The following is a 72,089-nucleotide window of genomic DNA, read 5'->3' on the forward strand; positions in this document are numbered from 1 at the left end:
TGATTTGATTGATGTACTTGTTCTCTTGATTTATAGATAGCAGGTATTAGACGAGTAATCTTGTGACAGAAGTGCCTGATAGTGGCGGAATCGCCACGGGCACATTGCACGATGTCACAAGATAGTGTATGGGCGATAGTGCCAAAGTCTGTCACCGGATGATTGGCTATCGATGTGGATAGAAATGTGGCTTCTTCTATTACTGGTGATCGGTACTGTATCGATGTGGATAGAATCGTAACTCTTCTATTACTGATGATCGATATCATATTGATGTGGATAGAATCGGAGTTTCTTCTATTACTGGTGATCGATACTATATCGATGTGGATAGAATCAGAGCTTCTTCTATTACTGGTGATCGATATCCTATCGACGTGGATAGAACTGGAGTCTTTTCTATTACTGTTGGTCGATATGGGAATGCCAACTTCTGGAAACCGGGATCCCTAGACTAGGATTGAGTCTAGTCTGAATTGTAGAGTTACGAGTATTGTCGACAGTCTGATATTGATTATGTTTCAAATTTTGATACATATTGCTGTTATCTGTTACATGCTTTATATTTGTTTATATGATTACATGTTTCGTTGATTTATATTGGGATTATATTCTCACCGGAATTATCCGGCTGTTGTCTTGTTTGTATGTGTACATGACAACAAGTGGGACATGATCAGGGTCCAGGAGATGAGGAGAGATCGTGATAGAGTGGTGACTTCGGACTTTGATGTATATAGGGTTTTGACACTTGATAATTAGATGTTGAACCTTAGTTTTTACTGGTTTGTAGACGGTACAGGACTTGTACTTTATTTTATACTGAGTTGTATATTAGTTTGATTTCACTACATTCCACATTAAAAAGAAAAAAATTTTATGGCCCTAATTACTTGATTAGTAAATTGATCCTGATGACGATTAAGAACTGATTAGCATCCGGGCCCCCACAATAATTATGTCAAAAGCATCCTATGTATAATTTTTATCCATTGAGATGTCTTTTTTGAATTTTAAATTATAAATAATGCAATATTGCATATTAAATTAGAAACCAATTTAATTCTATTTATATTACTAAATTTATCTACTTCAAAATTGAATTCTGAAATGACTCCTCTTTTCAGCACCATATATGAGTTGAATCCTTCCAAGATGTAATGTTCGTTTAAATTTAGATTTGTTCGTTGTTATGAACTACCTACATATTGAAACAACGAGACATTAAGTTTGAAATATGTCTTTCATGATCGAGAAGTAAAAAATATTATTCTTCTATTTGTACAAAATTTTAATATTACGTATTACTAATGTGATAATTTTCTTCTATATTACAAAGTTCACGGATACATGATAGTATAAAATGTCCCGTAATGAAAATGATCAAACCAATTTTAAAGAAAATAAGCATCTTATTAGAAGACACCTTATAAAATTTATTGACATTGTTTTGGAATACACATAGTAAATGTTGATAAAATAACTTTTCTAATTTATACATAATTTACTTATGATCACATGTTTCATTTTTTTTCGGAATAATAGGCTGTTGTGTATATTATGAAGAGATTTTGTAAATAAATTCACAATACATTTGGATAAAGATATTGATGAAACAATTATTTTTATCATTCAAATGTATCAAATACGTGTCATGTCACAAAATTGTTTGTGAATGTGGATTCAGACGAAATTACTGAATTTTTTAAAAAATATTTCTTATTAATTTTATTGAATGTGATTTAAAACTATTTTTTATCACATGTTAAAAAATAATAATATATAACTTCTAAAAAATTAAAGAATTAAATATGTATTAAAGTTGGTAGTCGACATCAATACACTAAACACGATAAGCATCATGTCATTGACTTAGGCTAACACAATCTAAAATTTTGATATATGGTAGTGATTATTAGTCAAAAAAATTAATCGACATGCGTTGTATTTAAGAAATTTTTTTTTAAATTAGCGAAAAAATAATTTTTATTTTTATTTTTTACAATTATATTATTTTTTTCAATTTAAATATCTATTCATTTTTCACTGATTTTTAATAATATTATCCCGTGCGAGGTTAAATATTAGTATATATTAAACGACAATCTATCGTACTAACCCAAAGGACTGGAACAAAAGCTCAATTGGGGGCCTATTTCAGAAACTACAGTAATTCAACTTATTACAAATTAAAGTATGAGAAATACAACCAGAGTAATTCCTCGTGAACTCAGTTGGGGGCCTACTTCAGAAACTACAATGGGTTCAAGATAATTATTGAATCTCATCCATTATGTTCCCTATTGAATAAACGCCAGGCTATAATTTTTCAACGCAACTCAGCAAAGTAAAGCAATCAGAATAGCCAAAATAAATAGGAAAATAGCATCTTTTTCTCAGCTAGATCTAAGTAAATATATCAACTTTGTACATATACATTTGATTACTCTTATAATAGTTGTCTTGGAGATATCTAAGCCTAATGCCCCCTAGGTATTGTTTCTAATTGGAAGAACAGCTTCAGCTCATGATGTTTACAAAAAATGATTTTTTTTACTTCTTTACACACTTTAATCCTGTTTCGAAGCGTGTTAAAAAGTAAATGAAAAAGGAAAAAAAAAAAAAAAAAGAGAGGCAGGAAAAGAAGAAAACTAATCCAAATGCAACAAATTTATAGAAGCAACATGCATTATCTCCATTCAGAGGTGTGGTTAGATTTGGTAAGCTCTCGGTACGAAGTTACATCTAAGTACCATTCGAAGCGTTGTACGGAAAGAAATGTCGATCCCCTCTTTATTGGGATGATATCTCTGAAGTTCCTGAGACTGGACCTGACATGATCAGAGATATGACTGAAAAAGTGAAACTAATTCAAAAGAAAATGAAGGCAGCACAGGACCGACAAGCCTGCAGCAAGCTCTCGGTACGAAGTTACATCTAAGTACCGCATATCATCCACAGACTGACGGACAGTCAGAGCGTACGATCCAGACATTGGAAGATATGCTGAGAGCTGTAGTGCTTGATTTTAGCACTAACTGGCAAGATGCATTGCCTCTTTGTGAATTTTCGTACAACAACAGCTATCAAACGAGTATTGAGATGGCACCATTCGAAGCGTTGTACGGAAAGAAATGTCGATCCCCTCTTTATTGGGATGATATCTCTGAAGTTCCTGAGACTGGACCTGACATGATCAGAGATATGACTGAAAAAGTGAAACTAATTCAAAAGAAAATGAAGGCAGCACAGGACCGACAAGCCAAATATGCCAACCTTCGACGTAGACCGTTGGTATTTGAGACTGGAGATCGAGTATTTTTGAAGATTTCTCCATTCAGAGGTGTGGTTAGATTTGGTAAGAAAGGGAAATTGTCTCCACGATATGTTGGTCCTTATGAGATTCTCGAAAAGATAGGAGATCGTGACTCTCGACTCGCCTTGCCGCCTTCATTATCGGGGATACATGATGTTTTTCATGTATCTATGCTGCGGAAGTATCTCCCTGATGATTCTCACGTTATTCAACCAGACGAGACCAAGCTGGATGAGACATTGAGTTATATCGAGAAACCGATTCGGATTATCGATCGTAAAGAAAAACAGCTCAGAACAAAGACGATTCCTCTTGTGAAAATTCAATGGACTCGTCATGGCATTGAAGAAGCTACTTGGGAAACTGAATCAGAGATGAGACAAGAATTCCCAGCATTGTTTCACTGATGTAAATGTTTATTCGGTTTTAATTACATGCCTTCTTAATGATATGATTTGACGATCTGTGATTTCGAGGACGAAATCGTATCTTAGAGGGGGAGAAATGTAATGTCCGAGATTTAATATCGTGTTAAATTACGATTATTGATTTTAATCGAGACGATTATGAGAGGGGCTAATCGAGACATAAAAGGAGATTTTATGTGGGAATTGTGGTACGAGGACCGAAGGTCTCGCGCATATGCGCGAAGAGTAGGCGCGCATATGCGCGAGCTGTGCGGAAGCCATAATGAGAGACCGAGCATTGGGCGCACATGCGCGACCTTAATACGCGCACATGCGCGAGAGGTCCAGAGAGTTGGATGCACATGCGCGACTTAGATTCGCGCATATGCGCGAGATAACCCGAGAGTTGGCATTTTTGAACATTGGTCTCACGCATATGCACCGAGTAAGGGCGCGCATATGCGCGAGATGCCATATAGACACACGCCAGGGCTTATCGCCTTGCGCATATGCGCGGAGGAGGGTCGCGCATATGCGCGAGACGTGTTGCACGTAGAGTGAGCCATTTGCCTTGTTGCATGTACATGTATGTGTATATATATATATATATATATATATAGGATTCAGTTACGAAGAAAACAAAAGAGGAAAAGGAAAATCGAAGCCAACTTTGTACTTTGATTTTAAGTTGGGATTTTGTGAGAACCCGTCCGTCTGATTTTGAATCTGACTACGGTACTGTGTTCTTATCAACGCAGGCTACAACTGGACATTTACAGAGACAGTCTTGAGTTCAGAATTGATATTGCTTCAGACCGAGACTACAAACGGAAGGTATAAGTCAATGTGGTATCGGGAGATCGACTTAAGTCGGTTTAGACTTGAGTTTCCCTAAATCACATACTTTACTTTATTACATTGATATTTGCATTGATTTGATTGATGTACTTGTTCTCTTGATTTATAGATAGCAGGTATTAGACGAGTAATCTTGTGACAGAAGTGCCTGATAGTGGCGGAATCGCCACGGGCACATTGCACGATGTCACAAGATAGTGTATGGGCGATAGTGCCAAAGTCTGTCACCGGATGATTGGCTATCGATGTGGATAGAAATGTGGCTTCTTCTATTACTGGTGATCGGTACTGTATCGATGTGGATAGAATCGTAACTCTTCTATTACTGATGATCGATATCATATTGATGTGGATAGAATCGGAGTTTCTTCTATTACTGGTGATCGATACTATATCGATGTGGATAGAATCAGAGCTTCTTCTATTACTGGTGATCGATATCCTATCGACGTGGATAGAACTGGAGTCTTTTCTATTACTGTTGGTCGATATGGGAATGCCAACTTCTGGAAACCGGGATCCCTAGACTAGGATTGAGTCTAGTCTGAATTGTAGAGTTACGAGTATTGTCGACAGTCTGATATTGATTATGTTTCAAATTTTGATACATATTGCTGTTATCTGTTACATGCTTTATATTTGTTTATATGATTACATGTTTCGTTGATTTATATTGGGATTATATTCTCACCGGAATTATCCGGCTGTTGTCTTGTTTGTATGTGTACATGACAACAAGTGGGACATGATCAGGGTCCAGGAGATGAGGAGAGATCGTGATAGAGTGGTGACTTCGGACTTTGATGTATATAGGGTTTTGACACTTGATAATTAGATGTTGAACCTTAGTTTTTACTGGTTTGTAGACGGTACAGGACTTGTACTTTATTTTATACTGAGTTGTATATTAGTTTGATTTCACTACATTCCACATTAAAAAGAAAAAAATTTTATGGCCCTAATTACTTGATTAGTAAATTGATCCTGATGACGATTAAGAACTGATTAGCATCCGGGCCCCCACAATAATTATGTCAAAAGCATCCTATGTATAATTTTTATCCATTGAGATGTCTTTTTTGAATTTTAAATTATAAATAATGCAATATTGCATATTAAATTAGAAACCAATTTAATTCTATTTATATTACTAAATTTATCTACTTCAAAATTGAATTCTGAAATGACTCCTCTTTTCAGCACCATATATGAGTTGAATCCTTCCAAGATGTAATGTTCGTTTAAATTTAGATTTGTTCGTTGTTATGAACTACCTACATATTGAAACAACGAGACATTAAGTTTGAAATATGTCTTTCATGATCGAGAAGTAAAAAATATTATTCTTCTATTTGTACAAAATTTTAATATTACGTATTACTAATGTGATAATTTTCTTCTATATTACAAAGTTCACGGATACATGATAGTATAAAATGTCCCGTAATGAAAATGATCAAACAAATTTTAAAGAAAATAAGCATCTTATTAGAAGACACCTTATAAAATTTATTGACATTGTTTTGGAATACACATAGTAAATGTTGATAAAATAACTTTTCTAATTTATACATAATTTACTTATGATCACATGTTTCATTTTTTTTTCGGAATAATAGGCTGTTGTGTATATTATGAAGAGATTTTGTAAATAAATTCACAATATATTTGGATAAAGATATTGATGAAACAATTATTTTTATCATTCAAATGTATCAAATACGTGTCATGTCACAAAATTGTTTGTGAATGTAGATTCAGACGAAATTACTGAATTTTTAAAAAAATATTTCTTATTAATTTTATTGAATGTGATTTAAAACTATTTTTTATCACATGTTAAAAAATAATAATATATAACTTCTAAAAAATTAAAGAATTAAATATGTATTAAAGTTGGTAGTCGACATCAATACACTAAACACGATAAGCATCATGTCATTGACTTAGGCTAACACAATCTAAAATTTTGATATATGGTAGTGATTATTAGTCAAAAAAATTAATCGACATGCGTTGTATTTAAGAAATTTTTTTTTAAATTAGCGAAAAAATAATTTTTATTTTTATTTTTTACAATTATATTATTTTTTTCAATTTAAATATCTATTCATTTTTCACTGATTTTTAATAATATTATCCCGTGCGAGGTTAAATATTAGTATATATTAAACGACAATCTATCGTACTAACCCAAAGGACTGGAACAAAAGCTCAATTGGGGGCCTATTTCAGAAACTACAGTAATTCAACTTATTACAAATTAAAGTATGAGAAATACAACCAGAGTAATTCCTCGTGAACTCAGTTGGGGGCCTACTTCAGAAACTACAATGGGTTCAAGATAATTATTGAATCTCATCCATTATGTTCCCTATTGAATAAACGCCAGGCTATAATTTTTCAACGCAACTCAGCAAAGTAAAGCAATCAGAATAGCCAAAATAAATAGGAAAATAGCATCTTTTTCTCAGCTAGATCTAAGTAAATATATCAACTTTGTACATATACATTTGATTACTCTTATAATAGTTGTCTTGGAGATATCTAAGCCTAATGCCCCCTAGGTATTGTTTCTAATTGGAAGAACAGCTTCAGCTCATGATGTTTACAAAAAATGATTTTTTTTACTTCTTTACACACTTTAATCCTGTTTCGAAGCGTGTTAAAAAGTAAATGAAAAAGGAAAAAAAAAAAAAAAAAGAGAGGCAGGAAAAGAAGAAAACTAATCCAAATGCAACAAATTGTGAAGTAAAATACCGTCTATTTCAATATCATTGCTCCAGCTGCTGCTAACCAAACAATTCTCGATGTGTCTGAGCGCGAACACCATGATTCAAAAATTGAATGGCAAATCAACAGCCTCCTGCTCTTGAACTTGAGAGATGTTAGTTAGATGGGATGACGTCTTTAATACCTCGTCAAAAAGATGGTGACAAACTACATATACGCAGAGGAAAAAGTAAGAACTGAAACTGAAACTCAGCCTCAGACAGGAGCTCGGGTAATGCTATCTTTTTCAAGGTATATACATGTACTCATCGAATACAGAAGAAAAGGAAATGGCTTTTTATCGCTGCAACAGCATGATAAATAAAAGAGATACAATTTCATTCAGTAGTAATTTTTGTATGATTCGACAGTGTAAAGGGCAACTGAGCAGATGTTGCACTTCTAGAAACAAATTTGAATCATCGAATGAGAGTTCATCCTCTTGGCCTTAATTACCAGTCCACCTTCTTTTTCGTGCTGGACGCTCTGATTTTATCTCTGAATCTTGGGGGGTTTCAGTTTGGGATGAATGTAGTAAAGGCTCGTTCTCAAGTTTTTTTATCGTCGTCACATCTTTTTCACTTGGCATAGGAAGCTTAAAACGCTCACTTCGCTTCTTCAACTTTTCGACAGTGTCCAAGTGTTTGTCCTCCATAGCATTTGCTTTTATGGAATCATCCACTTCTGCTTCAGTCACTTTATCATCAACCAAAGGGTGTAGCTTATCGTCCATCTTTTTGGAAGGTTCTTCGGGAAGTTTGCCAGCCAAGGAAGCTTTGCTGCTGTCAGATGTATCTAGATCTTTACTATTCAAAGAAGATGACATGGAGGCAGCATTGAATTCTCGCTCCTTGTGACTTGTCCAACGTTCAAATTTAGAGCGCCCTTTCCTGGAGTCAGGCTGCTCATCATCCGACGAAGCCTCTTTCCCTTGCTTTCTGGAAGGCTTATGATGTAGATGAATCTCATTCTTATCAGTTTCTCGCTCGGCTCTGGCTCTCAAGTTAACCTGATAGCAGATACCGAAGGAGAAAACAACAATTAAGTTTCAGAGTTTAAATCTGATGAGTTTATCCAACGTGTCAAAAATATTCCACTTTTCTTCCCCTCAATCACGCCTCAGCAACTCCACACAAAAAGATAAAGAATAGGAGAAATAAAGATACAAAAACAATGGAAAATTTTCAAAACGCATACAGGCAGCACAAAACTACTGAGAGTTAACACGCAACTGAATACTAGTACCACTGCATCAACCCCAGATCCATGAATTTTTTTGGATAAAGTTGCAGTACATACAAGAAAAAAATTTGAACTTCAAAACAGAAAAAAAAAAGTTAAGGTGGAACGGCAGAATGAACCAAGGGCAAATTAAGTAAGAATTTACACGAGTCGGTTTTCCGTAGCAAGCAACATGCAGTAATGGTAAATGAGTAATGGATAAAAAATAGAATGGTAGAAGGCATGCTTTTTTTAAATTCCTTAATTATGAATTACACGACAGATTATAATTAATTCAGAGAAGGCACGCACGTAAACTACTTTAATTTCCATCTAAATTTAGTACCCAACAAAAAATAAGAAAATCTAATATTGTAAAATGTAATCACAAATTTGACGTATACAGAGTTCTAACCAAATGCGTCTCTTCTATTTACACATTGAAACAAATTGAATCGCCTGAATATAGTCTATCAACTCATAGGCAAAAAAAAACAAATGATTTGGAGGGCCCAAGATCAGTCAAGCAACGCAGGACAACGTAACTAAGCACTGAAACGAGTTATTAGTGAATAAGCATCACAAAATAGATGCCATCACAGACTGAATAAATTCAGTTCCCATAGGTTCGGCCTCTCGAGTAGATAGTCATGAGAAGCATCTCATCATTGCAACCAAGTTAGTATCTTTGAAAATTATCCCACTCGATATCTTAACAAAGATGTCACCAACGTAAAAGGGAGAGCAATATATAAATCACCAACCTGAATTTTGAGTTACCTACTAATTACTTTCTCAGATCACATGTTCATCGTAGACCCGTGCCATTACCCAGCAGCCAACTTGACTTATTTCCAAATGCTTTTGCATTCAAACCAATGAAATCTCATCTTACGAAGTTTGAATAACATTTAGACATTGTAAAATATTCAATTGAAATCCGTACTAATACGAAGATGATTAAAAAAGTGTCCAGATATTATAGTCCAAATTCAGACATCAGCAGGGGCAGAAGAATAATTCATTCAGCATCTGCTTTGTAAACAAAAGTACAATAAATACTGCATATAATTGACCACTTGTCATCACTCCGAATTCCAGAATCTAGAGGAAAATACTTTTATTTTTCATTTATAAGTAAACAATACTATCTCTAGACAAGTATAAACAGCAAGGAGAACCAAAACATGGAAGTTTTTTAATGATACAGACAATCTAGAGAAATAAATCTTATGCATTTAAACAGGGATGAAAGTTGTCAGAGCATTTGCATTTAGACAAAAGCGCTTGCATTTTGAGAGTTGATACACAATATTAAAAAAACGCTACAGAAAGAAGTACTTGAGGATGATCCATTATCCACTCAAAATATAGTTATCATAACATCAAATTACGCCTCAATTTAATAAACTTCTCATACCTAGAAATATACTTTGAGTGGATAATGGATCATCCTCAAGTAGATACATTACTAAATTAGAGTGAGAGGCATGCTATGGAATTGATGCATTTTGGCTAGAGTGAGAGGCATGCTATGGAATTGATGCCATTAGCATTAGATACATTATTAAATTAGAAATAAAAATCAAACGTTAAAATAACCTTTATAGCCAATGAAGATATCTTTTGGTGCCATTGAGAAAGTGAACGTAGATGCAAAAGATAAAATTTGAAACAGTTCGGCTTCTTTCATGTTGTAAACCTCGCAGAAACAAAAGCTACTTCAACTCATCAGAAAATGAAAGAAGAAACTCTAACACACTCATCATTAACAAGCTTGAGATTCTTGGTGAATTAAACGTTGTCCATTGTGGTAATGCATTTCAGGAGCATAACCTTACTGAAACATCTCAAAAGGGTTTATAAGAGAGAGTCGTATGTTTGTTCACAGAAATCCATACATACATGGTTTTCCACTCTGTCCATCATAGCCCCCTTGACTGCGCACACCAAATTTCAAGGAAAAGACTAAACAAAAAGAAAACAGGAACTACTGAGCATCTTTACATGAAGTAAGCTTGAAAAACACAGAAAAGTCAAATAATTTTGTTTGGCTTTCCAGCCATTTCATTGATCAACATTCAACATTACTCGTAAGTTTATGTAACATCTGAACTCACTCATGTCATAAGAATTTAGCTGCTAATGAAGTTGTTCTCCATAAGTTTATGGCATTGGTTCCAAAGAATAAATACATACCGTTTTACTTATCTGTCCACTGTGCTCACCCTGAGTCCTTTTAGAAGGGAACAAGGACCTGTGATCTCCACTCTCAGATTCTTTGTTCTTTCTACTACTCTCCTTCTGTCTATGTTCATGCACCGTAGACATATCAGATGCAAAGGAAGCTCTTTCATCACGAGTGCTTGACCTTTCAGATCTTGCTCTCTTTTCATCATTACTGAAATGACTCCCACGCACATAAGCATTTTCCTGGCCCCTATGCTGTGAAAAACTTTCATTTTCAGCTTGATCCCTTCTCTTAAGTTGATCACTGTGTCTGCCCACATCCTTTAGCTGGTAATCTCTACTCGAACCCTTGTAATCATCTTTTCCCCTAGAATGACTGATCCATGTTTTGTCTTCGGCACCATGCCCACTCCTCATTATGGATCTTGTTTCTTCTCTTTCCCTCTTTGATAAAATTTCTCCATGCGATTGTCTTATCCTGTGCCATTCATCACGCTCTCTCTGCCTCTCATTTCTCTCCCTTTGAAGTGATTCATCTTCTTTCTGCCTCACATAATTCAGATCACCATCCTTCAATCTGGCTCGGTCATCTCTTTTCCGCTGATCAGAGATATCTTCTCTTTCTCGCTTCCTTCTGTCGCTACTTTCTCTATGATTATAGGATATATCTTCCTGTCCCCGACTTATATTAGTTTCTTCTTTCCTTCTTTTGCTGTGGGAATCATCCACTTTATCAATACGACCTCTTAGGTTATCATCCCTATCTCTCGGTCTAGAACCTATGTCTTGATCCTGATAAGCTCCCCTCCAACTACCATTATCGAGATGATTTCTTGACTGCCGATGCTCATCTTTTTCGTTCCTCTCACTCTCTCTAGCCTTACCCCTACTTCTGGAGCCAGTTTCTCCACCATGTTCCCTCTTTGATGCCTCTTCAATTCTAATTCTTTTCCCAGGAAGATCCTCATCTCTCCGGTGCCAGCTTACTTCAGATATATCACTCTCCTTTCTCCAGTTTGAACTCTCGCTTTTCACATGCCAACGAAGTGATGAATCAGGATCTCCAGCTCTACGTGAATAAAAATCTTCTTTCCCTCTCACTGATGCATGGTGTCTTCCAGGTTCATCTTTCTCATTGGGAACTTTTCGACGTGGATTGTTATAATCACCTACTGGTCTCCTGATATCTTCACTGCGAGGGCGGCGCTTTTCCTGAATAACTTCATCCTCAACACTGTCACGGAGTTTCCTGTGATCTCTACTACTTCCTGACCTTGCTTTGCTGCTTTCACTACTCCTCATCGCTTTTGAGTCTTTCCCATCATTATTTTCTTGAGATTGTTGTCCCTCGACTGTTATAAGTTTCTTTTTCTTTGTGGAATGCATCAAGTTCCCATCTTCAGGCATATCCCTGAACCCATCATCCACAGCCATTGCATCTGCTTCCTCATCAAAGCTTTTATCATCAATTACAGATTCATCGTTCATGTCTTCCCTTGCTTCCACACCCGGCTCTGCATCAGATCCAACGGCATGGGAATAAAAGAAAGGACTTTGTTTACCATCCCGACTATCAAATGATTCTTCAGCATGATCATCGGAAACCTCCTTTCCTCTTTCATCAAAATCACTAGCAGTCATCTTGGGGGTGGCCGCTCCTTTTCTTCGGCAGACCTATGATCATTGGATGAACTTAAAAATGTCTATCAGATCATATACAAGACCATCAGACGTAGAAACTTTTAGCATTATTGTTTCACAGAGCACGCATCAAGAGAATTGGTAGGGAAAAAAATGATTCCAGGAAAGCCTAATTGATGTTTATAAAGATAAATAACTGATCCAGAAAGCTATTCATATACATTTGGAAAATTAAAATTAGAGCATTAAATACGTGTAGCTCATAATGATCAAGCATTCAGTCTGACAAACAAGTTTACCACCTGCCATGAAATCAAAAGCTTCAAGATATTATTCCAATATTCAAAATACAAGCGGGGAATTATTAGATAACTGAAATTTATGGAAAATCTATCCAAATAATCAAAATCATGCTTTTTAGAATCTGGCATTGTTATCTATGCCATTACACCTTTCTCAACCCTATGTTACACCAAGTCAAAGTTCAGTCCAAATCTCCTTGCTGCGGTCATTTCGCTGCGCAATACAAATTTAACTGTCCTGCTTTAGATTATATTATTGCAACAATGTGTGCAGCGATATCTATTTCTAATATAAGACAAACCATGAGTTCTTTCCATCTTATCCAACAGTGGGGTTATATAAGAAGCATACAAATCTACATCAGATTTGAAGAGAGAAGAAAATGGATCGACTCCACATGGAACTGAATTAGAATATTCCTATACCTCCCCTCATGAGGGACCATAATATCCCCATCAGAATGGTCATGTGCAGGTACTTCTGAAGGAAATTGCAAAACATCCTTGCTTACAATCTCATTACTACTGTTACTATTCTTAAATTGTGCTCTTCTTGCCACAGGTTCCCTCTTCTGGGCATTATATGCTTGCAAAGAGCCATTGATAGGCCCTACAGTTTCCTGCGGAAGATCATCAACTTCACCACCCTCTCTTAGATCTTTTGTGGCCTGATCATTGTTCTGCTGCTCAGCCATGTCATTGTCATCCGTTGAACTTTGGCAGACTATCTGTTTGCCAGAGAAAACAAAACATATATATGATTCACATTCCAAGTAAGATTGAATACAAGATAAATACGCAGATGGATGTTCAAGTGTTGGAGCATAGCTGCTACCTCAATAATGGCATCTGAATCATGCAGTCGTAGACGCCTAGTATCAATGGATGGGAGACGATCACCAGAACCAGTTTCTACAGGTATTGGTCTGCCAATAGGCTTGTACACAATTTTTGAAAAAAACAAACTGGTGAATTTTCACAAATCATCTAACATCCAAACAGAAGGTTCATGCACAATAAATCTCCTTGGACCATAACCATTAATATACCGCCCCGTAAATTTTGGCTATTTTTAGTTTTGCTTTTTTAAAAAACAGTTTTCTATCTTGAAAACCAAAATAACACTACTATCTCATTTTCATTTTCTTAAAAGTAATTTTCACATCTCCGGACATCATGACTACTCCTAATTCAAATTTTCACGCCTTCCTAAATAAACCCTATTATGTTATTACATAACACAATAAGTTCTAATACTTTTACACACCCACATATAAAAAAAAATCTATTACCAAACAAAATCTTACACGATTTGATCGCTACAATAATTTTATTTTTCCTTAAAAAAGATAAATATATTAGTTCATTCCCAATACTTTTGCAAAAAGCACATTTTTTCGGAACAAACCTCCGGAAACAACGGGGAAAAAAACTAATATAACCTTTGTTTTTAATCACAAAACTGCATAGAAATGCTCTTCGGTGCTCACTCGCTGCATTCCATTAAGTTTCAAGGTATAGTTAGTTCAAGAATTTCAAAATGTTCCTCGAGTGTGTGTCATCATTTTTAGTCCATGTTACTGTGAAACTCGAAATCTGTGTACTCATACTTCACATAGTTGTTTCAATCGATATTCTAAAATCGGCCAAGCCGCTGGCCGACCGCACCGAAAAAGTGCTCGTCGGCCAGCCTAGGCGACTAGGCAGACTTAGGCGGTCCTAGGTGGCTGAATTTTTTTTTTTTGGGCTTTTAATTTAAATTAAAAGTCCAATAAAAAAATGAAAAATAATTTTTTTATAGGCCATAAACCAAAGTCCAACAAAAAATATGATTTGTTGGCTTGTCCTTACACACAAAACTTCATCTTATTATGTTGATACCGTGGAATCCACCTAGCGGCATCTAATCTCTGCCTAGGCATCGGTCTGGCGCTCTGTCATTCCGATTTAAGTTAGAGATTCGGACAAGAAATAGGTGAAATGCCACTGCTGCGAAGGGTTTGATGGTAGCAGTGAAGATTAGGGACAAGGACCGAATCTACTAAGTATCAGAGACCGGCTTTGAGAGGTCATTGAGAAGAAAAGGTAGTGGCAAAGTTTTTTAATCTTTATAGGACAAGGGAATTGTGAGGGTTTTATCATCATGGTATATGTTGGGTTAGATGAACAAATTGCCTAGATAAGGTCGCACTATTGACCAATGTTGAAATATGGGATACCTAAATCTGAAACATAAAGGTTTCTTGATCTTAATAAAATGTGGATAATGGGGTTACGCGACTCAATTGAGTAAGCAAAGAGGTAACTTGTTTCTTGACCAACATTGAGGAATGTGTGGCACTGAAATCTGAAAGAACGATAGTTAACTGAAGCCATCAAAGAAATTACATTTTTGCCGGGGTAAATTTCAATTCCAAAGTGATGATTAAGAGAACAATTCAGTGCTCAGAATCCAGCAACGATAACATGACAACCCATAAATGCTTTAAATCATAGGATTCAGGACACACATCAAATAGAAAACTAAAACATACCAGAGGAGGCCGTTCACGTGCACATTCTCTAGCTAAGTCTGTTGGACCGGTATCTGTATTTCCAGGGTTTGCGTTTTCAGATGGAATATCTTGAATACCAACAGCTGCTGCAAGCTCTGGCGGAAGATCGGGATCATAATCCTAAAAATTGACACAAAAAAAAAAAAAAAACAAAGACAGCTTAAGTATATTTTCTTCAACAGTTTCACCAAGAAGAGGGGCCAAAAAACCTCCATACATCCAAATATGAACTCTTAATGTGTAGCACATGAAAAACAACAAAATATGCAAAACACAGCAACTCAGCAAGTTTCATTCAGCTGCATAAACCACAATAATACCTGTTCAGACCTCCCACTTTCATAGACACGAATTTTACTCTGCATAGTCGTTTCCAGTCGGAGTTGTTCCTATAGATTTCAAATACACTCAATCAAACTTGCTTCCTTAACAGAGACACATTGAAAGTGACTGTTCACATATTTAAACAAATAAAAGATTCACATATTAGACTCTGACCGACCAGTTGTTTGCAATAATTCTTCCAACTTTCCTCGTTCAAACCAAAATTGAAAAAGTCAGATACATCAATGCTCGGAAATTTCCAAGGCTTTTCTTCAAAGCTATCAATATCAACTTCAAATATGGTCCTGCACAATGGCCAATAAACATCATAACCATAAAGAATCCATAAAAAGTGTATCACCGACATTTGATGCAAAAATACTAAACACACATATAAACAAAAACAAAGAAACCAATATTAAGTGTAGAGTAACAGATTACCTCCCATCCAGATTAAGATGGGTTTTTACTATCTGGGTGTTTCAACTAAAAAAACTCTCTGCCCAGTAAAATGGTCCCCGTCAAACATTTAACAGCAACTAGAGCTTTGATTATTATAATATAGGTTTGCAAAGGGAATCATTAATGTATTATGAATTTATTTCAACATTTTCTTGTACATATATATGTATATAAAGAAGTCCTTGACTCATTCTGATTTCAGTAGTTCACATGGAACACTTTTGCTTCATGAAGTCGATGCAACACAAATTAGAAGTTAGAACCATCTAGAGTTCAGTGTTCTATTCAAGCGAAAATAATGGGTTCCCCTTAAAATGTAATGTTGTGTGGTGTTAGAGAAAACAGAAAAACCAACCGAAAACCATTATTGAAACCGCAAAAGTCTGAAAAGTTCAGTTTACTTTGAAACTGGAACCACATATGTTAAGTTTACTGTTTAAAAATTCCTGAAATGCGAATCAAAATGGTACCGAATCATATGCCTCTCCACCACGTAAAACTCATACCACAAACTGAACCACACAAGTTTCTCGATAAACTAAGTCATTATCGCTTTCTATGCATATAAATAAATTTTATATGGATATTTCATATTCCAAATGTAGTTGTACTAGTTTACATTACTAAAGAACAAATACGATGTAATTATGAACTATGAACTTAATGATTAAATTTATCAAGTTTGTTTTATATGACATATTGATTTTTATCTCATTTTTTAAACAAATGTGTTGAATTTCTCTACTGAAGTTAAAATTTTAACACTAAATGAAGAAGTAAAGCTAACAAAAAAGAGGTCAACCATAAAATAACTTTGTCGTTTAAATTGTAGTCTAAACCAAAATCAAACAGTAGTATTTGGTGAAGTTAAACATAGTCTAGGGCTCTAGGCATGGTTTCTGTATGAACAATTCATTAACCGTGACCAATGATTCTGAAGCCTAAAAAATCAAAACCATCTAAACCAAACTGGTATGTACTCTACATTGAAGAGCAAATGTACAACTTTTCGTAGTGACCTCCACCAACACTAGTTCCTTCAAGTAATAGTTTCCAACACAACCACACCAGAACAGCCCAATGGTGGGGTACTGTTGTTTATCTAAGTCCATATTTTACAGAAAAGTTAAAAAATTTATGTACCATCCAACCTGCAGCTCTAAAACTGTTTATCACATAGTTTGATTTCACAGCACATTCACCTGTCTATTGGCACAATATCCAAGAAATAAATCATGACAAAGCTAAAGAAAAGGGGAAAGGTTAACTGTTAAACAAAGATGATAAAGATAGTTATATAGCTGATAATAAAACAGTCACGAGATTGCTTTATGAAAATTCAAATGCCGACTGCTGAAACTACCTACTAATAAACAAAAGAAAGTTCACAAAAGAGTTTCAAACTGAAGTGCAACATGATAATACATTTATCACCAGCTTTATACAAAGTGGGTTAAAAAATGGTGTAGATCATGGCAATTAGTATTTTAAGTCACTTGAGTTGGTGAATGAACACAAAATAATGGTAAATGATGTTCGAAATAACTCCAAAAAGAGCTTACTTGTGCGATGGAAGAGTGAAATCCAATCCACTTCCATAACCACGCCCTGCTACAGTAGTTCCCCTAGCTGGTGTTCCATGATTAGGATGAAACCCTTTTTGCATGGGAACAGCACCTTTTGTTCCTGTAGGTCGCCAATCACCTCTTCCACGTCCAGCAACTGGGCCCATAGTTACCGGTGGACGAACTTGACTTGGAATTCCTCCAGGAGCTACAGGAGCAGCTCCAGGCAATGGAGCTGCACCAGGTCTCACATACTAAGCAGTTCCCAGTTACAGAAAAAAAAACAGAAAGGTACAAAGAGCTGAAGTTAATAACCAACAAGGTAGCAAAAGGATTCATGATGAAAAGCCTTTCGTCAAAATATGCATGGTTAGATGCATCGAAGGAAATTTCAAATTTCAAAAATCAGATACTGATACATGCACAAAATATACTTCCCAAATCATTGACAATTCAGAATGGAAAGCAGATACTGCAGTTAATTAAAAAAACAGCCAATTAAAAAGGTAATCGATTGAATAGAAATGAAGAAAGCAAACTTCTCTTATTCAACAATGCTCAAAACACCACAAAATAATGCCTTGAGAATAATATTTCGACACACAAGAAAGGAGCTCATAATTAGTCATTTAATTGTAGAATTTGGAAGGTTTATAAATTATCATCGAACTACATCGATACCCTTCATCCTGACCTATCAATAGAAGATTAAAAACCAAAAATAAGCCAACAATTTTACCAATTGAACTGGAATATGCATCAGGTTATGCAGCTTACAATCAAAATGTCAAGAGTGATTCTCTAACCCAGATGCAGACATTACTGTGTATTTTGAAGCTAAGTGTCAGAAGTAAATAAGCCAATTTTTTATCTTACTCGGAACAATAACGCTTTTTCTAGGTGGGTGGGGAGTGCGGGGGGGCAGCACATCTTGCTCTAAATTAATCCTATAGGCAGGCGCTAAAGAAGTTATAGACCAGTGTGTCCATGGTGACAAAATGCTAAAGCACTGGAAATTCCAAAGTATAGCATGCCAAACTACTGTATCACATTTGAGAGAACCTTTTTTATCAATGCATGATAACAGCGTGGTCATAGAGTGACACGAGGTAATGAGTAATCAGATGGGTGATGGGTCACAATCGTGCATTCCTCATTTTACCATGTTATTTTTCTTGAATTAATTTTTCCATTCTGTTAAAATTAAAGAAAGGCGCAGCAGAGAGAAGAGCATGCACAAGATTTGTGGGTTTATACGATTCAAAACCTCAATAGATATTATTCATAAGAATGTAACAGGAAACTTCCAGAAATCCCATTGTCCCAAGTTCCATGACTTTTAGAGCCACATAAATTTGCGTCAAATTTTTATGTTTTTAAGATAAATCAGCTTTAAAGTGTTCAACATAATTTGAACAAACATTACCAACCTCAAAGTAACAAATTTCGTTAACAAAATAAATAACTTCATTAATAGGCCAAAGATTAGTGATAGTACAAATTTTTACTCCACGACCTATACACATGAACTCCACCTATAACCTTGCTGATCAACTTTTGTGTCAATGGTACTAATTCACTATATAACACAATACCAGGGACGCAGGGACAGGCTTGCAGCTCAATCAATTTTCATTTAAAGTTTCATCAAACAAGATGCTGACCTTGAACTGCGAATGGAACTGATGATGATACACGTGATTGCTGTATCCAATCCTCGGCTGCAATGCTGCCAGAGTAGCAGTTCCCGCTCCACTTGCTTTGGAGGCATCACCCAATTCCTTCTTCTCCCCATCTGTTCCAGGTACCCCTTCTTCACCAGCCCACTCTTGTTCTTCCATCATCATCTGCTGGTGGTGATGATGGAGACCAGCATCACCATTATCTGCAACTATCACTAATGGATCCCCATCCTCATCATCCTCATCATGCATTCCAGGCATCCTCTCCATCCCAATGGGTCCACGATGATTATCATTCAACACTATCTGCAAATCATCTTCACTCTCCTCACTTTCCCACTCATCCTCGAGATTTGAAGTCCCTTGATTCTCCAATCTATCAGCGAGTCCCGGAATCATTTGCCCCATACAAATTTCCGTAACTGTGTTTTTGCCTGCATAATTGATGGTATTGTCCTCTCCGTCAGCAGAATTGTACAATTTTTCCTCTGAGTCAGCAAGACCATTGTCTTTTTCAACTAAGTCATCATCTTTATTGTCTATCTCTTCCACAACGATATTAATATCATTATCCCCCTCCATGAAACTAAATCCCCCAGAAGAATTTTCCGGTAAACTCACATCCTCGCCCTTCGCCAAAACCCTAGCTTTAAACTGTAAGCCTTTACCGCCTCCGTTTCCCGCTAAACCTTCAATCCGATTAACTTCCTGATTTGAATCCAAATTCAAATCAAAATCTCTAATCTCAGGCCGGGTCCCCAGCTCCGCTGTGGTGTTATCCTGAATTGAGGCGTTCAATTTCAAATTTACAGTGGAATTGAGGTTCGATTTCAAATTATTTGAATCAGGAGGGCCGTATACAATATCCACATCATCGCTGTTATTATTCAGATCAATCCCGCGGCTCTGGAGCGGAGCCGAACTGGTTCCTACTGCGGGTGAATCGGTAACTTGGTGCTGTGACTGAAACGACGCCGAAAGCGGCCGGAGCACGTCGGTGTAAAGATCTCCGAACTCATCGTCATCTTCCATGAGTGGGTGGCGCGTTGTTTTGGAGAGAAATCAAGGGTTTTGGCAAGGCTGAACGGAAACGGGAAATGCGATTTATATCGTTCAGCCCCTGAAGTAAAGGTAATACGCTGACGTGACCGTGACCCCGGTTCGAATACGTTGTTTCAACTATTCAAAAACCCTAGACCAGCTGACATGACCACGGTTCGCAATAGTTGTTTAAACTATACAAAAATCATCCACTCTACACAAGGGAAGGAAATTTTCCCCGTGGGTTCGGGTCCTGGCGGAGAAAACCCAAAACGGAACGATTTCGGAGGAGAGCTATCGGATTCGGTTCGGGGATTTTTAAAATCCCCTTAATGATTCGGGGGCGGATATGGGGATGACATCCCCATCCCCGAATCCATCCCAATAATAATAATAATATCAATAATAATAATATACAAAAAAAATATATCTAACCTAACCCCTTAATTCTCATTCTCTTATTCACGCCTCCAGTTCCACTCTCGACTCTCAAGGTCCAACCAAAACTCCAAGTCTCCAACTCTTCACGACATCTCGTTCCGATTTCCGATGATTTCTCACTTTTAAAGATTATTGAACCTCAACACAACGTAAACCAGGTTCGATTATTAACTTGTTGTCTTTTGTATATCGATTTAAGTAATTATTGTTTAAACTATAGGTTTGAAATAAAATTGAGATTTTAGGGATTTCATTTTCTCAATTTTTTATATCATTATGTTCAAAAGGAATCTACATACACAGATAATGATTTCGTTTGATTATTAGGACATGGGCTTGTTAAATTTCAAATCAAAAGTAAAGTAAATGACAAGAGGTTAAGAAGTAGTGCGCTTTGCAATCGTTCGATAGTATGGTAGCTTTGAGTGTTGCAAAATTATAATGCTTTTTATGATAACCAATTTGACATATGATGATGATGGTATAATTGAGGTGAAATTATTGTTATTTTTTTTAAAAAAAAATTACACTTAGCAAAAATAGAGAAAACATATAGATGTAATTTTTTATTGACTTTCTTGTGATGTTTTTGGATCTAAAGAAGAAACTGATCACATCTATTTGCGTATTCATGGATTCCACTGGAGCTAAAATTCCTCTTACAGATCTCACTTTAAAATGTGTAAGGACCGTGTATCGTATTATCGTAAATCTTATGTGATTATCGATAATCTATGAAATTGTCATGTGATTATGTATTTGATGTATATCGTGACAATGAAAATCAGAAAATAAGTATTGAATATGAATTGACGTTGTAAGAGCTCGAGTGGAGAAGCCGGACGCCAATATAGTACAAAAATAAAATAATTGTACAGAAAGTGTGGCGCCCGGGCGGATAGAAAATGACTGCCCGAGCGCCAGGGTTTATTGAGATAGTATTTGGACAGAACCTGCCGCGCCCGAGCAGGTAATGTTTGACCGCCCGAGTGTGGTACAAGTGAAAGTCGGGGGCAGAATGTCTAGCGCTCCGGCGCGAGAATTCTACCGCCCGAGCGCGAGAGCAAGTGGAGATAAGAATCAGATTTTTGTTTGTTTTTTCTTCATTCTCATTTCAAGAGTTTCGAGAGAATACAAGGGAATTCGATTTCTTTCGCCCGTAATCGACTTCGAAACGCTGTCTAAACGCGAAACAAATTATATATTTGTGATCTTCGCGTCGAGGGCTTCTGACTGAGGTAAATTTCTTCTGGTTCCAGCAGTTCTAAATATCAAAGTGCTGGAATAGCATGTATTTGAAGTTGAAATTCCTATATGTGGTAGAATAACCGACAATAAACTCATATTCGAAGTCGGAATTGAATTATATTATGATTTGGATTTGACATGAATTTTTGAAGTTTCAAATGATATTTGAAACTCATATTAATGATTTTGGATTAATTGATTGGAATGAGTATGTTATTGATGTAGATAAAGTATTATACAGATATCTTCAGGCTACATCAACGGGAAACGAAAAATTGAGGTATGTTACGATCGGGTAACATACGACATGTATCTGTATTATATGATATATGTTGGATTGGTTTGAGTGATTGGAATGAGAATACATGTCTATATGCCTTATTTGTTGAGTTTATGTGGCATACATGACATTGTGATTGGAATATCGATGTATAAAATAAATGTTTTGTTAACACACATCGTTTGATGCATACATCGATACATGACATGCACGTTGAGCTATGATCCTTGGATGCCCTGATATGATTTGATTGGATTCTGGGGTTTGTGAACATAATGCTATGTTTGGTATTATATGACCCTTAAAACATAGACATTTGTGGCCCCGACGATTGATATGAGATTTGGGATTCGATGGCGCTTCGTCGACGCTATCATACGAGTATCCCTTATTGAGGCCGGTGTGCCAGCTCGAGCATTGATTTGATAGCGATTCGTTTGATTCTGACATGTGCTCAGTGGATGGGCATTTGACCTGATACCTCCACGACATACATGCATTGCATACCATATATCATTGTTTAGATACTTGTGGTATATATGATGGTTGTTCCATACGGAGCTTTGCTCACCCCCAAGGGGGGCTGTTGTTGTCTTTGTGTGTGGACAATGGCAGGTACTCCAGAATATCAGGAGACCGGAGAGGGTACTTCTGGAGGAGAGTCACAGTTTGAGTTGAGGTTTATATTTTGTTCCCAGTATATATGTATATGTATTTATATACCGGGGCATGTCCCGAGGATATGAGTTGGTTGTATATGATTGGTTTTGATTTCATGTAGGCATGTTTATGATGTGAGACTAAAAACTATTTTTAGTATTTAAATTGTATAAGAAATATTTTGGGCTCATTGTAAAGAAATTTTAAACTCGTTTTCCTGCTGTAATTAATTAACCCTAATCAAAGTGCATTGTAATAACGATTAAGAGCTAAGGGCCCCACACAGAGTGGTATCAGAGCATAGCTGAGAATGCTCGATTGAGTCTTGTGTACATGTGAATAGGCACAAATGAATTGTGCGCATGTGTTTGATTTATTTGTATTACTTGCTCTTACTTGATTTGATTCGAGTAAGTATCTGATGAGATTGATGATATGAGATGATGATGATATGAAATTGATATGGATTTGTGATATGCATCTTTTGATTGTAGATGGATCCCACAAATGAAACTGCGAGTAGCAATACTGAGAAGATAGTTGGACAATTTGAAGGATTGTCCATGGATGTAGTGATGACTCGATTCCAGGATTTGAAACCACCGAGGTTCTTTGGCACTGAGAGTGCTGAAAGAGCAGAGGCCTGGTTGAAGGATATTGAGCATTTGTTTAATATTGTTGAATATTCCAATGCTCGGAGACTGAAACTTGCTCTCTATCAGTTGAAAGACCGAGCTAAATCTTGGTGGGAAAGCCGTTGAGATTGGATTGAAAGAGGCCGGGATTGAAGTCACATGGGATATCTTCAAGGCCCAGTTTTTGGAGCAGTATTCCCCTCCATCCTATTATACTGCTCAGGAGAATGAATTTAATAATCTGCAGCAGGGAACGATGACTGTTGCAGAATATGCTTCGAAATTTTCTACTCTGTTGAAGTATGCACCTCACGTAGCTGGGAATGCTAAGGCAAAATATAATAGGTTTGTGAATGGATTGCATCCTGCTATATATACTTATGTTGTTTTTGGATTGTCTACCAGCTACGCAGAGGCAGTTGAACGAGCCAAGGCAGCCGAGGCTGGACTTAGGCGAGGAGGTCCACAGTATACTCCTCCACCTCCAGTGTCAGCTCAGCAACCTACTTTGCGGCCGAGAGGTAAGAAGTTTAAGAAGACTGGTACTGTTTCTTCGTCTTCTTCGAGTTCTAGTGGATCCCAGAGAGGGAGTCCTGTGATTACTCCTTACTGTAACCATTGTGGGGGTAAACATACTATCGAGCAGTGTCGAGGTATGTTTGGTACTTGTTATCAGTGTGGGCAGGAAGGTCATTTCTCCAGAGTATGTCCGAACAGGGGTACTGATTTCTTCCCAACCCCATCCAGGATTTAGAGGTGTCCCTAGTATGATGAGACCTGCTGTTCCTGCTCCATCCTTTCAGCAGTCGAGTGTCCCACGATATCGAGGACCGGGTGGTCAGAGTGCCCAAGTTCCTCCTCAAGTCCGAGTGTACGCCATGACCGAGGATCAGGCGAGAGAAGCTCCTGGTGGCGTGATTGCAGGTATTTGCACGCTTTGCGATTATCCTGCACGTGTTTTATTTGATACAGGAGCATCTCATTCATTCATATCTCATGCATTTGTTGCATCTCACGGTATTGAGTGTACCCCGTTGTATGATACTTTGTCGATAGTCACGCCAGCAGGGAAGATTATTTTGTCTGAGAAAGTTGTGCATAATTGTGTATTGATATATGAGGATAATGTGGTATTTCTGAATTTGATTGTCCTTCCCGATGCACGACTTTGATTGTATTGTTGGCATTGATATCTTGATGACGAATCGAGCTACTGTTGATTGTTTTCATGGAGTGGTTCGATTTCGACCGATTGATGGACCCAAGTGAAATTTTTATGGCAAGGGTTCCCAAGCCAAAATTCCATTGGTATCTTCCTTGGAAATGTCTCGACTTTTGACTAACGGAGATGAGGGTTATCTTATCTACGCTATTGATGTCTCTAAGAAGGAGCCTTCTTTATCTGAGATTCTTGTTGCGAAAGAATTCCCTGGATGTATTTCCCGATGAGATTCCTGAGTTTCCTCCTCATCGAGAAGTTGAGTTTAGTATTGATCTTGTGCCGGGGACTGCGCCTATTTCTAAAGCTCCTTATCGCATGGCACCTTTGGAATTGAAAGAATTGAAAGAACAATTACAAGATCTTCTCGATAAGGGATATATTCGACCGAGTGTATCACCTTGGGGAGCTCCGGTCTTATTTATTCGGAAGAAAGATGGTACTATGCGAATGTGTATCGATTATAGGCAACTGAATCAGGGCTACTGTGAAAAACAAATACCCACTTCCTCGTATTGATGACTTATTTGATCAGCTTCAGGGTACTTCTGTATACTCGAAGATTGATCTTCGTTCTGAGTATCATCAAGTACGAGTTCGAGACGAAGATGTGCCCAAAACTGCTTTTCGTACGAGGTATGGCCACTATGAATTCTTGGTTATGTCTTTTGGTATTACGAATGCTCCTGCTATCTTTATGGATTTAATGAATCGGGTCTTCCGAGATTATCTAGACCGATTCGTTATTGTTTTTATTGATGATATTCTTGTGTATTCGAAATCGAAAAAGGAGCATGCTGAACGATCTGAGACTGGTACTTCAAACTCTTCGTACTAGTCATTTGTATGCTAAATTGTCCAAATGTGAATTCTGGATGGACAAATTGATATTTTTGGGCCACGTCATTTCGAGACATGGCATATCTGTTGATCCTGCGAAGGTCGAAGCTGTAATGAATTGGCCAAGACCTACGAATGTTCCTGAGATTCGTAGCTTCATGGGTTTAGCTGGATATTATCGTCGCTTTATTGAAGGATTTTCGAAAATAGCTAAACCTATTACTCGACTGACACAGAAGAATCAGCGATTCATTTGGTCAGATGAATCTGAAGCTAGTTTTCTTGAATTGAAGACGAGATTGACCACAACACCTGTGCTTACTATTCCCTCAGGTACCGGAGGATTTGTGGTGTGTACAGATGCGTCTGGTAAAGGTTTGGGCCTGTGTTTTGATGCAACATGGCAAAGTGGTTGCTTATGCGTCTCGTCAATTGGAATCTCATGAAACACGTTATCCTGTTCATGATCTTGAATTGGCCGCCATTGTGTTTGCTTTGAAAATTTGGCGCCATTACTTGTATGGAGAAAAGTTTGTTATATATTCGAATCAGTAAAAGTCTGAAATATCTCTTTTCTCAATCTGATTTGAATATGAGGCAACTCAGGTGGATGGATCTCCTGAAGGATTTTGATTGTGAGATTCAATATCACCCTGGATCGGTGAATGTTACTGCGGATGCCCTTAGTCGTAAAGTTCATGATTTTGTGTTAGCCTCTGTTTGTGTCGCCAATGTACATGAGGATATATGTACTTCTGGCTGGACTTTTCACTCGAATTGGAATTCTGTCACTGTCTCAGCATTGCAAATTGAGCCGAACTTGATATCGAAAATACGAAAGGCCCAACGAAGCGATGCTCAGATCCAAAAGTCGAAAGAACTTGTATCTGCTGGACATCAGTCTGGATTTCAAATTTCTTCTGATGGTTCTTTACGAATTAATGGTCGGCTGGTAGTTCCTGATGATTCTGATTTGAAATATGCCCTTCTTCGAGAAGCACATTGTAGCAAATACAGTATTCACCCTGGAGGTCGAAAGATGTATTTGACATTGAGACCTCAATTCTGGTGGAAACGTATGAAGAAGGACATTGCTGAGTTTATTTCTAAATGTCTTGTCTGCCAGCAAGTGAAAGCCAAGAGAATGAAACCGGGAGGATTACTCCATAGTCTTGAAATCCCGAAATGGAATTGAGAACATATTGCTATGGATTTTGTGACTCATTTACCTCCTTCGCCCAAGGGCTGTGATGCTATTTGGGTCATTATTGATCAGCTTTCAAAATCTGCACATTTTATTCCGTATGAACGGACTTATCCTTACAAGAGAATGGCCCGTTTATACATTGAGAATGTTGTGAGACTGCATGGTGTGCCAGTCTCAATTGTATCTGATCGTGATCCCAGATTTACTTCTAAATTCTGGGGTAGTTTTCAAGAAGCGATGGGTACGCGTTTGGCAATGAGTACTGCTTATCATCCTCAAACTGATGGCCAGACCGAGCGTGCGATTCAAACGTTAGAGGATATGTTGTGTGCTGTTGTGATGGACTTCAGAATTGGATGGCAAGATGCCTTACCATTGGTTGAATTTTCTTATAATAATAGCTTTCAAACGAGTATCGGTATGGCACCGTTTGAAGCCTTGTATGGGAGACGATGTAGATCACCGTTATTCTGGAATGAAATTGGTGAGAGACAATTGACTGGACCGGAAATGATACAGGAAATGAACGATAAGGTTTAGTTGATTCAGCAGCGGATGAAATCTGCTCAGGATCGTCAAACGAGTTATGCGAACAAACGAAGACGACCCTTGGAATTCCAGAAAGGTGACAGAGTGTTTTTGAAAATATATCCCTTTAGAGGCACTGTTCGATTTGGCATGCGAGGGAAATTATCTCCTCAATATGTTGGTCCATACGAGATTCTTGATCGAGTTGGTGATCTTGCGTATCGATTGGCATTGCCACCAGCTCTATCTGCTATTCACGATGTGTTTCATGTTTCTATGTTGAGGAAATATGAACCAGATCCATCGTATGTGCTTGCACCTGATGAGGTTGAACTGGATCCTTCTCTTTCCTATGTTGAACAACCTATTCGCATTATGGATCGAAAGGAGAAGATATTGCGAAATAAATCGATTTCGTTAGTTCGAGTACAATGGACACGACATGGTGCAGAAGAGTCGACGTGGGAATTGGAGAGCAAGATGCGAGATTCATATCCGCTTTTGTTTGATTCTATTCCACATGTTCCATTGTATTCAATGTATGATGATCCATTTACTGATTTTAGTTTTGATATGTACTATAACTGATGACATATTATATGTTTGCCAATATTATGTATATAGAGATGTTTGAGATTTCGAGGACGAAATCTTTTAAGTGGGGGAGAAATGTAAGGACCGTGTATCGTATTATCGTAAATCTTATGTGATTAACGATAATCTATGAAATTGTCATGTGATTATGTATTTGATGTATATCGTGACAATGAAAATGAGAAAATAAGTATTGAATATGAATTGACGTTGTAAGAACTCGAGTAGGAGAAGTCGGACGCCAATATAGTACAAAAATCAAATAATTGTACAGAAAGAGTGGCGCCCGGGTGGTAGAAAATGACTGCCCGAGCGCCAGGGCATATTGAGATAGTATTTGGACAGAACCTGCCGCGCCCGAGCGGTAATGTTTGACCGCCCGAGCGCGGTACAAGTGAAAGTCGGGGGCAGAATGGCTCGCGCTCGGGCGCGAGAATTCTACCGCCTCGAGCGCGAGAGCAGTGGAGATAAGAATCAGATTTTTGTTTGTTTCTTCTTCATTTTTATTTCAAGAGTTTCGAGAGAATACGAGGGAATTCGATTTCTTTCGCCCGGAATTGACTTCGAAACGCTGTCTAAACGCGAAACAAATTATATATTTGTGATCTTCGCGTCGAGGGCTTCTGACTGAGGCAAATTTCTTCTGATTCCAGCAGCTCTAAATATCAAAGTGCTGGAATAGCATGTATTTGAAGTTGAAATTCCTATATGTGGTAGAATAACCGACAATAAACTCATATTCGAAGTCGGAATTGAATTATATTATGATTTGGATTTGACATGAATTTTTGAAGTTTCAAATGATATTTGAAACTCATATTAATGATTTTGGATTAATTGATTGGAATGAATATGTTATTGATGTAGATAAAGTATTATACTGATATCTTCAGGCTACATCAACGGGAAACGAAAAATTGAGGTATGTTGCGATCGGGTAACATACGATATGTATCTGTATTATATGATATATGTTGGATTGGTTTGAGTGATTGGAATGAGAATACATGTTTATATGCCTTATTTGTTGAGTTTATGTGGCATACATGACATTGTGATTGGAATATCGATGTATAAAATAAATGTTTTGTTAACACACATCGTTTGATGCATACATCGATACATGATATGCACGTTGAGCTATGATCCTTGGATACCCTGATATGATTTGATTGGATTCTGGGGTTTGTGAACACAATGCTATGTTTGGTATTATATGACCCTTAAAACATAGACATTTGTGGCCCCGACGATTGATATGAGATTTGGGATTTGATGGCGCTTCGTCGACGCTATCATACGAGTATCCCTTATCGAGGCCGGTGTGCCAACTCGAGCATTGATTTGATAGTGATTCGTTTGATTCTGACATGTGCTCAGTGGATGGGCATTTGACCTGATACCTCCATGCACATACATGCATTGCATACCATATATCATTGTTTAGATACTTGTGGTATATATGATGGTTGTTCCATACGGAGCTTTGCTCACCCCCAAGGGGGGTTGTTGTTGTCTTTGTGTGTGGACAATGGCAGGTACTCCAGAATATCAGGAGACCGGAGAGGGTACTTCTGGAGGGAGTCACAGTTTGAGTTGAGGTTTATATTTTGTTCCCAGTATATATGTATATGTATTTATATACCGGGGCATGTCCCGAGGATATGAGTTGGTTGTATATGATTAGTTTTGATTTCGTGTGGGCATGTTTATGATGTGAGACTAAATACAATTTTTAGTATTTAAATTGTAGAAGAAATATTTTGGGCTCATTGTAAAGAAATTTTAAACTCGTTTTCCACTATAATTAATTAACTCTAATCAAAGTGCATTGTAATAACGATTAGGAGCTAAGGGCTCCACAAAATGTCTTTTTCAAACATGCATTTGTTTCCGTCTGTGATGAGAATTTTTAAGGTGCTAAATAAATATCTTGTTTGAGTTGTTGGTCTAAATTGTTGCAAATTATTTGATATCATTTCAGATGGAATCTAATGATAAAGAGGTTGAGACTGCTCCAACTGTGGGAAGTCAAGCACTTGCATTGAAAAATGAGAGTGTTTTGATCGAAGAAAATGAAATACCTCAACATGAGAATTTAGATGCTGAAATTATTGGAGCAGATGGTGGAAATAAAAGAAAATTTAGGTCTCTCCTGCATGGGATCATTTTGAGAGGAAGCTAATTGGAGGAAAATGGAAAGTTATATGCAATGATTGTAAGAAGTCATTAGATGGTGAAAGTATAAATGGTACCAAACATTTACTTGACCACATAAAAACATGTTTGCACAAAAAACAGAAGACTATAAAACAATCTCTATTGCAACCAAAAAAATCCAATGATGAGACAACGATGCTTAGGACATACCATTTCAACCACGATCACGGAAGGAAGAGCTTGCGAATATGATTATATTGCATGAGTATCCGCTATCTATGGTTGATCATGTGGGCTTTAGAAAGTACTCTTATACCTTACAACCGTTTAAAGTTGTTTCCCGGAACACAGTTAAGAACGATATCACGAAGATATTTGACCATGAAAGAGATAAAACAATGAAATTATTGGATTCAAATGCTAGTCGGATTGCATTGATTATTGATATGTGGATGTCAAAAAATCAAAAAAAAAAAAAAAGGATTCATGGCAATCACTTCACACTTCATCGATGCGTCATGGAAACTACAAAGTCGGCTTCTGGGGTAATATTTGTACTTTTATTTACCATTAATAATATTACTATAGTTGTTAAAATTTATTATATTTCTTTTTTACTAGGTTTATATATGTGCCGTGTCCACATACTGCTGAGGTCCTTGCAAATTCCCTTGTTGATTACCTCTTGGATTGGAATTCGGATCGTAAGTTATCTATTTAACTATTGATAATTGCACAACTAATGATGCTATGATTGAGCTTATTCTAGATAAGCTTCCTCCGAGTTCACTTATTTTATAAGGTAAATTATTTCACATGCGGTGTTGTGCTCATATTTTGAATTTGGTTGTGAGTGATGGACTACAATTAATCAGTGGTAGTATTGAAACAATTCGATATAGTATCGGATTTTGGACACCACCACCGAAAAGAGATGAAAAATTTATTGAAACAGCTTGAAAGTTGAAGGTTCCAAGCACTAAAAAATTGGAACTTGATTGCAAAACACGTTGGAACTCTACATATTTAATGTTTAACATTGCATTGGAATATAAAGATGTGTTTGCTCGTTTAAAACACAGTGATAGTTTGTATAAAAGAGTTCCCACATAAGATGATTGGTCAAAAGTGAGAGAAATTTCTTCTAAATTGGAGATTTTTTATGATGCCACATAGTTGCTTTCGGGACCTAATATCCCACTATAAATATTTTCTTCCTCAACTATTTGTGATATTAAGTTGGTAATTGATGATTGGCTTATTTTGGATGATAATGTGGTGAATACAATGGCAAAAATATGAAATTAAAGTTTGAAAAGTATTGGGAAGTGATGAATTGTTTATTGGCAATTGGGAGCATTTTAGATCCGAGGAACAAGATGGAGACAATTCAATTTTATTATCCTCTTGTTTACAGTGATATGTCTTCATTTGAGATTGAAAAAATAAAGAAAAAATTGTATGAAATTGTTGAAGAGTACAAGAAGAAATCCAAACAATCTCAGGAAGTGAAAGATTCACGATCTTCATATTTAACGTGTTGGGTGCAATAATTATCCCTGCTTGGTAGAGCTATCGAACCGTAGTGCTTGAGCTGTTGTGCGGTTTAAAAGATTTGAGTTGTACCATTACCACTAGCTATAGCTTTTGGTAAAGCGGTAAGCACTCGGTCCTACAATTGGTATCAGAGCCAAGGTCACGGGTTCGATTCCCATTGATTGCAAGGAGTGCAATTATTGGGAGGAAGATTGTTGGGTGAAATAATTGTCCATGCTTGGTAGAGCGATCGAACCGTGGTGGTTGAGCTGCTGTGCGGTTTAAAATATTTGAGTTGCACCATTACCACTAGCTATAGCTTTTGGTAAAGCGGTAAACACTCGATTCTACATAACGCCTTCACTTCCTAAGCGTGGTAGTTATACTAATAAATTTGAGATGTTCATGGATTTCAATACTAATAAATTTGTGACTCGGGACATGTCTATCTCATTTGGCTGCTCATATAATTATTAAATCGTAAATAAATAAATAAATAAATAAATAAAATATCATCATACAATAAATACATTAATAAAATATCAGATTAATTTTTTATTTTTATTTGAGAAAAATTATGCATTGCAAAAGTTTATTATGACATATTACTAAAATATATTCATTTATCTAATTAGTTATCTTAATTCAATATTATTGGTAATTAAGCAATAATATAATTACCAATAATATGGTTGATTATTAATGATTAAAAGTTCTACATCCTGTAGTAAAAAGTTTTTACAAATATCATGATGATTTATATATATGCAACACATATACCAACAATTTAGTATATTGGAACATTTAAAGTTTTGTTGATTTAATAAGGTTGCTTATCTGATGGATAATTACATAACCTAATATAACTGAATTCAAGAAGGAAAACTGAATATTCATATGATTAAGTTTATAAAGAGAGATTAACTGATTACAAATATATTGAAACTTTTCAAGTTCGCAATTTTAATTTTGATGTTAACAAAACTTGTTATTTTGTGTTGCTAATGTTTTACCTTAGTGTGCAGAAGTTAGGATCAGTTACGAACTGTTTACATCGCAAACTGAAGACCCAACTGATCACACAAACCGAATCAAGCGAACTGATAAGTCAAATGAGTAGTTCAGCTAATTGTCCAGTTGATAGGTAATTCAGTAGGAGTACATCAAAAACTCGGCCAACCGAAGGAGTGCTCAACTGATGAAGAAACCCAGCTGGTCGGTTCAACCGAACGAGAGTGAAATCAGTTCAACTGATGAATCAACTGATTTCACCAGCCCAACTGAAGATCAATTCAGCTGACTAGTTCGAAGCGTCAGTTAAGAATCTTTCAGTTGTAGATGAAGACAAACTCATTCAGTAGATTCCAGCTATACACAAAGGTACAAAACAATTGTCCAGTCAAAATACAATAATGAACAAAGGGCAGTCGAAAAGTCGAGACACAGAGTCCAATGAACGAATTCGAGATGCAACGGATACAATAATTGAGTCTCACTGTACGATCAGTTTCCCGCATATATATAGAGAAGATCAGTGGAGACGAAAATGAGCGAGAACAAAATAGAACCAGAGAAAGAGTGTGGAAAAAGAAAGGGCACGCTTATTTGCCTATCAGCTTTCAAGAAACATTCAGCCCAGAGGGAACTATTCTCAGTCATATCAGCTTAGTTTAGAAGCTTACTTCCCTCAGTGTGTGAGGACATATTTCTGGTGTATTCATTGTTCAGTTCTCACACACGAATTCTCACCACCACCCAAATACAGTATTGCACAAAGACGTTAAACTTGTGTATGTAGTCTTTCTCACATAGACATTAAAGAAATGTCGGCTGGAAGGTGGTGCCTTCAGTCTAGACTAGGAGTTCAGTTAGGCAGTGAGTAAGTCCTAAGCTGAGTGGGTTTGTACAACTAGTTGTATAAATCAAAGTTTTCTAGTGGATCCTACCCGAGGTGATAGAAGGGGTGACATAGGAGCAGTTGAAGTCTCCGAACATCCATAAAAATATCTTGTGTATTTAACTGATTAACTTTTGTTTTCAAATTAACTTTATCCGTTAGAGCAACCGTCAGTTCAGTTCTTGTCATAACTGAACTGATATATGCGACAACTGATTCCCTGTTTTTCATTTATTCAGTTTACATAAGCTAAAATATTTTCTAATTTAACAGTCTTCTTCACGAAGGATTACATCGAGTTTCTTCCGCTTGGTTTTTAACCAAACTCGATTTAATTCATCGATGTTAACATTCTTAGAACACGAACTATTGCAACTAATTGGAGAATATTGTGTTTGAAGTGCCTTCAAAGGCACCAGCACACGGTCCTTAAAAATCCATACTGATAAAGCAAAAGAAGAATAATGATATCCAAACCGATTCAAGGATACTGACGAAGTCCAACCGACGGCCTTTCTAAGACAATCACTCGGTCAAAATCCAAATATTCCATAAAGAATCAGTATAATCAATTATAAAAGATCATATCCCACCTGAAATAGAGGATAAAATTTTTCATACTAATAGTCAATGAATCTTAACATAATGTCAGGTTTCTGCGCACTACCAGGATATATCAGAAAGGACGATGACATGGCAACAACGACATCTGTATTTGGAAATTGACATATCATTTCGAAAATATTACTGTTGCAAAATAAGCCATAAATTGATTAGTTAAACAAACTCTAAAGGTTACACAATTACATTATTTATCTTTGAGTTTTTGAAAACCAACCGGTCTTCTCTAAACAAACTTTATGCGAGCCAAACAAAAAAGGCAGCACATGTTAATAAGTTATTATCTGATCATTTTGAGGATCAATTTTTGGTTACAATTTCCTTGTGAACTATGTGTAATTGAGAGTAAGAAGTCTTACTGCTAAAACCATTGTAGATTGAAAGTTTACTAAGAGTTTCAGTTAGTCAGTGTTAAGTCCTATTGAAGTGAGTGTAATTACAAAGTCTTTTAGTGCACCAGTATGAAGGAAGAAAGGGTGACATAGGATTATTGAAGTCTCCGAACATCCAAAAATAATTTTGTGTGTATTTATTTCCCAGTTTGCTAGCTCAAGTTGGAAAATGGAACTCGAATTTAGCCAAACTAAAAATCTGACAAGTTTTAGTGTTTTGATGATATCTCACAGCTCGATAATGAAAAGAATAAACTGTTGAAACTTCGGAACAAAAAACTCAATTCGAAACAAGTTGTATTTCACGTCGGTTGGGTTAGATATAATGTTATCTTGGAAAACTAATTGTTGCAAGACCAAACTAAGTGAACGAAAAATAACATTAGTTGGAAGTTCTGGTATTTTTGTCAGCATGATCATCACGTTTATCCGAATGAAACGATTAATCATGATTTACAAATCATACTCACAAGTCAAAGTATGAATCGAAGTGTAAGATACTAATAAATGACGATGAAGATACAAGTTTTGGCAGGCTGCAATCAGAGTTTAGTAGACGAGCAAAACCGAATGACCAGTTTAGCAGAAGAGCAAAACTTAATGGCCAGTGTAGCAGAAGAGCAAAACTAAATGACTAGTCTAGAAGATGAGCAAAACTGAATGATCAGTCTAGCTGAATAGTCCAACTTAACAAAAACTTCAAAATCAGTTAGGCTCGAGAAAGTGGCAGCAAGACATGAGTGACTATTTCAATATCAGAAAAAGTACAGAAACTTTTCAAACGGTCATATTATTGTGTCTAACATATATATCATTCTTGGAACCTATAAATAAAACATCTTGAATATCAAATACAAGCTTTGGAAGGGGATTCAAAGCATGAGCAGCCTACATGAGGAAATTAGCTAGAATGATAGCAAACTCAATGTGTGACGATAGATTTGAAAGATAAATACACTATAAAGTATTAAATCATCATACACAATCACTCACATATATACATGAGAGTTGAACTATAAAGTTTAGTTGAGCAAGTCTTCACACAAAAAAAATTAAAAATTGTGTTTGTAGTCTTGTCATAAGATACATTAAATATTATGTGGATTGTGAGGTTGTAGCATACAATTGAGAGTGTGCTGGGTGTTTCAATTAGGCAAGAGATGAGTCCTTAGTTGAAATGATTTTATATAATGAATTTTATAAATCAAAGTCTTTTAGTGTATCATTCTCAAGGGGTGATGTAGGAGTTTTTAATCTCCGAACATCCCTAAACAATTTTGTATCTATTTATTTATTGTATTTAATTATTGCTATTATTTTTAAGATATATTGTTAAATCATTTTATGTTTTTTCCAAATACCCAAAATACTGCATACCAAGTGTTTGATAAAATGCTTAAACCAAATTTTTTTACTCATTCGACTTGCATATAATTTAAATGCTTTAAAAATTGTTTAATCAATTTCTACAAAAGATTATTTTGAGTGTCTTCCACTTGATTTGAAAATCAAACTCAATTTATTTCATCAATCTTCAATATTTCAAGAACTGTTGTTGCCATATCTTAGCCCAGTTCTATCACTGGCCGATTTGCAACTCGTGCATATTCTCAATGGAGACAGAAGATATGTTCTAATAATTGACTAGAAATATCAATAGTTTATTTTTTTAAAAGTTTCTTGGAACACTCTTCGCATATCATCATTTTTGGCTGTTAGCAGACTGATTTTTACTTTCAGACAGTCAAATTCCTTTCGTTGCGAACAACTATAGTTGTTTGGCTTATCTATTAACTTTTTGCTTTCTGCCTTATCTTGATCAAACGATTACGAAAGACTTTTATAATCATCTATCATATCATGCAATGTCGTGACAAGGTACTCTCGTGTAAATTATTCTGATTCAAAATCAAATATCGTAACATCGACAGTTTCCAACTCGACTTATGTGTCTTTGGCTCGACATCTACCATGAGACACTGTATCTTCTCATCACCACTCTCGCTGATAGATATCTTAAACTTGATTGTTCTGAGTCTGAATCAGTCCATTTGCTTTTACTTTTCTCAGCAATCAATATTTTATGGTCCTTATTTTTCTTGTTAGATATTTTCTCGTCTTTGGACCGTCTTCCATCAAATGGCTTCTTATTGTCTTTCTTCGGCCAATTGCATAAAATGGTCTTACTTTTTGCAATTAAAACAATTTTGATTATCACTACCTTGATATTTTTTTAGGTAAAAATTGAATTTAGACTGATTTTTGATAAAAAAAAAAAAAATTGCCATTTTTTTTTTATAAAAATGACATAGCCTAATTTTTTATCTGATCAGCAGATTTTTTGCTGGAATCTTCTTCATTGACGGTTGAAATTGGGGTTGTGGCGGCTAGAATTTTTTTTGGTTGTGAAGTGGATTGCTATGTTCAATCCGAAATCCTAGCACAAACTCATAGGCTTTAAGACCGACAAACAAATCATGTAGCTCAATTTTTTTGAGATATTTGGATTCCTTCATGACCACCATCTTTACATCCCATTTTCTACACAATTATCTCATAACCTTCAAAAAAAATGATTATAGTATTCTTTACCAAGAGATGTTAGTTCAATGATGATACAACTAAACTATTCATCAAACTCATTTAGATTCTCGTCGAGCTGTGTTTTTGCATCATCGAACTTCTAGATTGCAACAATAAATTTGTTATCCTTAGTTTGATAATTGTCTTTGCAAAATTAGGACAACTTCTCTCATATATCTTTGGCTTGTTGAATAAATCTTAATTTTGCTTAAACATATAATTGTCAAGGGTATTGTAGAGAATTTACTTGGCCACATTGTCAAGGTTTGCTTTTTTCTTGTCATATGTAGTCCATTCTAATTGGTGCTTCTCGACCATCTGTAATGCACCCCCAGTCACTAAAACTATTGTATTAGCTTTTAGTATCTTTATCGGTCTGTCAATGATGATATACCACATGTCATCATCTCGAGTTGCTAAATTTGTTTGCATACTATTTTCCAATCATCATAGTCTTTTATGGAAGATATTGAAATCTTGTTAAAAGATGTCATTTTAAAATATAGTTATCAAAGTTCAAGAAAAACCCTGATCTGATACCACTTGTTGGACCAGATTAGAGTTTAGATGAAGTGAACAATTTTTTTTAAAAATTTTATAGACCTTGAACCATTTTTAAAATTTTTTAGTCTTGTTAAGAAATATTCTTGAATGGTTAGTTTTGCTGGACAACTGAAAAATGATTAAGTGCGGAAAAGGCCCGGCTTGGCTAGTGATAAACTATATAATGTAATTAACAGTTAATAAGAAAAAATTTGAAAATAAATGAGTAATGACATGAGACAAATATTTTTATGGATGTTCGAAGATAAATCTTCTACGACACTCCTTTTTCCACTTAGGAAGGTTTCCACTAAAAGACTTTGGTTTTACAAAGTCTTGTAAAAACCCACTTCAGCTAGGATTTATCACCGCCTAAGCTGAAACTCTTATCAATCATTTTACAATATCTGAATGTTTAAGAATCTTCGGTTATCCAGAAAATAGAAAAAACAACAGTCGGCTTGATGGCTTGAATTAGTGGTATAGCACATAATGATCTTTGGAGATCTTATATATTCTGATAAGCCTGTGCTAAGTGAGCAATTTGATATTGAAAGCTTGAGTGTGCTCGAAGTTCTTAAAAATATACAGACTTTGAGAGAATAACAAAATATTTCAATTAGTTTCGGCTTTTTTTTCTTCTCTTTGAAATTTGCATATATATAGTTGAAAAGTTCGAACGGTCAAATATGTTTTTCAATGATCATATGTACTGTTACTCAACATAATGAAAGTCATTTTCAATCGTCGTACGTATCATTAAATGCTCATTTAATATTCCTTGTGTTTTTGCAATTTTAAGCTCTTTTTTCATAAAGCTAACATATCATGTCCGAAATGGATAGCTTTATGTCATTCGAAAGTTGGTAGGATACTGTATAATCATTTATAAATAGGGCATATGTTGAACGCCATTCTAAGTGGTTGCAGTGCAGTTAGAGTTTCAATGATTTGAACATGTGTACTGTCGATCAATTTGGTAGATGATTTCTTACATCTAGAATTCAGATAAACTGTAGCTTGACTTTCTTGCCAAAACAGATTGAGCTTTTGATGCCCTTATCTAAACGGTTTGATATGATTCAGCGATTTGAAAAGCTGAAATTATAATTAAAGAGAAGCTAGTTCTGGAAGAACTCGATGATATTATTTATAGATCACCAAAATTAAGGTAATAAAAATATTGTCTAACAAAAAACATAAATGGATTAATCTTACTAATTATCTAATAAAAAATAAAGTGAATCAATGGGGTAAATTCTCGGTTTAGTCCAAAACTTAAGTGTGTTTCCCAGTTTAGTCCCAAATCAATTTTTCGACCCAATTTAGTCCCAAATCTTCACATTAATTTATCTCATCGGTCTTTCCGTCAATTTGGAGTTGAAAGTAACGGAAAGAAGATAAGTTTCTGCCTTGAACAAAAGCCCAAATCAATTCAGTAGCCCTAATCGATCTTTTCTCTTCCAAGCAAGTCGGTCGCTGCCTGCTGCAACTATCCTCCTCCATGCACCGACACATGCTCGAGGTAATCATCTGTTCTTTCTTCGGTACTAGTTCAATTTCAAGTCGACTTTCCAGTCTTTAAATCCATACTTTGCCATCCTATTGATTGAGAATTGAATGGAGTTTACTTGAGTTCCGATTCGCGTTGCATTTTATTACATACACCATATTGTTTTCATTTTTAACGAGGTTGCACTGAAATGTATAAGGAAAAAATTGTTTTGGAAGAATTTATGATTTTATGAAAATTTGAACAATTTGCTTATATATTTTATGTGACAGATTTTTAGTCATGTAGGTAGGAAATTAGTTGGTAGATATATGATGATGTAATTGGGGAATTGAGGACTTTTATTATTTATTTTATGCACATTCAAGCACAGAAGTTGAGTGTGCTATCATAAGTTTGGGGTGATTCGATGTTCTGTAATATTAATTTTTTTTGCAGCCATCAGTGCCTGGATTTCTCATGGTTTTGTGGGACTTTTGGATTAAATGCATGTGATCTATTAAGCTGCAGGCATTATATAATTGTCTGGTAAGGTCGAATTGATATCGACAAATGGTTTACATGGATTAAATTGATCTATTTAGCACCGCTCCAAACAGTAAGTACTGAAGCTGAAAAATTATTAAAAGTGAAAGATTTGCTTTTAGATTTAGAAAATGAGAACCACAATCATTTATTGAAGGTTGCAGGGAAAGCAGAAGAGATTAAACAACTAGTACAATCTCTAGAAATTAGTGGCGAAGATTAGATATCCTTGTGTATCTTTGTATCTTTAACTTGGATTTGTAGTGTTCGTTCGTTCTCAAGACTATGTATGATTTTGGTGTATTGGTATAAAAATGTGAACTTCTTTCACTTGTCCTTTATTTTCAGTGTTTGTCTATTTTAAGAGGGTAACTATTTGTCCATTTCTAATATACATGTCATGAATACTTGCAAGACAAAAAACATTATGCTCGACTTTTGTTGCATCTTTTTTATTATTTTCTTGTTACAGTGAGGAAGAAATACTCTTAAAAACACTTGAAATGCTTGAGATTTACTCTATGGATTGTATATTATCTATGTAAATCTTGTAAAGTGATTGTGCATTGTGCAACGCCTACACCATGTATAAATTTTATATTATCTACTGAGAGTTCTTCTTGAAAGATTCCTGAGAAGAGTTAGACTTGACCACATGATTTCTTGACGAAGATGATGACTGACCAACTCTACCTCGAACACCTGTTGAAGCTCGTAGTTGTGACACTGTTGTGAAGCTGACGCCATTTTTCAGAAAAAGCAGGTGTATGAATGTTCACTGATTGGTTAATCTATAACAATACAAACAAAATAATTATATTACATCAACCATTTCATTTCAGAATATATTGGACTCGTATGGATAACATTAAATTAAAGAGTTTAAAATCTTACATTTATCGAAGATATTGAGCATGAACTCCCTTCAATATTAACCACAACTTGTCATGCTCTTTTCACCTGCATGTAAGTATATACGACAACATATTTCTTAAAGAAAGAAAAAATGCAATAAAAATAAGTTTTCATTTTCAGAACCTATAGTTTTTCTTTTCTTGTTGCACCCAAATTATTATTTTGGTAAAATAGCGCGTTGATGTGTCATGGGCTCTTGTTGGAATGCTTATTGGTGTTGGACATCTTCAGTCCGGTTAAAAGTCCTTTTGTTATGTCCTGATCCACCGCATAGTTTGCATTTGGTAAATTTTTTTACAACTCTCAACTTATTTTCAGAAGGGGGTGGTTCATCTGGTTCTCTTCTTCGTAATTTTGCAGGCCTTCCAACTTTTTGTATGTAAACTGGGGGCAGTGGTGGCACCAAATCACATGGGGGCCACAAGTCTGGCCCATTCACAGGCATTATTCATGCTGCATAACATCTTCTATATGTCTCTACCAAGTAATAAGGATGAACATATGCTTCTGGATCATCTTTTTTGCACCAAATGACGCATACAACGTGCTTGCAAGGAATGCCTGTCAAGTCATATTTCCTTCAACTGCAAGACCTGTTCAACAAGTCAACCGAATGCTGATCACGTCTATCATATGATCTCATTATCTGGTAGTGCATTTCATCTGAATTCATGGGAGAATACCTAATAGCTTCCACATATATCTTTGCAAGCACATCTTTGATCTTTGAACAAATTCGGCCGTTCCATCTAATATGAATCGGTTAAAACTTTCACACATGTTGTTCAACAAGATGTCTGATTTAGGATTGGTGCTGAAATACACCTTAGATCACTGGTTTCGGGTTTTTTCGCCAGCCATTCATATGCCTTTGCATCAATGTCTTTCAACTCAGCCATGTGCACTTGAAACTCTTCAATTCTTGTCGTTTTTTCCGCAGCCCAAAAGGCAATCTTAACCGCTACACTCTTGAATCCATCACGTTTCATATTGCTTTCTAAGTGTCTCACACAAAATCTATGTTCAGCATCTGAAGCCAAAGATTCAAGTGTAGGAATCAAACATTTTTGCTTATCTGACATAAATGTCCAAGTGTGCGGATCATTGCCAACACCAATGTCTTCATTTAGGAGCTGAAGAAACCATGTCCAACTATCTTTTGTTTCACGCTCAACCATTGCATAACATATTGGAAAAATGTTATTATTCGGATCTAGCCCCACGGCCGATAACAATTGCCCACCATGTTTTACCTTTAAGAAGCATCCATCAACACCAATGATACGCCGACAAGCGTTCTTAAATCCTTATTTTCAAGCTGAAAAACAAACATACAATCTCTGAAACCTTGGACCTTTGTCATCCTCTGTCAACTTCAAAACTACAGTAGCCCCAGCGTCGGATCTTTTCAATTCAGCACAATACTTCTTTATTTGCCGAAACTGCTCATCGACAGAACCTTGCACTAATTTCAGCGCCTTTCTCTTAACCATGTAGGCGGTCTTACTTGAAAAATCTGACTGAAGAATGGTAGAAATATCTTCCCTAAACTCCAAGTGTCCCAATTTAGGATTTGTGCTGAATTTTTTGGCAAATGTCTTTCCCAACCACATTGAGTTGACACACTTGTTTTTAAAATCACGAACACAATGACTGTGACATCCATCAAAAGTTCTTACTTGCCAACAACTATCATTAGTCATTTTCGCAACATGGATCATCCAACAACAATTATCATCATTACATTTAGCCCACAATCGGATGTTATCATTTTTACAAACTTCATCGGTCTTCCTTCTCTAATGCAGTGACTTTCAATTGTGAATTTTGCTTCTTTCTTTGAGCTAAAGACTAAACCAAGCTTCAACTCTGGATTTTCAAAACCCTTTTTTGGGTCAAACAAAACATAATTTTTAACTTCATCATCATCAGAATCATGAAGACTGGTCAAACCGTTAATATCTGCACAAATATCCACTTCATTGTCATACTCATGCATTTTATGAAGGAGAACATCTGTATTTTCTCTTTCAGGGACAACCATTTTTCCTTTCATAGATTCTATATCATGGACAACAAATGCATCAACTAACTCATTATTTTCTACAAAATCATACTCATTGTTATCAAAATTATCAACATTTTCGTCTCCAACTTCATCATTTTGACCATCTAAGTGTTCAATATATATTTCAACCTCATAATTTATTGGAATATACTTTCTAAGATTCAACACATCAGAATCATTTTCCAAATATCTACCTTCACTAATTTTAGTTCCAAATTTGTGCCAAAATCTAAAAGCATTTTTGTCTTCAAATCCAAGCTCCTCCATAAATCCCCACATTTCAATCATTCACAGCTTATCAAGATCGACGGAATCAAAATATTCAAAACTCTCACCGATGTATTCATTGTGTTTCTCAAGAGATTTGAATCTTCCATTATAATACATTTTAATTGTAAAGAGATCTGGTTCCCCAATTAATCCTAAAAAAAATTACATTAAATTATCGAGAAAATGCATCAAAAAAATTTAAGCGTGACAGTTACAAAAATAATGCATTACCATAATTTGGAGTGCTCTTTCTTGAGGAATTACTCCGTCTAGCCATTAAGTATCCACTCAGTCACCTTAATAACATATGGAATGAATAATAGTCAAGAATTTTAAATTGTAAGCAATTAAAAATTGAATGCAAACCACATTAAGAATTGTCCAGAATTCTCCTATAATTAAGAAAAAAACAACATTGAAAAAACCGAAGGAAGATATATCCCATTAAGTTTTACAATCTGAACACAAATGGCATTGTAGGCAATTAAAAATTTAATTTAAAACATACTTAAGATTTCTCCAGAAATCTGCAATATCATATATCGTGTGCATGTGATGTGCTCCATTATATCTTACATCATGATGGCACACACTAAGTTTAGGAATATGTTAGGTCTCAAAGTTGATGATATATGAAAACAAAAGTAGCATTACAGTGCATTAAAAATTGAATGAGTATCGAAGAAAAGAACAAATGGTTACCTCGAGCGTGCAGCGGTGCGTGGAGGAGGATAGTTGTTGAAGCAGCGACCGACTCGACGTGGAGGAAGATAGTTGTTGCAGCAGGCAGCGACCGACTTGCTTGGAAGAGAAAAGATCGATTAGGGCTACTGAATTGATTTGGGCTTTCTTCAAGGCAGAAGCATATCTTCTTTCCGTTACTTTCAACTCCAAATTGACGGAAAGACCAATGGGATAAATTAATGTGAAGATTTGGGACTAAATTGGGTCGAAAAATTGATTTGAGACTAAACCGGGAAACATACTTAAGATTTAGGACTAAACCGAGAATTTACCGTGAATCAATGTTTTCACGTTTTCGATTGCACTAGATATAAATTATGAGTTTTTATTTGAAAAATTCATTCTTAAGAATTTATTTTATCGAGACATATAATAAATCCAATATATAATAACGTATAATATTTTAACAAAATACAAAAAAAAAATAAAAATAATATTTAATACATTATTTAGTCAAGGTATTTTAATTTAATATATTTTACTTAAAATAATTTTTATTGAACTCAAATATTATTTAATATCTGCATATTTTTATTAGTTCATGATATTTATGTTAATTTTACTATTTTTTTGAACAAATTTCGTAATATCATATAATGCATATTTCATACCCAAAATTGGCTTAATTTTTGGGCAAAACTATTGTTCAAAAAATAAGAAATCATTTTGGACTAAATATTAATTAACATATTAATTATGAAAAAGATAAGTCATATATATATATATGTTAAATATTAATCAGTTACTATTTTATGTATCTAATCCAATACACATCACACATATTGATGTAGCTAAAAATTGTGATTATCTGGGCTACTCTGCTTGCTCGTAAACGGATCTAATTAATCGCATACTGGTATTCCAGCTAGCTCGTAAACGTGTTCAAGTAGGCGATGAAGAGAAAATTTTGTGGGTTATCACCTGCCTCACAAACAAACGTAAGAGGTGTCAAGATTTGCTCGGCGTAGACAATCTGACTCTCAAGTTATAAAATAATTTAAAGATGTTATCTAAAAACTAAAGAGTTTAAATATAAAATAATGAGAGTGTGTCATGAATAATGAGATTATTCCTTTATTTAAATATTTTTTAGGAGTATCCGGTGTACTTGAGCTTTTTAAACAATTTAGGCTTTAACAATGAGGTAAATACTAAAATTGAAATATACCCCATCACACACACACACATATAAGGTTAAACAAATATTTGTTGTGAAGAGAAAATATCTCTCTACCGGTCACGAGTCTCTTGCTCCAATTGTTGGGAATTCAACTATAATTTTATGTTGGAAATGTTGCACAATATATCGAATGGTTTAGTACAGAAATATTTTGGCAAAAAAAACCAGCGAAAAATATAGTGAAGAAAAACAGTAGAGAAAGGCTTAAAATAAAGCAAACCGAAGATGTACTTCGAGGATGTACTTGGACGTCTGTTTCCCAGGATACAACGGAACAACTAGCAGTAACCTAGCACGAGGCACCACTACAGCGAACTGAAAACGTACCTTTACTTTATCACCTAAATTTAACGGAGACCAAATGGAAAGATAACAATATGAAATGCAAGAAAGTGCTTGAAAGAGATTAGATTTTCATATATTTGAAATGAGGAAATCAACTCACTATTTATAAGCTCCAAAATGCACATCAAGAGTCATGCAAGATTAATTAACTCAATTAATCTTTCCATTAACTCAAAAATATGAAGAGCCAAAACTCTTTAACTAACTCAAGAATGTGGAGAGCCAAAAGACACTCACGCATTCATGAGACATAATTTTTATTCAAACTCTAAATTTGATTAAATTTCCAGCAGGAAATACATAAAAAAAATCAAGAGTTAAAAATATGAAAAAATATGTTCATTGATATAAAGTCTTTTAGGTAAGGTTCGAAAGCAAATCAATGAGAGATTAGACCCAAAGTGGATGATATCATATCATTGTAAAAATACATGTGTTTTCTTATACAATATATGATATCAGAGCCACGAATTTTGATATTTTATGCATGTTTTTAGTTTAAAGCGTTGTTAGATGTATAGACATAACAAAGGATAGAACATAAATTCTAACTCCCGAGGCAACAGCACCACTTCCCCAATTGTATTATAAAAAAATGGCCCTTACTCGAAATACGACTGTTGATATAGGGCATGAGGGGTGGGCTGGAAGTAACTGTTGGATCAATTTATTTATATTGGATTATATGTGAATAATTATGTGTTGTGGGTTATCTATTAAGTTAAGCCCAAAATAAAGTGATCAACTATTGTTTCGGGTTATTGGGCTTTAATGTATCTAATGGGCTGTGGGCCTTTAATGTGTAGAGACATAAGTGTAATTTCTGTTTTTATGATGGGCTAAAACAGAAATATCAGAAGATATTGATAAACATTATCTATAAATATGGGTCATGGTCCCCAGATCTCGCGTTATCGCTTTCACTATTCTCTTCCCTATTAAGAAAATAGTTCTGAAGAGAAACTAAAGGACTCTCTCAAGGAAAGAGCGCGTAGATCTGGAAGATCAAAACACGTTCTAAAGAATTCAGGATTATGGCTTCAGGTACGCTTCCGCTTAAGATTTCAGTCAAATTCTTAATGATTTAGCGTGATGGATTCTGCGGTTTATGGATTTTCCCCAACAAGTTGTATCAGAGCCATTCATGTTTGAATAATTGAGATTTGTGTAAAATTTTGGATACTATTTGGATCCAGATCTGAAAAATAAAATTTTGTTAAAAATTTTTTTGATATGACTTCAGATCTGGAAAATATATTGATATGTTTTCAGATCTGAAAATATTTTGATATGGTTTCAGATCTGAAAATTAATTTGGTTTAGATCTGAAATTTTTTTTGATATGGCTTCAGATCTGGAAAATATTTTGGTTGAAAACCAAATCTTTTAAAGTTTCAGTTTTGGTAAAAAGATTTGGTTGAAAATTTTTAAGGATTTGGCATAAGATTTCGATTTTCCTTCCAGTTTTGTTCAACAAAATATTTAAGTGGAAAATTGAAAATTTGGATTAATTTTTTTTTAAAAAAAAAAAATCAAGTACGATTTCGGGTCGGGTCGTACGGACCCGGTTTGACCCGACTCATACGGATTCGGGTCGGGTCGTACAGAACCGGGTCGACCCGACCCGTATGGAATTTCCGAAATTTAAAAAGAAAATTTCGTTTCAATTTTATTCGGTTAATGTTAAATATTTATTAATTAAAATAATGATAAGGCTATATGTATTTTTAAAATTGATTAATTGAAATAAAATGTCGCCAAATTGACCTCTTTTATGGAAATTAATTTTATTTTGAAATACAAAAGGATTTTGGGTATATGTGATTTATATGAATATTGATCGGCCCAAAGGAATGTTAATATTTAATATAATCACATATGCAATTGTGGTGGTAAACATGTGATAGTTGTTCGGTTTTTTCATGTAAATAATAAATCGGCCCAAAGGAAGGTTGTTATTTGACATGATAGTTACTATCAGTGTTTGACTACTGCGCCAGGATATCACTTACAAGTTAATCTTTTGTCCAAAGATGAAACATTAATGGAGTGCTCGATATTCTGTTTATGGGGGTTTACATTATTTGAATTTATTGATTATTTTATTTGGATATTTGGTTGAGCATGTATGTTTTGTTTTTTTGTTCTCTGTTCAGATTTGACTCCTGCAAATATTCATTCCAACATAAATTCTATTCCTATGTTAAATGGCTCGAATTTTAAATCGTGGCAAGAGAATTTATTGATAGTTCTTAGAGTCATGGATTTGGACCTTGCGATAAGGGTTGACTCTCCTCCCGCCATTACGGATAAGAGTACCTCTGATGAAAAGAGGGAGTTTGAAAGGTGGGAGAGATCGAATCGCATGTGTATGATGATCATGAAGAGGGCCATTCCAGAAACATTCAGGGGCACAATGTCTAGCGACATTGCTACGGCTAAGGCTTTCCTTCAAGACCTCGAAAAGAGGTTTGCTAAAAGTGAAAAGTCTGAAATTGGTACACTTTTGGCAAGCCTCGTTTCAATGAGATACAGGGGTAAGGGCAACATCAGGGAGTTCATTATGGAAATGTCTCATCTTGCTTCAAGGTTGAAAGCACTGAAGCTTGACCTCTCTGAGGACTTGCTGGTGCATCTGATTTTGATATCTCTTCTTCCTCAATTTAACCAGTTCAAGGTGAGCTATAACTATCAGAAAGAGACTTGGTCTCTGAATGAGCTCATCTCGCACTGTGTCCAGGAAGAGGAAAGGTTGAAGCAAGACAAGACAGAGAGTGCTCATTATGCCTCTACCTCGAAGGATAAAGGAAAGAAACGAAAGGATAAGGAAGCTGCGGATACACAGCCTCCGAAGAAACAACAGAAGAATCCTGGTGATTCTCAAAGTTCTGGTTGTTTTTTCTGTGGCAATGATGGGCATATGAAGAAGCAGTGCAGTAATTATCACGCTTGACATGCTAAGAAAGGTATGCTTCTGAATATGATTTGTTTTGAGGTTAATTTAACTTCAGTGCCTAGACACACGTGGTGGATAGATTCTGGTGCAACAACTCACATCAGTGTGTCTATGCAGGGTTGCCTGGATTGCCGAAAACCAAATGATGCTGAAAGATTCATCTATGTTGGTGACGGCAACAAAGTTGAAGTTGAGGCAATAGGAAAATTTAGATTATTGTTAAAGACTAGAATATATTTGGATCTTTATGAAACATTTGTTGTGCCGTCTTTGAGACAGAATTTGATTTCCATTTCTGCATTGGACAAATTTGGTTATTCTTGTTCTTTTGGAAATGGAATATTCAGTTTGTCTCTCGATTCAAAATTGGTTGGTTCTGGTTCTTTATCAGGATACGATAATCTCTATTCTTTGGATGTTATTGCTTCATTTAATCAATCCCTGCAAACAAGTAGAGGCACTAAAAGAAAATTAACCAGTGAGAATTCAGCTGCGTTATGACACAAAAGATTGTGTCATATCTCTGAAAAGAGAATAAGGAGACTCGTGTCAGACGAAATTCTCGAACCTTTAGATTATACAGATTTTAATAATTGTGTTAATTGTATAAAGGGAAAACAAACCAACAAAAGGAGATTTGAAGTCAACAGGTGTTCAGGCGTCTTAGAACTTATACATACTGATATTTGTGGACCATTCCCTTCGGCTTCTTGGAATGGTCAACAGTATTTTATAACGTTCACAGACGATTTTTCAAGATATGGCTTCATTTATCTCATTCATAAAAAGGCACAGTCATTGGATGTGTTCAAAAACTATAAAGCTGAAGTTGAAAATCAACTTGACTTAAAGATTAAAAGCGTTAGATCTGACCGTGGGGGTGAATACTATGGTAGATATGACGGTTCAGGTGAACAACGTCCAGGACATTTTGCTAGATTCCTGGAGGAATATATCGTCCCACAGTACACTATGCCGGGTTCGCCCACTATGAATGGTGTTGCTGAAAGACGAAACAGAACGCTTAAGGACATGGTGAGGAGTATGATCAGTCATTCTACCTTACCAGAATCACTCTGGGGAGAAGCACTAAAGACCGCAGCATATATCCTTAACAGGGTTCCAACTAAGGCAGCGACCAAAACCCCTTATGAACTTTGGACGGGTAAAAAGCACAGTCTTAAGCATCTGCACGTTTGGGGATGTCCAGCTGAGGCAAGGCCTTACAAGCCTAATGAAAAGAAACTGGACTCAAGGACGGTTAGTTGTTATTTTATTGGATACTCTGAAAGATCCACGGGGTACAAGTTTTATGATCCCACGAGTAAGTCGATTTTTGAGTTAGGAAATGCCAGGTTCTTTGAGGATGTTGAGTTTGCGGGGGGAGATAAAGTAAGAGATATTGTCTTTGAAGAGGAATATGTAAATATTCCCACATGTATCTTGGACATTGATCAGGATCATATTCCTCACTTTGACCAAGAAACAATACAGGAAGACAATATTAGAGATCCTCTCATTCCAGATGAACAAACTCAAGCACCTCCAGAACCTATGCCATTAAGGAGATCCACTAGAGAGTGAAGAAATGCAGTGCCAGATGATTACATTGTATTTCTTCAAGAACATGAGGCAAACACTGGATTGATGGAGGATGATCCTATTGACTTCCTTCAAGCCATGGAAAGTTCTAACTCTCAAAAGTGGAATGATGCCATGAATGAGGAGATAAAGTCCATGAAGGACAATGACGTATGAGATCTTGTCCCATTGCCTAAAGGTACGAAGCCCATTGGTTGCAAATGGATATTTAAAACCAAGAGGGATTCGAAAGGCAATGTGGAAAAATATAAGGCTCGTCTTGTCGCTAAAGGCTTTACGCAGAAAGAATGGATTGATTATAAAGAGACTTTCTCTCCGGTTTCTTCGAAAGACTCTTTAAAGATTATAATGGATTTGGTGGCGCATTTCGATCTTGAGCTTCATCAGATGGATGCAAAGACTGCGTTTCTAAATTGTGACATTGATGAAACGATTTATATGGTGCAGCCAGAAAATTTTGTGTCCAAAGACACAAATAATATGGTTTGCAAATTAAAGAAATCCATCTATGGGCTCAAGCAAGCATCTCGACAATGGTATTTCAAATTTCATCAAGTGATCATCTCGTTTGGTTTTGAGATGAATTTGGTCGATGATTGTGTGTATCATAAGTTCAGTGGGAGTAAGCATATTTTTCTGGTTTTATATGTTGATGACATTCTGCTCGCTAACAACGATATAGAGTTGTTGCATGAAACCAAGAGATTTCTAGCTAAGAATTTTGAGATGAAAGATCTTGGTGATGCATCTTTTGTACTAGGTATTCAGATACATCGGGATCGTTCTCGGGGTATTCTTGGATTATCTAAGAAAGGCTATATCGAGAAAGTTCTCAAGCGATACGGGATGCAAGATTGTAAACCAACAGATACCCCTGTGGCTAAGGGAGACAAATTTAGTCTCAAACAATGCCCAAAGAATGATTTTGAGGAAAAAAAAATGCAGAAGGTTCCATATGCATCTGCAGTGGGGAGTCTGATGTATGGTCAGGTTTGTACACGTCCAGATATTGTGTGGGGCCCTTATCTCCTAATCGTTATTACAATGCAATCCGATTAGGGTTAACTAATTACAGCGGAAAACGAGTTTAAAATTTCTTTACAATGAGCCCGAAATATTTCTTCTATAATTTCAATACTAAAAATAGTATTTAATCTTACATCATAAACATGCCCACACGAAATCATAACTAATCATATACAAACAACTCATATCCTCGGGACATGCCCCGGTATATAAACACACATATATATATATATACTGGGAACAAGACATAAACATAAAGCTTCAGCCCAAACTGTGGCTCCCTCCAGAAGTACCCTCTCCGGTCTCCTGATATCCTGGAGTACCTGCCATTGTCCACACACAAAGACAACAACAGCCCCCCTTGGAGGTGAGCAAAGCTCCGTATGGAACAACCAACCATATATACCACAGATATCTAAACAATGATATATGGTATGCAATGCATGTATGTCGTGGAGGTATCAGGTCAAATGTCCATCCACTGAGCACATGTCAGAATCAAACGAATCGCTATCAAATCAATGCTCGAGCTGGCACACCGGCCAATATGGGATACTCGTATAATAGCGTCGGCAAAGCGCCATCAAATCCCAAATCTCATATCCAATCATATGGGGCCACAATTGTCTATGCTTTACGGGTCATATAATACCAGCATAGCGATTGTGTTCACAAACCCCGGAATCCAATCCAATCATATCAAGGTATCCAAGGATCATAGCTCAACGTGCATGTCATGTATCGATGTATGCATAAAATGATGTGTGTTAACAAAATATTTATTTTATACATCGATATCTCAATCTCAATGTCATGTATGCCACATCAATCAACAAATAAGGCATATAGACACATAATCTCATTCCAATCAATCAAATCAATCCGACATATATCATATAATACAGATACCTGTCGTATGTTACCCGGTCGCAACATACCTCAATTCTTGGTTTCCAGTTGATGTAGCCTGAAGATATTGATAGTACACTTTTATCTACATCAATAACATTCTCATTCCAATCAATAACATACTCCAAAATCATTGATATGAGTTTCAAATATCATTTGAAACTTCAAAAATTCATAACAAATTCGAATCATATCATAATTCAATTCCAACTTCGAATACAAGTTTCTTGTCGGTTATTCTACTACATATCATAAATTCAACTTCAAATACATGCTATTCCAGCACTTTGATATTTAGAGCTGCTGGAACTAGAAGAAAATTACCTCAGTCAGAAGCCCTCAACGCGACGATCACAAATATATAATTTGTTTCGCGTTTAGACAGCGTTTCGAAGTCGATTCGGACGGAAGAAAATTGAGTTCTCTCGTTTCTCTCTCTCGAACCTACGGTTAGAATGTAAGAAAAGAAGAAGAAAACTCATTCTTATCATCACCGCTTCGGCGCTCGGGCGGTAGAATTCTCGCGCCCGAGCGCGAGAGGTTCTGCCCCTGAGTCAAATATATACCGCGCTCGAGCGGTCACAAATTACCGCTCGGGCGCGGAATGTTCTGTCCGAGAACACACCATATTCCACACTGGCGCTCGGGCGGTCATTTTCTACCGCCCGGGCGCCACATGTACTGTACCAAATGTTGGTTTTGGTATTATATTGGCGTCCGGCCTCTCCAATCGAGCTCTTACAACGTCAATTCATATTCAATATTCATTTCTCAATTTCATTGTCATAATATACATCAAATGTATAATCACATATCAAATTCATGAATTATCGATAATCATATAGGATTTACGATAATACGATACACGGTCCTTACATATTGCGTACGTGACAGGAATGTTGGGACGATATTTAAGTAATCCAGGAGTGGAACATTGGAAAGCAGTCAAAAGGATTTTACGGTACCTACAGAGAACAAAAGATTACATGCTCATATATCGGAGGTTAGATCAGCTTGAGATCATTGGGTATACTGACTCCGATTTCGCTGGATGCCAAGATAGTATGAAATCTACGTCGGGCTACATCTATCTCCTTGCTGGAGGTGCCATTTCCTGGAAGAGTGCTAAACAGTCACTTATAGCCTCTTCCACCATGACAGCTGAGTTTGTAGCATGTTATGAGGCATCCAATCATGGAATATGGCTGCAAAATTTTGTCACGGGACTGCGCATTGTTGATGGCATTGAAAGGCCACTAAGATTACATTGTGACAATAAATCAGCAGTTATGTATTCCAATAACAACAGGAGCTAGACGAAGTCAAAACACATTGACATCATAGTTTCTGGTTGTTAAAGAAAGAATTCAGAGTGGAAAGTTGTCTATTGAGCATATCGGTACAAACTCCATGGTTGCAGATCCGCTTACTAAGGGACTACCACCCAAACAGTTTCATGAGCACACTGCTAATATGGGTGTTGTGTCAATTGAGGAAATTCAGTTTTAGTGGGAGTTTGTTGTTTTAAATGCTTTTCAGTAGTAGACATTTTAAGTTACAAGTTATGTAAATTTATTTTCTGCAGAAATAAATTTCAAGTTAAATCACACTATGATTATTATTTAAAGTTTGATCTCAATAAGGTTAAAGGGAGGACCAGTTGGAAATAAGCATGTTACGGTCACATTGCATGAAATTTCCATGCTACACATCCACTTCATGATCCATGTCATTCAGTTGTGTTGGCATATGTGACCATTGATGAGTCTAGTTACCTTGAGTGTAGCGAAGACTGCTTTGATCCTATGTTGATGTGATTGATGGACCGGATTGGTTATAGATACATTTCGGAATGACAACAATTTTGAGCTCATAAGGTTATTTTCACAAACATAATTATAAAGTTGCACATATAGCCCAAGTGGGAGATTGTTTGATCAATTTATTTATATGGGCTTATATGTGAATAATTATGTGTTGTGGGTTGTCTATTAAGTTAAGCCCAAAATAAAGTGATCAACTATTGTTTCGGGTTATTGGGCTTTAATGTATCTAATGGGCTGTGGGCCTTTAATGTGTAGAGACATAAGTGTAATTTCTATTTTTATGATGGGCTAAAACAGAAATATCAGAAGATATTGATAAACATTATCTATAAATATGGGTCATGGTCCCCAGATCTCGCGTTCTCACTTTCACTATTTTCTCCCCCATTAAAAAAATAATTCTGAAGAGAAACTAAAAGACTCTCTCAAGGAAAGAGCGCGTAGATCTGGAAGATCAAGACACGTTCTAAAGAATTCAGGATTATGGCTTCAGGTACGCTTCCGCTTAAGATTTCAGTCAAATTCTTAATGATTTAGCGTGATGGATTCTGCGGTTTATGGATTTTCCCCAACAGTAACTGCAAAAGTGGGCTCTTGCCCAACAGAGTTTTGGGCAAACAAATTCTTAGTGTGTGTGTATATATATATATATGTGTGTGTATATATATATGATCTCTCTCGTTTTTCTTTTTAAAATAATAAATTAGAAAATGGGATAGCTACATGCTTGGGTGTAAAATTGCAAATCGTGGGACCTTTTGTGACACTTTTGGGCGAGAAAATATTAGGGGAAGTGGGCTCCTTTGGCCATTACAAAAACCAGTGGTTCAAGTTTCGCAAGCAAATTCACAGAAAAGACGAAGACCTTCCCCAAAACGCAAGCCACAAGTTTGGCAACTACCACGTTGAAGTGAATGCTTCCTCTTCAATTCCACTCATCATTTTCTCTTGTGTCTTTGTCTTCAATCATTTCTCTTCCATCTACACATAATAGTTTATTTGGTTTGGAATTTCTCGAATTTTTCTCGGCCGCCGCTTTGTCCATTTTTATCGACGTATAAGAAAACATGCACGGCACGTCGAAATATAAGATTCTGAATTTTATACGTACTGGTATTAATTAGGAGATGTACGTACGATCATATTCGAAACGAAAGAAATAACTTTAGAGCATGTTATAAATCCGAATGTGAGTTTTGGAAACTTGGGAAATCACGAGGCAAAGTAGGGTTGGGTGTAGGGGTGTAAACGAATCGAACACGTTCACGAACTTTTCGAGCCGGTTCGAATAATATTTGGTTCGAATTCGAAATTATCGAATTCGAGCCGAACTCGAACATGTTCGAATATTTTTCGAATCGAATTCGAGCTAAAATTATATTGTTCGATTGTTCGCGAACTTTAGCATTATATTTAAAAAATAAATAAAATATTATTAAGTATATATATATATAATATATTATATATAATATTATTATATATAATATATTATATATAATATTATTCGAGTTCGAATCGGATTCGAACTCGAGCCTCAGTTCGAATCGAGTTCGAATCGAAAATAATAAAAGTTTGAGTTTCGAATCGAGCTTCGAATATGTTTATTCGAATTCGATCTCGAGCTCGAATACTGAAAATTTCATAAAATTCGATTCGATTCGATTCGTTTACCGCCCTAGTTGGGTGTCATCAATTTGAAACATTAAATACTTTTTATGAAAATATATTATATCATGATTTTGATATATAACATCCTCGATCAATTATTTAAATGTTGTATAATTTTCAAGAATGTGTATTTATTCGGCTTCTTCTATCTACTATATCATTAAGAAATTCTATAATAAAGACAAAAGCTTAGTGTTACGATCTATATTATTTTTAAAAAAAATTCATATTTCAAAATTACAATTTAATTTCTCATTATTTCTTATAATTATGATATTACCTTATTTATATATATTCAATTCAAATTGTAACATGTAATAATTTCAAATTGCAGTTGGACTTTTCATTAATTTTTATAATTATGATATTAATCATATTTGAATATAAATCTAAGCACATAACGAGTGCTTCGATGTACTGGCATACCCTAATTTTCACAAGATTATAGCTAGGGTTGGTATATTCTAACATGATTTTGTATGTATTCCACAAGTTGTCAAACATCTAGCAGAAACCACATCCTTCCGTATAATAAAAGATTCTAGTCCAATGATAGTGATTGTATGTATCACGTACATGGATGTGATTTCCTTAATTATAATTAACCTGGATATCCTAGTCATAAATCTTCTTAAATTAAATCGAGTTAGTAGAAATAAGGACATCTCCAACCATAAAATTTATTTTGATGCAAATTTCACACTAAAATAGTACGATTTCTGCACCAAATACAACATCCATCTACAACACATTTACTTATAATCTTACACCAAAAAGAATATTCTCGAAATATTCCTTTTATTTTATATATATTAATTATTATATTTTATTTAATATATTTTTAATTTTGTATTTGTATTCAATTATATTAATTAAAAATCATAAAAAATTAGTTTTTAAATATTATAATTAAAGTAAATAAATAAATATTTTTAAAAAATGAACTATTATTATTTTATAATTTTTATGATTAAATATGTAATTATTCAAATAATAAAATCAATAATATACTATTATTCAAATAATATTTATAATTTTAAACATAAATATTTATAATAAATATAAATAAAAAAATAAAAAAAATAGAAAATCCCTGCGCCAATTTGGCGCAAGGGAGGAAGGGGCTGCGCTATTTCCGTTGAAGATGTTAATGCTCAGCGTTGGAGATGGCCTAACAAAGGGTAAGGAAAACTATATACCGTATCGAAATTGTATAAGAAACGAAACTTTCATTATATCGAGATTTCGATACAGTACTGGACTGTCGGCGTATATTATTTTGTACTGGAAAAAACATCTATATATATTTTTTATTCTATTACTTTATTAATTTAAAATATTAACATATTGTTTTGATTAATTTTTTTGTATATACAAAAATTTTCCAAATTTCATAACATTATCGTACCGAAATCTTCGATATAGATTTTGGTGAATCTGATATTTTTCGACACAATAACCTTGATATTCTGAAATTTCGGTATTTTTTCTCACCCTAGGACTAACCTGCGTTTCCCTATAAATTAATTGTTGGTTCCATTTATTTCCTCTGTATCTCATTTGTATATATAACATGTTAGTTTACCTCATCCTAGGCTAAGTTGGGAATGAAATTTAATCTCTTTGGTAGGACGAGTAATAAAAACAAAATATAGTCTCTATGACTTGTTATTGCAAGATTACTGGTCCAACAATCTTACCAATCACACAGGGCAGCCGATCGAGTAGCAAAACAAAGAGCAGAGTGTGCTGTATCGGATACGGAACGTGCGACCCAAAATCGCCCAAACATAAATGTGTCTCACCTTCTTCCAACGGGACATCTATTTATAACACAACGCTCCAAACCAACACCTCACCAGTAGGACACTCGCTCAGTACTCGTGTCGAACTTGATCATAGTAACCATTCAAGGTTGGGCGGTGTAGCCGAGGTCTGGGAGCTAGCATCGTCAATGGCGGGGAGTGGAGCTTTTGCGGAGATACTGGACGGAGATGTGTATAAGTACTACGCCGATGGGGAATGGAAGAAGTCCTCTTCTGGGAAGTCTGTTGCTATCGTTAATCCCACCAGCGAGAACTACTCAGTACAAGGTTCAAGGTATACTACAACAACACACAATTCGTTTCGTTTGTTTTATTGCTAAACGTATTGTTTTTGGAATGATGTGTGTTTACAGAAAAATGATATATCGCATAATCTTTACTTATTTTCGGCCATGGACCCGGAAGATGGTCTGCGGAGAGGCGGTGTTCAGAGTTCAGTCCACAATATATATATATGTATATAATGTATATGTACCAGTACCATTCTTGCATGAACAAGATCTCTATCTTGTTTCATGGAACATCCATGTCTTTTCGTGTCACCACTTAAAAGATTGATTGCGCCTAGTTCTTCGGGTTTCCGTTGCTGACATTTTTCGAAGGGAAATTAGTTAGTTTGGTCCGCTTACTTGTGACATTTGGGGTTTAGTTATATAAGGATGATACATTCATTAGCTACTTTTTTTTTTAAAAAAAAGCAAAAATTTAATATGTAATATCGTAAATTTTATAACTGTCAATGCAATGTGGCTTAAAAATTGCACTAAGACAAAAATCCCGAAATTTGAGTTTTCGGTACAAATTATGTTAAATTCATAAATTGTAATATGGCAAGTGATTAAAGAGCTCTATTTTCCATGAGATTTAAGACTTGAATTCTCAAAATTTGTAATCTTATCTAACTTAAAAGCACAAGATTTCATATTTGGAGAAGTATCTAAAAATCTGGTGATTTATTAATTTTATTAGTGTTAGTTTAAAAACAAAACCTTTTTTTGTTTACTACAGTTTGGGGGAGCGGGGTTTTGTGATATGATAACAGATGTTTGAAAAATTAAGCACATATGCCAATTATATACGGTATACCGGCCTTTATTATTTTTTTTTTTTCAAAGAAATGAGCTGCTTTAATTTGATTCTGAAGCCTAAAAATGAGAAATAATATAATATTTAACTGAAAAATGGGAAAAATTGTATATTGAAAGCCATGAAATTTAAAAATTTTTCACATTTCCAGAAAATGTGATCTTTCCAAGAATGAGAAACAATCCATCTGAACTAGAAACTTGTGCATATGCAAGAAGTATGTGCACACATATTGAACTAAATTTTGCATGATTTTGTCAGCTTGTACGCAACAAGAGGTGAACAAGGTTATGGAAACTGCGAAAGTTGCACAGAAATCATGGGCCAAGACCCCTCTCTGGAAGCGTGCGGAGCTCCTTCACAAAGCTGCTGCTATCCTCAAAGGGCACAAAACCCCAATTGCGGAGGCTTTAGTCAAAGAAATTGCAAAACCATCAAAGGATTCTCTCACTGAGGTTGCTATAGCTATGCATTCATGCATATATATGTGTTCGTGTGCGTGTGCGTGTGCGTGTGCTATATTTATTTGTTTGGATAAACCCAAGAATTTAGTGGAGTGATGTCTCTTGTAATGTTGGTTGCATAAGCAATTATGATAATAGTAATTAGATAACTTGGCCAATATTCACCCTTCACATTTAAATAAATTGGACGTTTGGAAATCAATCTCCCAATGATTGGGGAATGTTACAATCTCACAATGGTTTCATGACGAACTATTGAAACATAGTCAAGATTAAGACCGTTCTTATTGAGCTTAAATCCTACCAGGTTGCCCGCATCGAGTTCGTGCATGATCAGTTGTGCATTTTGGATTATTTATTGGTCTAATATCTGACAATGTTCTAGGTTGTCAGGTCCGGTGATCTTATTTCTTATTGTGCCGAGGAAGGAGTCAGAATTCTGGGAGAGGGAACATTTCTGGTATCCGATAGTTTCCCAGGGAATGAAAGAACCAAATATTGCCTCAGTTCTAAGGTTCTTGATTAATCTTTTTATCCTAGTTTACATTATATTTACATTTCTGTCGAACATAAATAATGCTAATCGCTATGTCCTAAATAATTTTTTTAGTCTGATTCTTAAAATTCTTGCAACATTATGTATTGGGGAAAAAGTGGATATGATGATGAAGATATTTACAGATTCCACTCGGTGTCGTTTTGGCTATCCCACCTTTTAACTATCCTGTAAACCTTGCTGTCTCCAAAATCGCCCCTGCACTCATTGCAGGAAATTCCCTAGTCCTCAAGCCTCCAACTCAGGTATCATTTCATCAGGGAACATTATTTTCTTTTTTTGCTCCATGTATGAATTCTTGATCCTTATATTACTCAATACTTGGTGTTTCTTGAATTTGTTGACGTGCAGGGTGCAGTGGCTTGCCTTCACATGGTACACTGCTTTCACTTAGCCGGATTTCCGAAAGGCCTTATTAGTTGCATCACAGGAAAAGGCTCTGAAATTGGTGACTTCTTGACAATGCATCCTGGGATAAACTGCATAAGGTAAAAAGAGCAGCTCGTTTTGGTGTGTACATGGTGCGAGTTTGTTCAAGTTTTTATGCTACTTCTTGTAATTTATCTCTTGTTCTGATGAACGGTCCTATTTTAATGTTAGCTTCACAGGAGGTGACACTGGCATTGCGATTTCAAAGAAAGCCGGGATGGTTCCTTTGCAGATGGAGCTAGGAGGAAAAGATGCTTGTATCGTGCTTGAGGATGCTGATTTAGATTTGGTTGCTGCTAACATTGTAAAAGGAGGTTTCTCTTATAGGTATAATGTAATAAACTTTCTACTATCTTTGGGACCATGAATTCTTGATTTTCTTCTAAAATGTATTTAAAACTTGAAATTTTGAGGAGATTTATGTTAAGATCTATAGGTAGTCAGGCTAGGATTCATGTATAGAGGAGCGTGTTTAAATTAAAAGTTGCGAGGGTGTGTGTGTGTGTGTGTAAAACATATTCCTGATTATGAAAACTACAGAAATAACAAGAAACATTTTAGAGAAAGAGGGATTGCTCTTCATGGCATCCCTTTCCATCCACCACAAAACTTAATGTCAGTGTTGATATTTTGATCTCCAAATCTGTGACAGTGGTCAGAGGTGCACAGCTGTGAAGGTGGTCTTGGTGATGGAATCGGTGGCTGAGGAGCTCGTTGAGAAAGTGAAGTCAAGAGTGGCTAAATTGACTGTTGGTGCACCCGAGGATGACTGTGATATCACCCCAGTTGTCTCAGAATCGTCTGCAAACTTTATCGAGGGACTTGTGATGGATGCCAAAGAGAAAGAAGCAACGTTTTGCCAAGAGTACAAGAGGGAGGGAAATCTCATTTGGCCGTTACTATTAGATCACGTGAGACCTGACATGAGGATTGCGTGGGAGGAGCCGTTTGGACCTGTTTTACCCGTCGTTAGGATCGGTTCAATTGAGGAAGGTATCCATCACTGCAATGCTAGCAACTTTGGTCTTCAGGTACAATTTCCTCGCTTCATCTTGTAGATATAGATTTTAACATTTCTTTTTGGAAGTTTTGCTCTGTTTTCTATTGTGAGAGTGGAATCTTGAACTCGTGACGAGCTACGAAAGCTGTAGTGTAAAACTTGGTACGTGACGAAGAGGAATGGAATTGGAGACACTGGAAACCAATCAAAAGTTGATTGATTACCTTATCAGTGGCTTGGTTAAAGTAAAATTCAAACTCATGTTTCGATTAAGCTAGATTTAAATTTTGTGTAGTTTGGTTCACATATAACAATGGACGACTCAACCGAGCTTGACTTGATCAACTCAGGCGATAAGGAGTTAGTCGAGACGAACTCGAACACAGGACTGGCTCGGTTGACTAAATCATACAAGCTTTTGAAAAACTCACACTTCTATACTTGGTTTAATCATGAATTTGGAGTTTGATACTTCCCATGAAAAATAGAACATAAGCATAGATCAAGTAAATAAGATTACTTCCAACCTTTTAATCACTGTCCAACCAACTGCAGGGTTGTATCTTTACCAATGATATCAACAAGGCAATGATGATCAGCGACGCCATGGAGATCGGAACCGTGCAAATCAACTCGTCTCCGGCTAGGGGTCCCGATCATTTCCCTTTCCAGGTAACTCGAACCGAAACCAAATAAAACAGTGACAGAGCCAATATATCAACTAAAGGAGGGATGATAGAGATCAAGAATCATAAGACGTGAATTTCAAGTGTACTGAATTTGTTTTTTTTTTTTTTCGCCAGGGTATCAAGGACAGTGGAATAGGATCTCAAGGCATCACAAACAGTATCAACATGATGACCAAAGTGAAAAGTACTGTAATAAACTTGCCGGCGCCTTCGTACACTATGGGCTAGAGAACATAGTCTAGGCAGCATATTTGTTTGTGCGAGAGTCATGATACTTTTGTTCTCATATTTATTTTTAGCTTTTTGTTTCATAATCATGTGTTGGGCTTAATCGTCGAGCTCATCCTAATAACGTTTTATGATCTCAATGTAATGATGACTTGCAATACAAGTTAGTCTCATCAATATTTCCCAGAGTGTGTGTGAGTAAGGATATAAACACACTAGAAAAACTCATTTTTATATAGTGGAGACAATTATCAAATCTTACAAAGACAATCTCTAGAGCAATGTTGTTAAAAAGAGTCATCTCGTATGAGCGCGTATTCATGTACAAAGTTATCACAATTGTATTGCTAAAAGCATCTATAATCTTACACGAAAATAGTGTGATTTGAATAATCAAATATTCCTACACAAAAAATAAATAGATGTCTAATTTTTTATTTTATTGGGGCTCCCTTACCGAATTTTAAATTTTAATTTTACTTCCCATAACATAAGCACTTTCTTATGACATACTTAATAGGAGAAAATGAAATGAGCATTTCCAAATTATTCATTATACTCACTCACTCATGTTTGGTAAGACAATACTCATTCTAATGAGAATTACTATTCTCATATTCATCCCATTTTCGTTGGGAATAGTTTATATTCTCAATTCTTACCTACTTTAAAAAAAAAAATTACTTTATTTAATTTAACTAATTTAAATAGATATCTTAATAATAATAATAATAATAATAATAAATAATAATTGATAATAGTAAACGACGATATGTATTGTGATTGTTATTTTAGGTATTTTTATTTTAAATATTAATAAAAAATAAAATGATGATAATTTAATAATGATGTTAATATTAGTAATTAAAATAATAATATTAGTTATATGACAATGTTATTTTTAAAATAATAGATCATCAATAATTATTATTTTTGTTATTTAACAACAGAAAAAATAATAATATTTATTGAGCCATCTGTTATTTTGAATTTTGAATTAAAAATATTTGTTTATTAAAAACAATTTCATTGCACTCCTTTCGGTATCAATCATTGAAATAAAATATAATTATAATTTCATTCACATCTCCATTTCATTCCAAGATTAATTCTATTCATTCATACCAATAATGTTTTTAATAATTGTAATATATTTCCAATGCATCTAAGATGATAATTATTTGAATCCATTTTAATTATTTTTAAAAACCAAATTAGTCTTGTTTGAGTACAATAATTGTCTGTATTAGGATATCCAATTAAAACATGACGATTGCACCGTTAGCACCATTTATAACTTTGGTAAACTGACATCCTACAATTGGTATCAGAGGTATGTCACATGTTCGATTCTTATTAATTGTAGGGAGGACAATCGTTGCCCGAAACATCATGTCAGCATTTTCAGACGTCACGTCAGCACTCCCGAAAAAAAGACCAATAACCAAAATATTACCTAACTTACATGATCAAAACCTAAATTTAAATACTTGTAAAACAACCAAAACACAAAATAGACAAATTTAGAGAACCAATTTGACTCTTTTCGCCATGATATTATGAATTTTCCTTTGCTGTCTTCCCTTATTTTTGAATTATATGCCGACTTTAATCACATCCAAGTACAAATTAGTTACATATCAATATTTAAATTTTATGTACAAACAACCCACGTCGCCCTATAGGAACAGTACCAGGTTTAGCAACTATTAAAACAAACATTATCGCATAATTAAAATCCATGTGGTCATTATTTACAATAATCAATAAAGAAGATAAGCTTCGAGTCCCAAGAATTTTCAACGTGACAGACAACTTAAATACAACATAGACATCTCATGCACTAAATAAAATGATTGGGGGGATCGATTTAGAACTTATTTACGGAAAAAAGAGAGTTAAATATTGAAGAATTATTTCATAATAATTTTTTTTTTGTATATTGATGAGATTCCATTTTATCATTTATATATAATTAAATCTGTTTGGTGCAATGAACATAGCCACGACATAAACGTATAAATTAATCCCAATTAGTGAGTTTTTATGGTTGAAGAAACACAAAAAAAAAAGGGTAGAAAAAATTATATTAATTTCTTAATTCCATGTCCGAATTTTAAAATAACATGATATTTCCATCCCAAGATTAATCGATACATTATGTATATATATAGATATGTTTTTCACTTCAAGATTTCACTATCATTATTGTATTTTGTTGCCGACTCAACTATGGGAGGGTTAGTCGTGCAATAATATAGTAATGATTAAGGAATATCGAGTTTTAGTTATAGAAAAATAGCCGCGGCAGGAATATATATATATTTTATTGTGGAATGGTGATACTTACGGGAAATTTAGGGTCCGATTCCAGGAAGTGTCACTAGTCCAGACGCATGTTTCGAGATTGTTTTGAGCCTGAAATCACGAATAAGACCGTTGGAAGAGGGCAAGGAAGGTATCCCTGCGTAGCCCGTCCAACGCTCAAGTCAGAAACTGAGGATATAAGTAGAGAGCAGCTAAGGATGTTGCTGAAAAATAATATATCGAATGAACGAACCATACGCTCAAACCTGATATTTATAAGAGAATACATGGGTCTGTCATGGGCTCTCTACCTATGTTAGGGATGGGCCGGGAGTTTGGCCTGATCTTGATGGGAATAATATATCGAATGAACGAACCATACGCTCAAACTTCATTAAGGAATATCTTTTTTTAATTGATAATAATATTTCTTTGAATTATTATGCGGTTGATTTTTATACTAAAAATGGAAAATAAATAGAGCTTCTTATATAATTTGATAATATTTGTATACATCAATGTAATACGTAATTAGTGCATATTGCCACGAAATCTGCATTTTAATTTGTTCAACGCGATGCCATTTTGCATCAGCCTGCTATATACAAATTTGAACGAATGAAATTTCTTTTTTTTTTTTATATATTTTTCACATATATTTATCACTTTATAATTTCGATTCTCTTTACTTTCGAATTTCAGTCTCAGTTCACAAATTTAGTCATTTTCTCGACGTAAAGTTGATTCATAACACTTATATATACAGAGTTATAATCTCATTTTTCAATCCCGATGTGGGTTTTCTACGAAACTATAATAATATTACTAAATACTTTATACTAGCTTTTATATATCATATATTTCAGGGGCTAATTTTGTGCACCTGTCCCACTAATTGGCACGCCGGAAAACAAAAGCGTAATTTTGGGAGAATGATATATTCTTGGGAAAGCAAATTTTAAAATGGGAATAGCCATAATGTCTAGGGTTGGTCGTGACAACTCGATAAATGTGGGACTATTTATTGACCACGAACCTAATTATGATAACATATTTAATTAATGTTTCTAATTTATTTTTGTTTCATTAATAATTTTTGTAGTTTAAATCAAAATAGAGATAATATGGTCACACGTGTGTGATCGATGGTCTCGAGATTACATCATTTTTTTTTAACTCATATTACAATGATAAATGAAATGAAAATTGGCTGAGTCGAAATATCAACTTTTGGATTATAAGATGAACATGACGTGAAGATCCGAAATCTTGCAACGAGAAAATATATATATATATATATATATATATATATATATATATATATATATATATTATATATATCATAGGAAATTTCAGTTCATTTTGACACGACATTTTTTAGTTACATGCAATCAAAATCTTGAAATTCTGAATAATCATTTTCCCCTCATTATTGATCATTTATCACCATTTTAATGACTAGTTTGAACCACAATAAATCAGCCATTAAACTATTTATATTAAAAGAAAAATAATGATAAATAAGAGGAGGATAATAACCACGAATAAGTGTTTTTAATAAATATGAGGTTAATAGTCATGAATATGTGTCATTAAAAGGAGGTTCATGACCGTGAATAATGACATTTAAGGGAAATAACCCTTGGAGACCTATAAATATAGGCTTTGGTTTAGTGTAAAATCACACCAAAAATCCTCTCAAATCACTCATAAGTCTCGACCACTTCAAGCAAAGAGGAGAGGTTGCATTCGGCCATCGTAGTGCTGTCAAAGTGCTGCCCAAATCGTGACTGAGGTGCTACCCAAGTGCTGCTCATGTTCGACCCAAGTTTTACCCAAGTATCGGTTAAGTTCGAAATCGTACATTTGAACCAAGGGTAAGTGGGCTTTTGCTATATATATTTCTTCGTAACTGCGTTTTTGCTATACTTTTATGTACTTGCATTTCATGAGTGTACTATTTGACACATATATATATATATATATATAGACATACTTGTTCTTCGTAAGTGCGTCCACGTTTGCATAAAAATAAATTATGTATCTTTCTTGAAATTCGATCGGCATATGTTATTGCTTCGATTTGCTAAATGATATTTGAAAGCATGTTTGAGACAAATATTTTTGAAGGCACTGTTATGATTTGCATTTGAAATGGTAAGAAAATTCCGACATTTGATTCGATTTGATTTGGCCATGATGCAGTGAGATATAATAACAGATACTATGGTCTCGTCCTCTTAGATGATATAACTTATGGAACTAGATCACACATCTGATCTAGAGCGGAAGTAGATCTGTGAAAGAAAGTTAAGGTGATGGGTTACAAGTAAATCTTATGCAAATTTTTTTTTTTAAGTTTCCGATTATGTCTAAATGTGAAGAAGAACGAAAGTGTTTAACTATTCGTTGCTTTTCGTAAATTTTGACGCCTTTTTTAGAAGAAAAATTTGCAGGTTTGTGGACTGTTGACTTATCGCTATACACCATACAAGGTTCTTGTGAAGGAAAAATCTAAGGCATCGACGATGTAGTCTATGTGAAAGTACATCAGATGGTGATTTTTTGCTTTCTTTGAATACTTTGTTTTAGCGTAGGCATTATTGATCTAAATACAATATTTGTTGTTCAAATTTATACATGTTAACTTATTTTACTCCATCTACTGTATTAATTTGAGTAAAGTATCTTGTACATACATATTTCGTTTCAAAATTATAATATATTTTCTTTTAAATGCAAACCAAAACATACGTCGTCTTCATGGGAAGGAAGGTTGGAGTGTACGATAGATGGCCTTAGTCCAATGCCCAAGTTTATCATTTTCCTGGTGCTTGTTACAAAGGTTACGAAAGTAGAAAAGCTGCCGAGGAAGCATTTAATTGTTAGGTGAAACAACCGGTTGAGGTGCCAAATTTGAGTGAGTCAAGTAGCTCCGCTTCTACTACAGCTGAACATAGTGCTCCGAGAGCAAATGAAAGTAAGAAATTAGTGAGAAATGGGAAACCACATTTAAAGTAGGGCGAAGGGTAATTTTGGAAAAGAAACAAGCTGTCTCATTTACTGTGAAAATTGGGAATGAGGATACTTTCTTCAATTTGAGATTTATTTATTCCATTTTCACGTATGAACAGTGTACAATTCCCAGGCCCATGGTTATTAGTGGTGGTCTTAAAAACGAACCAACCACTTGACTAAAAGTGTAATCCTACGCTAATCCCAAGTACCAAACGTGGCCTAAATACATTGTAAGAAAGTAATGTTAGTCATGCATAATCTTGGATAGTTAAAAAGGATAGTGATTATGAAATTAAGGTGAATATTTAATCTTTACAATGTGCCAGAGATACAAATTTTAAGGTTATAACAAAGCCTGAAGCAAAATGAATATGCATGGATGATATGGAATATGAATTAGGTGAAGAATAGAATACTAAACTAGAGATCGACAAAGTGTTCAATATGTTTATATATATATATATATATATATATATATATATATATATATGCTTAGATTTTTTTGATATGTAGTTATTGGGTGCAATAATTATCCATGTTTGTAAGAGGAATCGAAACGTGTTATCTGAGATGTTGTACGATTTAAAATGTTTGAGTTGCATCGTTACTACCAGCTATAATTTTTGGTATAACGACAAATGATCAGTCCTACAATTGATATCAGAGTCAATGTTACATGTTCAATTTCTATTGATTGCAAGAAATGTAATTATTGAGGGGGAGATTGTTGGGTGCAATAATTGTCTGCTGATTAGAATAATTGAAATGTGGTTCTTGAGCTATTATACGTATTAAAATATTTGAGTTGTATAGTTACCACCAGCTATAATTTTTAGTAAAATGTCAAATATTTGGTCCTACAGCAATATATTTGCTAAAATAATAGTAATGTTGGGTGCAATAATTGTCCCTGCTTGGTGGAGCGATCGAATTGTGGTGCTTGAGCTGCTGTGCGATTTAAAAGATTTGAGTTGCACCATTACCACCAGCTATAGCTTTTGGTAAAGCGGCAAGCGCTCGGTCCTACAATTGGTATCAGAGCCAAGGTCACGGGTTCGATTTTCATTGATTTCAAGGAGTGCAATTATTGAATGGGAGATTGTTGGGTGCAATAATTGTCCCTACTTGATGGAGCGATCGAACCGTGGTGCTTGAGCTGCTGTGCGGTTTAAAAGATTTGAGTATGTATTTGTTATCAACTATGATCTATCGGCCCCCACTTGCTGATGTTTTTCCCAAACATTCATCCCTTACTCTGCCCTCTTCATATAAGAATGAAGATCAAGTAGACGAGGATGAATGACATGTTTTGGGGTTGGTGATGAAGTTTTGAGATACGAAGATTACTCACTTATGTTCTTCTTAAATTTTGATTCAAGTTGTAAAATGTTTCCGCACACTTTTTTTCGTTTTTGAATTTATCGCTGTAAGACAAGATTGTTTTGAGTTAATAATGAAATAGATTGGTTTTGGTTTATATTGAACTACGAAACTTGTTGTTTGGTGATTATTTGATTGTTGAACAACTTTGGTGTCGACTAACCCCGGTCCCGGGGCGTGACATTTTAGTGGTACAAGAGCCCACAGGTTCATAATTCGGCTAGGGATTTTGATAGACAAAATTTGACGAAGTTAGATTTTTGCAAAAACTAAGTCATTCATACTCACCCCAATATTAGATTTGGATCGAACTCTTGAATTCCCGTAGGAAACTCAAGAATTTGATTCCATTAATTATTTTGAATTGCTCTCGACGTATAATCTTCAAACCATCCTTCAATTCTCGAATTTTCCATCTTTGAGAAAATATTTTTTTTTCTGAATCAAATCTCGATTGAGATTACTCTGAAATTTACTGTTTGATGTTTATTCACGACTTTATCATTTTGTAAGCCTTCCATTGTTTTTCAGGAAATGGCTTTGTACGCCCTTCGTAACCATGCTCAGTTTTTGCCATTTTTTGAAATTCTCATAGAACTTATAACTTCGCGTAGGAAACTCGTAATCCAATTCTGCCAATTGTTCTTTAATCCTCATGAATTATTTTTAATTCATATGAAAATATTTCGACTTTTATTTTTGAATATTCCATTGATTCTATACTGAAAATTTGTTATCCATACACATAGGCATGTCAAAAAATAAAAATAATAATCTCATAATCTTTGACGGGGAAGTAGAATTTAATTTGAGAAATAAAAATTTAGGAATTGAATTATCATTTATGTGAATCGGACGATTGGAATTTCAACCTTCTAGGATATTATTTTTGAGATTTAAATTAGGTTGACAATATTGAGTCGTAATTTGACTTCTAAGAATTTTATATTAGTGCAAATGCCTAAATACAAAATAATAATAATGATGATGATTGACAACTAGTGTTTACATCACATGGTCGAAAAAAATTAAGATATGATTTTTGGGATTTATATGAAATCGAATTTGAGACTAATCTTTATATTAAATGGTCAATATAAAATTTGAGATTTTTATTTTTCGGATTTAAGTTAGACTGATTTTAGGATTATTATCTATATTAAATCATCGATAGAAAGTTTTAAGTCCAGATTTTTCGGGTTTAATTTAGATTGACATTTAAGTGAGAAGGTGATACTCTTGAATAAATTTTCAATAGAGTTAACAAATTATATTTAGGATTTTAAACAAATATATATACACATATCTTCTTGACTTGAAAATATATGTGAAAGTGCTGTAACTCATAAACTCACAGAAAATATTCAGGAATGTATATATCAGAATTTGGTGTTGTACTAAGGTATTGTCAACACCAGAACACAACACATCAGCGAAAATTAATTGTTAATAAACATGTATAATTGCAATAAATTTTCAAAGATCAGGATTGAATCATGCACAAGTACGAATACTTGTGCTACGCCTCATGTCAAAAAGAATTCACTAGAAAATGTGTAAATCGTTTACACCAAACAATGCTGGTGAACAATATCAAAACTAAATTCCTTGACACACCAAGGAATTAAATTGCACCAAAATAAATTACAACTTAACACCGAAATGCATAAACTCAAATACGCAATGCTAAAAATCAAACGAAACCACTCTTCGATCAACACTCTGCGTCAGTGTTGTTTTTCGAGTGTTGGCAACATCAAAATCGCAACGATTACTTAAGCTCTTTACGCGGAACTCTTCAAGTCCGAAATTCAGCAGCAACCACATTACTTTTCAATATTCGATCGTCATATACATCACTCCTTAGAAATATAAAAACATTCATTGACCCAAAATTTAGCACTCAATTAATTACTAATTATAACAATTAAAATTGAATTAATGCCCTTAAAAAGGTTACCATATATCTTTTCTAAAGTATCTATATAAATACCTAATCATGAATGAAGAAAGTCACACCAAGACTCACGATTATCTCATATTTTCGAGTCATCCCTCAAGCTAGTCTCGAACAAAATATTGCTCAACTTCGTGATCGAAAATGATGACCCAAGCCAAGACCTTTATCAACCTCGAGCACGAAATCAAGCAACTCAAGGGTACTATTACGAGTTTACTTTGTGACAAAGAAGAGTTGAAGGAAGCTAGGGATCACCTTCAAGTAGAAGTGGGACAACTCACTTTCGACAAGAAATTTGCGGAAAAGAAACTCAAAGATTACAAAGAAGAGTTGCAAGAGTCACAAAAGTATGGTTAACAAACGTTTTCCACCTCCGAAGCTTGGTGCAACCACTATCACGCTAAGAAATGGTTTTGTAACCAACTTGAACAAGAGTTTAATGCATATCGTCATGAAATTGGAAACAATGTGCAACAACTTGAGCTCAATAACCAAAACTTGAGTGCGAAAATCACCAACCAAAAAATTGCACTCGAGCATATGCAACAACCGCTAAATGTACAAGGAGAAAAGGCTAACAAGGAGTTAGGAGGTGGAAATGTTACTTATTAGATTAAGCTCTCATACGTATTTTGGAGTAAGGATATCCTCGTCCATATATTTTTTTTCTTACATCTTACTACTTGAGTTTTGAAATCTACCGTATTCGTATTATAGGATTCAAGTTTAAATTTTTCCTTGAATCAATTGAACTCGAACCATGGATCATTAAACATGGATTTAAATTCGAATTTATCAATCATTTCATATCTACATCGAGTTAACTCAAGTTTCGAGTGCGAAACTTATAATAAGAAGGGAGGGATGTGAAGACCCGATGGAGATAGAGAACTTTTAAAAAATACAAAGCATTTAGAGAGAAGGGTGGGGGATAACTAATGGTATATCATCTCCCACATTCCCACCTTCCATAAGAACCCATTGGAATAAAAAATTGAGGGCGGGTGTCCATGACGCTTGGTCAATAATTACAATTTTGTTGTATATATTATATATTAGCTTTTGTGTATCGTTAGATTTCAGTCTAAGTTTTCTATTTATATATTTTGAGATTTTTAGTCTTTTTCAGTATGGCGCTGACGTGGTACCGATGCAGCGATAACGTGATATTGACATGGTGTTACGTGTGCAATACCACATCATCTTTCTTGCCGAAAAATGACTAAAATTGTCAAAAGTTGGAAGATACAAGACTAATACTTAATTTTAAAACATAAACATATATAACCAACATTGCAATGTTGACAATGATATATTATTTCATAACCTAATCTTATTTTTTGAACCTTGTTTTATTGTTATACACCAAGAAAAGGAGTACACTAGATGCTATACGGATGACCGATCTATTTATGTCCAATTATTTTATGGTTGATGAATAAGAAAAAAATGGAAGGATAAATTAGAGAATAAGGCACCGCTTGATACGTAAGATGAGATTAATAATTGAAAGATAATATAAGGGATAAGAAAGTTTAGTAGGTGGACATTTTGTACAATTCTTTAAACTTCATTCCTGTTTGGTTCTATTTATTTTGTCAGGATAAATTCTAGTACAATATTTAATTTTCCAACTTTACCCCTATCACTACTCATATTACGTTTCTTATTTTTCACCCGAAGGACAGATCTACCCAACTACTCTCTCACTCAACGCTGCTTTTTGGCATTTCTTAGATCACACATTTGATCTATAGTGGAAGTAGATCTGTGAAAGGAAGTTAAGGTAATGGTTACAAATAAATCATATGCCATTTTTTTTAAGTTTCCGATTTGGTCTAAATGTGAAGAAGAACGAAAGTGTTTAAATGTTCGTTGC

The 72,089-nt window shown here is 35.2% G+C and overlaps 4 protein-coding genes across 4 annotated transcripts; 2 read left to right on the forward strand and 2 right to left on the reverse strand.

Annotated features, from left to right (window-relative positions):
* Positions 1 to 7,551: 7,551 nt before the first annotated feature.
* LOC142528931 (FIP1[V]-like protein) lies at positions 7,552 to 20,405 on the reverse strand. Its single transcript, XM_075634225.1, has 9 exons — positions 19,278 to 20,405; positions 17,611 to 17,867; positions 15,765 to 15,891; positions 15,583 to 15,651; positions 15,242 to 15,382; positions 13,543 to 13,644; positions 13,134 to 13,435; positions 10,774 to 12,427; positions 7,552 to 8,362 (listed from the first exon to the last, which is right to left on the reverse strand). Exons 1-9 carry the CDS (start codon positions 20,325 to 20,327, stop codon positions 7,802 to 7,804), a joined length of 4,263 nt encoding a protein of 1,420 aa, XP_075490340.1. The 5' UTR covers positions 20,328 to 20,405; the 3' UTR covers positions 7,552 to 7,801.
* A 20,848-nt stretch (positions 20,406 to 41,253) lies between these two features.
* Positions 41,254 to 42,376, reverse strand: LOC142537436 (uncharacterized). The gene is made up of 3 exons (XM_075642953.1): positions 42,005 to 42,376; positions 41,499 to 41,926; positions 41,254 to 41,422 (listed from the first exon to the last, which is right to left on the reverse strand). The coding sequence occupies exons 1-3, from the start codon at positions 42,374 to 42,376 to the stop codon at positions 41,254 to 41,256; spliced, it is 969 nt and encodes a 322-aa protein (XP_075499068.1).
* Positions 42,377 to 47,540: 5,164 nt separating this feature from the next.
* On the forward strand, positions 47,541 to 47,961 carry LOC142537437 (uncharacterized). Its single transcript, XM_075642954.1, has 2 exons — positions 47,541 to 47,869; positions 47,952 to 47,961. Exons 1-2 carry the CDS (start codon positions 47,541 to 47,543, stop codon positions 47,959 to 47,961), a joined length of 339 nt encoding a protein of 112 aa, XP_075499069.1.
* A 9,011-nt stretch (positions 47,962 to 56,972) lies between these two features.
* Positions 56,973 to 61,732, forward strand: LOC142528941 (NADP-dependent glyceraldehyde-3-phosphate dehydrogenase). The gene is given in 10 exon segments (XM_075634237.1): positions 56,973 to 57,341; positions 57,343 to 57,367; positions 58,441 to 58,634; positions 59,029 to 59,157; positions 59,325 to 59,444; positions 59,551 to 59,687; positions 59,800 to 59,955; positions 60,281 to 60,659; positions 61,184 to 61,300; positions 61,432 to 61,732. Coding segments are annotated over 10 exon segments (1,491 nt in total). The 5' UTR covers positions 56,973 to 57,221; the 3' UTR covers positions 61,546 to 61,732.
* Positions 61,733 to 72,089: the final 10,357 nt, after the last annotated feature.

Source organism: Primulina tabacum, chromosome 2 (assembly GCF_025594145.1).
Source record: "Primulina tabacum isolate GXHZ01 chromosome 2, ASM2559414v2, whole genome shotgun sequence".
NCBI classification, from domain to species: Eukaryota; Viridiplantae; Streptophyta; class Magnoliopsida; order Lamiales; family Gesneriaceae; genus Primulina; species Primulina tabacum.

Bases quoted from the DNA above. Each gene is read 5' to 3' on its own strand.
- LOC142528931 (XM_075634225.1), bottom strand. From the start codon at position 20,327: ATGGAAGATGACGATGAGTTCGGAGATCTTTACACCGACGTGCTCCGG. The intron at 17,868-19,277 runs GTCAGCATCTTG...GGAACTGCTTAG, and splicing joins AGTTCCATTCGCAGTTCAAG to TATGTGAGACCTGGTGCAGC. The intron at 8,363-10,773 runs GTATGTATTTAT...ATCTGCTATCAG, and splicing joins GTGGACAGATAAGTAAAACG to GTTAACTTGAGAGCCAGAGC.
- LOC142537436 (XM_075642953.1), bottom strand. From the start codon at position 42,376: ATGACTAATGATAGTTGTTGGCAAGTAAGAACTTTTGATGGATGTCAC. The intron at 41,927-42,004 runs GTTTGTTTTTCA...TGCTTCTTAAAG, and splicing joins CAAGGTTTCAGAGATTGTAT to GTAAAACATGGTGGGCAATT. The intron at 41,423-41,498 runs GTGTATTTCAGC...GATTCATATTAG, and splicing joins CCCGAAACCAGTGATCTAAG to ATGGAACGGCCGAATTTGTT.
- LOC142537437 (XM_075642954.1), top strand. From the start codon at position 47,541: ATGGATTTGGACCTTGCGATAAGGGTTGACTCTCCTCCCGCCATTACG.